The 72089-nt window shown below is 40.1% G+C and overlaps 1 protein-coding gene across 2 annotated transcripts; it reads right to left on the bottom strand.

Annotated features, from left to right (window-relative positions):
• Positions 1 to 16608: 16608 nt before the first annotated feature.
• Positions 16609 to 61868, bottom strand: LHFPL1 (LHFPL tetraspan subfamily member 1). Of its 2 annotated transcripts, XM_059385034.1 has the most exons (4): positions 61769 to 61868; positions 53509 to 53904; positions 44687 to 44785; positions 16609 to 17615 (listed from the first exon to the last, which is right to left on the bottom strand). In XM_059385034.1, exons 2-4 carry the CDS (start codon positions 53888 to 53890, stop codon positions 17434 to 17436), a joined length of 663 nt encoding a protein of 220 aa, XP_059241017.1. In that variant the 5' UTR covers positions 53891 to 53904; positions 61769 to 61868; the 3' UTR covers positions 16609 to 17433. The 2 variants fall into 2 exon arrangements, with proteins under 2 accessions (XP_059241017.1, XP_059241018.1); XM_059385035.1 differs by lacking the exon at positions 44687 to 44785.
• Positions 61869 to 72089: the final 10221 nt, after the last annotated feature.

Here is a 72089-nt window from a genome sequence, read left to right as displayed (position 1 = left end):
ATTCAACACTTAATGAATACTTACAGTGTGGTCAGCACTGTGTTAAACACTTCTCTGGGAAGTTAGAAAACAGTTAGAATTATTAAAGAATTCTCCACACCAAGGATTTGAAAGTGTAGAGACAATGGGGAAGGGTTTTCTGGAAACCAAAGTTAACTATTCCCCTAGTGTGTAACCCGTTAAAGGTGCAGGTGTTGGCTCTCCTTTGCTGATCTCTAAGGGAGGGGCACAAAAAATAAGACATCCGTTCCCTAATGCATTTTACCAGACCCTCTCCCATTGCCCTGTCCCTTGCCAGTCTTGTCACATCAGAATAATGGAGGCCTTAGTTTCTCAGAACTCTAAATCAGACCAGACATGTTATGGTTTGGGGTTGATTGGTTTTTTTTTTTTTTTAAGTCCCAGGCTCCCCTGTGGCATCTGCATCTGCTTACATAGCAAGCTGCCTACATGAAATCTTCCTCCTGACCCTCCAGGTCTACTGGGAGACTGAGCTGGCATTAGGAAACTGCTTTTCCCATAATTCATTTCTATGATTCTGAATGCTAAGCACCTGAAGAAAACTGTCCTGCTGCTACCACCACCAGGCAAAACTGAATCATGTGCAGACACCAATGCCCCAGGCTGTTGGCTAACAATAAGATAAGCTCAAAATAACCTGCACTATCCCCAGGGGACCTTGTTGCCTGCCAACCCTCTCTTTACCATTGCCTATGATTGGCTGAAGAACCAGGTAGACAACTACTCCCTGAACCTTAAAATAACACTGTCAACAGAAATAAATCTCCTGCCTGGGTTAGAAGCTCATCAAAGCCAAAGGAAGAGATGCTCAATCATCCTGCCACTTACTCAGATGTACTCAGAATTTCTAGTATGGGCTTCTGGGGTTCTTGGCCTCTCCATTTCAGGTGGGTGGTGAGTGCTTTTGCATAGTGGAAGTTGGGAGGTTGGGAGAAGTAACTAGACTTAACATCAGAGGGTGATCAGGAAGTCTGTGTCCATGAGCTCAAAATTCCATTCTTGTACACAGGCCCCCAGTCTCTATGAGCAGACCTGTATTCAGGCTGTCTGAATGGAAAATTATAGCCAAATATGCCTAGTTAATGAAAAGCAAAGGAAGTTAAGATGGGGGGTCCTCTTTGGCAATGAGAAATCATACTACTCCACACACCTCCTCCAGAGCTGGGGGCACTTTTTCTAAGAGTGAACACAAAGCAAAAGGAGGAGACATTAATGTTTCCTAAATTGAGACTCATCTATTGAGCGATCTGATAGCCAAGAGATCCAGGAGCCCTTACTTACCTGTCTCATGGTTCCCATCAACTTTGACCTCAGAGAAGGCATTTTCCTCTTACTTAGCACCTAATCATGGTACCATAGGTTGAGTTATATTCTTGCCTCTACTTCTTGGCAGAAGGTGCTGATTCTTTAAGGACTAGAAGTCTTATCAAGAGCAAGAAGTGGGTTTATAAGACTGCAGACCTTTCTGACCCAAAATGATCTGTAATATCAACACTGGGGACTCTCAATAGGAACAGGAAACAAAGTAGTGAAACATTAGTGTTTTGAAAAATATGCCAAGGTTATTATGATCCTCACCTTGAACTTTATATTCATGCATTAGAAAGTTATTCTTATTAATCTCCTAATTCACTGAAGAGGAAAAAATGCCCCAGATAAGTAACATGATCTACAAAAGGTCACTAGCTGAAAGTGATGTCAGAACCTTCCTGTATCCTCTAGTGCTGATACATCCACCACTGTTAGCCCACATAAACCTTTCAACATGAGAGAAAGTGACTTTAGGGTGAGCCTCATCTAGCATTGAGAACCAGGGCTTGAGGCTTAAGAACAATCCTCCTTCACATATGTGTTAATCTGCTAGGGTTACCATCACAAAATACCACAAATTAGGTGGCTAAAACAATAAAAAACTTATTTTCTCATACTTTCTAGAGGCTGACAGTCCAAGATCAAGGTGGCAGCAGAATTAGTTTCTCCTGACACTTTTTCTCCTTAGCAGGTGGATGGCTACCAACTTTCCATGTCCTACATGGCCTTTTCCTCTGTGCACACACATCCCTGGTATCTCTTCTTGTTACTATAAGGACACTAGTTCTTTTGGGTTAACTTCCCAAACTTATGACCTCATTTATCCTTAATTACCTCTCCAAAGACCCTTCTCCAAATATAGTCATATTAACAGTCAAGGCTTCAACAGCGGAATTTTAGGGGGACACACTTCAGCTCATAACAATATGAAAACTCTGTGACAACTGGGCACAATAATGTTCATTCCTGCTTCACCCTGCATCCATGAAACTATATTTCAATTATCCTTCCTAACCACATACTGCAAAGAAACGTTCTCTGCATCTTGAAAACCATGACTGTTGCTTTTACTAAGTTATATTCCTTCCACTCTTCTCCTCTAGCTCTGCAATAGCCTGTCACCTCTGTTCTTCTGCATGATCCTGGGACTGCCTGTCTTTTTCATATATGGGCTCTCTGCTCCATGGCAACCTTATTAGTTCTTAAGAGCAGGGACCAAATCTTCTGTTTCCTTTGAAGACCTAGAACAGACAGCAACTGTTTTGGCACACAGTGGGGACTTGTACTGAAACCACTTTGTACCCTATTTTGTGACATGACATGAAATGACAGTAAATGCCATTGCACTCCAGAAATGTTGACTGAGTAACTGCTAAGAGACAGGAAGAGGGTCACCTCATCTTCCTTTCTGCCCCCTATTTTAATCTTTTCCAAACACCATGGAAAAGGTCTTGCTCTCTGCTTCTGTTAGACTGTTCTATTTTCTACCCTTACACTCTAGGCTGTGAGAAACTCAAATAAGAATAAAGGGCATTTATCTCACTTAGAGAGGCTAAGGTTTTTTTCTGCCAGTGCTCTGGGGCTCTCACTCTCCCAACCAAACAGCTCAATAGGAAGAAAATGAAATTAGAAATTGGGGGCAGGGGAAGGGAAGAAAGGAGGAAGAAAAAGAAGAGATGGAGGCAGAAGGGAAAGCAAGCCAACTTTACCATGGCCACTTCTGCCCTCCCTGCTGAGAAAAGGAGGGGAATTACATTTGCAAAGCACATGTAAATATAGCCTTTCTCTGGACAGAGGCTCTAAGAAAACCAAAGAGGAGTGAGCCCCTTTCCATTCTCATGATCACGTTAAAAGTGCAACTTCATCATCTGGCTCACCAGCCCAAGAACGAGGGCAGCAAGTGCCTAGTGGTTTATTTTTATCCCTGATATCATCTCCCTGGTCCCAGAGGGAGCCCAGTCTGGCTTATTTAAGACCACACGATGTTGCTGTTAAACTCGTGTGTGCCTGAGGGACCCTTCCAATCTGTTGTACAAGAAGAGAGAACCTAAGCTGAACCCTTTGGCTCTCTTGCCCTTGTTTTCCAGCCAGCAGCTTAATAGTAGCAGTGAACCACAGAAGCAGCTCAATGACACTCCAAGTGCAATGAGCACGTTGAGCAATTGTACTTGGCCCAGTGAGCTTTCTAGTTCTGGAGTATGCACTGGACAGAGGACTGCATTAGGGGTAGTGTGCTTTTCTGTAGAGATGATATGATCCATGCCTTCAGGAGCTCCATGGTCCTGGGACAAGATTAATTCAGTAATATATTATTTTTTGATTGCTGCCTAACAAATTACTATGAACTTTGTGGCTTAAAATAATACCCATTTATTAGTTCATTGTTCTGTAGGCCAAAAGTACAGGACGGATGTGACTGGAATCTCTGTCTAGGGTCTTACAAGCCTGAAAACAAGTTGTCAGCTGAGCTGCGTTCACATCTGGAAGCCTAGGACTCACTTCCAAGATCATGTGGTTGTGGTAGAATTCAGCTCCTTGCCGTTATAGGACTAAAGTCTGGGGACCTCTGTTTGCTGACTATAGCCAGGCATACATTCTGCAGTCAGAGGCCAGCTGCTCCCAGTGGCCACTTGCATTCTTTCTGACATGGTCCTCTCCATATTTGAATCTGCAGTAGCACTTCACATCCTTCTCAGGCTTTGAATCTGACTTCCCTTTCTACCTTTCCCTTCTGCCACCAGCCAGAAAAAATTTTCTGTCTTTAAGAACTCATATGGCTAGATTATGTCCACTGAGATAATCTCCCTCTCTGTGAGTCCATAAATCAATATACATCCAGGAGGTAGCAATACTCAGACTTTTCTCCCAACCTCTCTTCTTCTTGTCATGATTCTGGAAATAAAACAGAACCTACTCTTTTCATCATTTCAGATACCAGTGTAAGCTTTGGGTTTCTACCACAAAGAGTGAATGAACTTACAGTTGTGATAGAACACCATTTTGAGAAAAAATTCTCCCTCATGGTTGTCCAGAAGAATGGAAACCATTTTTTGTTGAATTTATAAAAGTGCTCAGATAGTAAACAGCAATGAATGGTAGCCATTTACATTTTATAATGGAACCCTAAATGTCTTTGAGCTGCTGGTTTTTAAAATACATAAATTTATCTGAATGTTCATGATCATTTTATCATTTAAATAGGTTTCTGACTACTGTCACATATGATAGTCTAAAATATAAATTGAAAAACAGAATAGTGCATAAGTGAGGATATATTTCAGTTAGTGCTGCAACTGGGAATCAGGTTGGGTAGAGGTTAATGTCCGTGCATTGCTATGATTTACAGAAGGAAAGAGATATGTATTATTCTTCAGAACCCAATAGGGATGAAAAATAGATATGATTATATTTGAATGGTAGTATGCTAGCCAAACAAATAATAAAAGTTCTTTAAACTTAAGATGTATGGAGATTCTAGATTTTTTCATTCTAAAAGCAACCAGGGAAAGATAAATTATAGAGGATGGTCCCCACATATACCTCCACCCTGTATCTGAGTTTGCCCCATACTAATTGTATAAATATATGCCATTTCTACTTACATGGATTCCTTTGAACTTCCCAACTACCCTGTATACAGAATGGCTCTGCAAAAAAAGGGGGGGCAGAAAAATCGCTCCCTCTCCCAATTTGCTAATTGAAAACAATTTTGTTGTTAGTGAATTAATGTCCTACATTACCCTTGACGCAGACCTTAAAATATGGTCTGGAGATGTTCTGGTCCTGGCTGCTAGAGCAGAAGTGTGAAGGAGCTTAGAGATCTGTAGGATGTGTAGTGTTAGAGAAGGGGAAAACTTGCAGAACAATGAGAAAGGTCATTTTTCCTAGGTTGTATGCCAAAGAGTTTGGAGTTTGGTTCTGGATCCTGGAATGCTACTGAGTCAGAATTTTGTATGAATAATGAGAGCATGTCTGACCTAGTAAGGAGAGATGAAGTGTATAAAGTTCAGTCAAAAAGGATTTTGCATTTTGGGGGAGTGAGGGAGCTGAGACAGAAATGTGACATTATACTGGGAGTATAGAAGTATAAGGAAATTTAACAAAAACTATAAAAACACAATTTATATTTCAATCTATAATAATTGGAGAAAAGCACCACAAAAAGTGAGAGAAGGACTGGGACTCCAGGAGCAAGGGTCTCAGAGATGAAGAAACCTCTAGAATGCAATCAGGGAGAATTAGCTAGCAACAGCAACTTCAAGGCTGCTTTTTTGGAGGTCACCCTGACAAGTTACTGATCATTGGCAGATCTTATAATTTTTTTTTCATATAAGGAAGACAACTCAGAGAAGTTAAGAGACTCACCCAAAGTCGTATAGTTAATTAGTAGCAGGAGCCAGAGCTAGATACCCTGTCTCCTGGCCTTTTTGGCAGCTTTCATTTTTAGGCTCCAGACCTTGAGTACATCATTGTACGATGTTACTGAGTATGACAAGGATTGTAGAAACAGAAATTAAAAGATACGGAAAGAAATCCCTTCATGACATTTATCATAAACACTAAATAAGGATAATCAGTGACCAAAATCATTGATGATTTTTGAGCTGGTTAGGTAATAGATGTACTCTAAAGATTTTTTTTAAAAGATTTTATTTATTTATTTGAGAGAAAGACAATGGGAGAGAGAGAGAGCATGAGAGGGGGTAGGGTCAGAGGAAGAAGCAAACTCCCTGCTGAGCAGGGAGCCCAATGCCAGACTTCATCCTGGGACTCCAGGATCATGACCTGAGGCAAAGGCAGTCACTTCACTGACTGACCCACCCAGGTGCGCGCAATCTAAAGGTTCTTAAATACACAGACACACACAATGGTAATAATGTAAAGTGATGGATGTGTTAATTAACTTTATAGTGATAATAATTTCATAATGTATATTTATATTAAATCATCACGTTGTACACCTTAAAATGTATTACCTAAATATATGCAATATTTATTTTTCAATCAAATCTCAATAAAAAATCCTTATGGAAATAAGGATTCATAAAAACATGAATATTTATTGGTACAGATGTATGAATTTTACAAAGAATTAATCTTGCTGAATTGATGAAATAAAACAGTTTGTTGTACAGAACTGACAATCTTAGAGGAGGCTTTTGCAGGCTGAAGACAGGTATGTTCATTTGTGCTACTTCTTAGTGAAGATCGTATTGCAATCCAGATGGAACTGCACAGTTTAAATGACCAAGAGTGAATCTAATTTCTCAAAGCAAAAAATGTGGTCTCAGAAGTCTGTGAAATATCAGCCATCCTGAGGGCTTGAGGAAGGGGCAGAAGGAGAAGGAAAAAAAAACACCAAAGTGTTGGGCACTATAGCTTGATCACATAATTATATAAATTTTAACCTACTTTCCTAAACTCCTTTGCACTCAGGTTGGGGCCATGCAACTAATTCTGACAAATGGGCTCTAAACAGAAGTCCTATGTACCACTTGTAGGTCCACGGGATTAAGATCTAGTGTTTCTCTCCATCTTTTTCTTCTGCTCTTATGATCTCACAAGCTATGTGTTGAGATGGTGATGTCACAAATGGGTGGAACCTAAATCCTAAGTCATTGCTTGGAGGAAAATCCCCAGCAACTTGCATTAGACCTGGTGAAATAAACTTTTGCTGTATTGAGATACTGCAATTTTCATTTGTCTTTTGAGGCAATTACTGGTTACTAGTCCTAATGCAATCCTACCCTCATACAAATATCCAAATCAGTCTTCTGCATGATTTCCATATTTTTCCCACACATGTCACTAAATACATTTTTACTTGTATGATAAGTATAAAAGATTTTGGTCACTTAAAACTGTATTTATAGAAACCTGTTTTGTACCACTTCGTTGGAAGACATCTATTCCATAAAATAATGTAGCTAAAGCTTAAATATCTTTAAGATTCCCATCAAGAATACTAAGTAATGGTACAAGGAATACATCCAGAAGGCAACCATAAATATTCTAAAATTGGATTATAGTGATGGTTGCAGAACTTTAGAAATGTAATAAGGATAGCTGAATCATATACTTAAATCAGGAGAATTTTGTGATGCTTAAATTAATAATAAGATTGTTTTAAAAAAGAGGTCAACTAAGTATAGGTATTTGCACAAAACGTCACAAATATTTGCACACCAATTATAATAATTCCAGAATTCACTTCAAAGAGTCCTAATCACATGTACATGAAATAAGATATGAGCAAAATAATGTATCCTTATAATCAGAAGAGCTAAGGATAATATTCGCAGGCCCAGGAAGAAGTCAGGCCAATAGCACGTGTGTAGTGAGTTTAGAGTTGGTTTCTGTTGGCAGGTCTACAATAGTTAAAGATATGATAGGGCATAAAACAGCTAGCGATAGTCTTCAGAACATGGAACACTTGGAAACCTTAACAGAATAAACATGCCTCACAGATTTCCAACCTCTCACCCACATTATAAGTAACAGACACTAGAGAGTAGGTTCTTGCTGAGAAAGAATATGATGACTAGAGCAATTTTGAATAAGACCATTCCTAAAAAGGAGGTGCAACTAACCCAAGGTTTCCTTTGGAATTTGTCCTTTTACTTCTCTTCCCAAGCTTGTACTCAAGTCCCTCATGTTCCCCATCTTCCCAGGAATGGAGGAAAACCAGCTATCACATAAAGCTAATGATGCAAAACTGTTGGCAGCATATTTCCAATGAAGTTTATAAGAGGTAGCTGGAATGGACAAAATATAAACCAAAAAAATAATTCTATATGGTGAAATTTAATATCTAAATGGCAGGCTGCTGTAGAAGATATTATTTTAGTAAGGAAACATTCCAAATACTCTTGAACTTATACCACACAAGCAATTGCCTATATTGTAGTAGAGGTGGTGGTGGTTGTGGTGGTGGTAAAACAGCTGATATTTACTGAACATTTACTGTGTGTCATGTCTTGTGCTAAGTGTTTAATGTCTTTATATAATTTAATACTCCCAAGCAACCTACAAGGTAGGTATTACTGTCCCCACTCTGTAGATCAGAAAACCATGACATGGAGTGGTTAACAACTTAAGACTGAACAGCTAAGAAGAAGTGGAACCCACACCTTGAATGCTAAGTACATTATTGAGATAGTTCAACAGAAAAACTGCAGATTCAGAATAGAACAAGAAAGGAGATTGATGATGATGATAAGTGTAATGTAACCGAGTACCTTGATGATAGGCTCAACACTACATATGCTCAGAGACCCACACCCTTTAACCAGAGTTAACAACTCTGCAAGGCCAGTAGTATTGTCCTTACTTATGGATGTTTAAACAGCTCTATTTTTTCAACAAGTGTTTATGGAGTTCCTACCATGTGCTAGGCAATACACTGGATGCTTGGATCACAACATTCAACAAGTAAGAAAAGTTAGTTGCTTTGTGGAATTTACATTTTAATGGAAGGGAGAGGGAAATGATTAACAAACATATGCTATTAGGGAAAATGAAGCAGAATATAGGAAAATAGGATCCCTTGTTCTTATCCTGGAAAATAACCACTCTCTTAAACATAGTGTTTATTATTCCTGTTTTTATTATACATACACACTTATTATATATATACATAAACTTGATGATATGTATAGTGTATATATGTATATGCATATGTATTTATATAATATATATGTATGTTGGATGAAGCAACACTCTTTGGGGTCTGCCTCCTCTGGGTTCACACTAACATATTGTGTATATATAACATATATGTTATATATGTACATAAACAATATTGTACCTTTAACTTTTTGCTGTATATCAAATCTACTATCATACAACAAGCTTGCTTCTCTTGCTGCCCTGGTCTGTGTACCAGCTGGGGCAGCTTTTCTCCATGCCTTTTCACTCTGAGGCTGACACTGACAGGGTAATCTCAGGGAACATGATGTGTTCTCACAAGACAGAGAGAGACAGAAAGAGCAAACTCTCTGGTATCTTTTCTTATAAGAGCACTAATCCTATCATGAGGGCCCTACCTTCATTACGTCATCAAAACCTAATTACCTCCCAAAGTTCCATCTCCAAACACTGCCATATTGTCAGTTAGAGCTTGGACATATGAATTTGGGGGGAACACGGTTCAGTCTATAGCAAACCTCTATTCCTCTACAGCTATTTCTCTATTCTGTTCCATCAGTCTATTTGTTGATCCCTGTGTCGACATTACACTTATCATTATAGCTTTGCATGAAGTCTTGATATTTGAATCCAAATGTAAAACTCAGCAAGTAAAGTTACACTAAAAAAAAAAAAACTCAGATGGAATATTTATTGGAATGCATAGAATTTACAGATTCATTTAGAAAGAACTGACAAACTGAAATACCAAGTTTTTTAAATTCATGAAACATATTTATCTCTCCTTTTAGTCTTTTCCTGTGTCCATCAGTAATGTTTTATAACTTCCTCTGCATTTCCTGTTAGGTTTAGTCTTAAGTACATTTTATTTTTGGTTGCTGTTGTGGACTGAAATATTTTTCATTGACCTTTTCTTGACTTAAATTAGAATGTTTCTAAAATTCACTATTTGGTATGATTTTTGTTGAAAGCTTAATATCTGTTATCAGGTTAGGATACCCTGCTTTTAGTACCAGTTTGCTAATACTTTTTATCATTAATGTCTTAGGATGGTACAGTGAAGATATGAGAAGTAAATAGATAAGGAATGTTGTTTGTAGGTATAATTGATAGAACTTGCACATGGATTGAATGTAGGGACCAAAGGAATCAGAGATTACTTCTAAATTTTTGGCAGAAACAATGGTTAGAGAAGGGATAAAGAAAACTAGTAATTTTATTTTGCATATGTTAGATTTGAAGAACCTAATCATGTTTAAATCATCACCATATAGATAAGATCATCTAGGGAGATTCTTCATCTTGAGAGAAACAATGTGCCCTATAGTATTTCAACATTAAGAGGTAGAACAGAAACAGGAGAGCCAGTAAAGGATGAGAAGGGCCACCAAAGGAGGTAGGGGGGTAACCAAATAAGTAAGGTGTCACTTACTTACTAAGATGGGGATAGTTATAAAAAAGCAGGTTTAGGGAGGAAGGTATGGATCTTGGTTGTGGGTGTGTATAATTTGTAAAGCCTATTAGACATCCAAGTAGATATGTGGAGTATGTAGTTGGACTTACCAGCCTGGAAATCATGGGAGAAGTTTGGTCTGGAAGATACTAATTTGAGAGATATCTATATTTAAGTCAGTGGTTTTCAATCATGGCTGCACATTAAAAATAACAATGATTTATAAAATTTATGCTTGTACAGGCTCTACCCTAGACCACTTAAATTAGAACCTTTGAAAGTGGACCTGGCAATAGAGGTTTAACTCTCCATGTGATTCCAGTTTGCAACCAGAGCTGAGAACCACTGGTATAGATCATTGTCTTTCATGCACCTGGAATCTAGCTAAAATGCAGATCATGATTCATTAGGTCTGGGGTGGTGCCTGAAATTCTAAATTTCTAATGCACTCCTATGTTTTTGAACTACAGCTCAAATTTTGAGTAGCAAGTGTAAGGATATTTAAAGCCATGAGGTTAGATGAACTCATCAAGGGAGTGGGTATAGACAGAATAAAGGTGCAAGAACAGTTACTGGTTTTTTTTCTCTCAATGGTTAGGAAATTGGTACAAGCACAGGCCAGGAAGATTACTAAATTTAAACAGAATTAAGGCTTTGTGGGAAAAAATATATGACAGGAGCAAAAGAGTGGAACATTTACCCAAGAGGTGATTATATTAATGAACTATGGACTCTAGATTAGTAAGATGAGATCAAAGAGTTGACAGAGTGGAGACATTAAGAGGGTGAACTAAAAGGATAAGAGGTGTTGATCAGGAATAGGAGGCTTAAAACCAAGATTTTGGTGCTGGTTGCATTTCTTGCTGATTTCTAGAGTGGGAACAGCAGAGATTAGGTACAAGAAGATATAATTGGAGGTAAGGAAGCCAAAGAACCTGGAGGTCAAGAAATTGGCACAGAAATTCACATGAATGTTGAAATTTCCGAAAGGATGGTAGACATGAAGTAAGTGACGTGCTGAAGTACTCAATAAATGAGAGATGAATGGGAAGCCAGCAGACGATATTAACAATGAAAATGGGATGGGATGGTCTAGTGGCCCCTAGAGGTTGTGACTCAGTTAAATTGGGGTGGTACCTAGCCATCAAACTTTTTTCAAAGCTTCTTAGAGGATTCTAATGTGAACCAGAATTACAAATTACTGTGTTAGAATCATCAATGAGAAGTGGAAGGTATGAAGCTACTGAATGGTAAATGTCTAGCATAACTCCTGGGAATGTGAAGGCCAACAACAAATAGGAGATGGTGTCTTAGAAAGTTTAGTAAACAAAGAGAAGTTAAGTAACTTGCCCAAGTTGTCAAAGCTTGGAAATGTTTGGGCTGGAATTGAAACCTTGAGCTGCTTGACTCCAAAACCTGGACAGTCTTCACTCTACCATGTTGTCTAGGGGTCAGTATTTTAGCTCAGAAGGTACAAAGAGATGTCTTGGAAAGAAGCGCAAAATTGCAAAATTCCCCAAATGAGATTCTTTTTTTTAAAAAAAAGAATTTATTTATTTGACAGAAAGAGAGAGAGAGAGAGAGAGAGATCTCGCACAAGCAGGGGGAGTGGCAGGCAGAAAGAAGCAGACTCCCCATTGAGAAGGGACTCCAATGCAGGGCTTGGTCCCAGGACTCTGGGATCATAACCTGAGCAGAGGACAGACATTTAAATGACTAAGTCACCCAGGCACCGCCACCAAGTGAGATTCTAATAGGCCACATTGGGAAGAAGCAACATGTCTCTGGAATAATTCCAATATTTACCTATTTATCTATTCTCCTTTTATTCCCTTTGACCTTTCTACCAACTTTGTTTCCTTTCTGTTGTTGCCACCATCTCTCCAGGAAGTGGGGGCTGTACATCAAAAGAAGACAGCATTGTGGGCTGCCCTCATGGATGCCAGCTGACTCCAATGTCTCCCTTTCCCAAGTACTGTTCTCTAGGTCCTCCTTTCTAGAGAGGAAGGAAGGAATAGGATACAGTGCTGCAGTCAAAACCAAGCATTTTGTCTCCCCCTACTTCTGCCTCCTGACATATCAGCAGCTCTGTATAATGAAAATCTAAATCATTTGTGTGCACACATAGCAACTGTTTATTTTGCTTTTAGCTTTGAGGACTCAGTGGGGGTTCAATGCATTCAGAGGAGAGATCAACCCTGCGAGAGCCTAATCTCATAAGTAGACAAAATGAAAATTGAAGCTGAAAATACATATCTCTACATCTGAAAAAGAGGCCAGTAGTAAATATCTTAAGCTCATGCTTTTAAACCAAGGGCATGGAGTGGAGATGAGTCCTTGAAAGGGTCCTGCTTCCTGTCTGCTAAGAAAATTTACTGGGCCTGGGAAGAGGTTGATAATGCATTCTAGAAATAGCACACCTTTCCCTTCAAACCACCAAGGGGGATGCCTTCCATCTTTTACAAAACGCATTCACTATCTTCTTGAAACTTCCTCCCCCCTTCCCACCAACAGGCTGCCTTGGGACCAAATACCATCCTGAAGTTTCTCCACATTAGTATTTCTACCAAAAGTGAAAGCCAGACCAAAGAAAGTGTCTTTATCACATATGAAGGGGCCAGGCCCTCCCTCTTTGTGCACCTTGTTTGACAATTCTTGAAGCCTGTGCTTCTCAGGAGCTTCCTCATGCCCTCATCTTCTCAGGGTTTCCCCTCATCTAGCAAAAACCCCATATGGTCACCAATTCTTGCAGAAACCAGAAACCCCTTACTCAGAGGTCAGAGTCTTTTCCTCTTCATTTCCTTTCCACCTCGGCAAGGCAGGATATCAGTGCCGGATCACAAGTAGCTGCAAGTGAATGGAGGCAGCTACTCCACTGGGACCAGGAATAATGAGGGACAAGATCACCTAAGACACACCTGAGTGACTTAACATTTGCAGTATACCAAGGGCCACCCCAGGTGGAGAAACTGTAACTCTACAGACATGAAGGCATGTGAATGGGGGCAGTTACTGTCAATCTGGCATTTTTTCCTGAAAGAAAGTCCTGCTAATGGGCTCTTATGAAATACTCAGTGGATTGTGAGCTTGTCTAGGTGAATAGCCTCCCTCCTGTCACCCCTCTCAGGAAGATCTCTGTGTTTCCAGGAGTCACCTGTGTACACAGGTAAGGAGCATCACTGCCACAGTCTCTCACTTGAGTCATTTCTCCTTCCTCTCTGTTCAACAACAGCCAGAGGAGGCAGGCTTAGCTTTCAAGAGCCTATTCCAGGCCACAGTGGGGGTGGGGATGGGGAACAGGCTAGTCAGACATCTACACAATAACAAGGCTTGACAGCAAAGAAACCATACACAGACAGAAAGGAATTGAAATTCAAATTGAACAAGGGGCTGGATCCCTTTTAAGTAGAAGACCCTGTAGGCCTAGCTTCCTTACAGGAAAAAAAGAAATCCCTTTTAAATCCTATCTCCTTTCTCTGGAAAAGGAGAGGAAACATTCCAACTAACTAGTACCTTATAAGAGGTGAAAGTCATTTAAAATGGTTCTTTGGAATTAACTCCTTCCTGACCAGTCTCCTCTCTAGGGTATAACTACTTCGCAGTGTGTTTGGGTGTCTGTGCCATGGAGGGCAACAAAGCAAAGGCTTCCTGGGGAGCACTGTGTAAGGGAATGACATTGTCAAGGGCCAAGTACACTCCCTGCACTGTTATTTTCCATTTGCCCTTCACACCCCCCCCCCAGGTCTATTCTCTACCCTTCTCTGCCATGTTCTGTGCCAAAGCTGACTTCAGTGGACTGTAGCAACAGGCTTCCTTAGCAGCTGGCATCTGGCTGGGTCTGGATAATGGTGGACACTGACAGGAGATCAGAGTGGTAAGAGAGTGAGATATGCAGAGTTTATGCCCCCGTCTCCCTCCCAGATGTGTTGCATTTAAGCTGAGTCCACATTGTGCTACCTAAACCAAAGCTCTTATCAGCCAGCCCCGCTCTTGCACCTGTATAGCTCTTTCTGGGTTCCAATAACAGTTTCTTCCCCTTACCCTTTCAGGCTTACAGGTGATAACAGCTCCCCACTGTTCATAGTATTTTTATGTCCCACAAGCACTGGCAGTTTCCTTTAATCCTGCACATACCACCACAAATGGCCCTTGCATTAAGCTCATCCCAGTTAAGTATACCTTACTGAGTATGCCATCTGTTTCTCACCAAAACCGTAGCTTAAAGACTTATAACACTTCCACAAATTCCATCCCACAGAATTCCAGGAGGTTCCCTATCCTAAGAAGACATATCACCTGATCTGTCTTTTCTAAGGAGAGTGGTTTGCCTTTTCTCAGATACTTGAGCTCTTATCCATATCTTGGGGTTTCCTAAATTAAAGTTGCATTACTTTGTCTATATAATAAAAATGAGGCTTGAACTGGTTCCATTTTTGTTTTATCTGTTCTTAGTCGTCTTCTTGGTCATCTTTCTTATACGTGCAAAACCAACTACAACAATGTTTCCCTTCCAATGAGGTGTGTTCAAATTGCCTTATCTTAAACAATCTAGTTCCATGAGGAAGATAATTTTTTTAAAGATTTTATTTATGTATTTAACAGACAGAGATCACAAGTTGGCCAAGAGACAGGCAGAGAGAGAGGAGGAAGCAGGCTCCCCACCAAGCAGAGAGCCCGAATGCGGGGCTCCATCCCAGGACCCTGAGATCATGAGTCAAAGGCAGAGGCTCAACCCACTGAGCCACCCAGGTGCCCCAAGGAAGATAATTTTCGATGTGAATTTAATCATCAGTTCCTTATTACGTTATTCCTCTAGTATTCCTCAACTTGGTAATAAGAACCACCAGTATCCCAAAGTGGTCATCCCAAACTTTCACTTGCACCCTCACCTATACATATCCATTAGACTAAGTGCTATGGGACCTAACCTAATATAGCTTCTTTCAAATTCATCCACCTGCTCAAGCCCCACAGTTACTACCTTAGTCAGGACTGGATATTTTACGCTTGGGTTACTGAAATAACTCCAGTTTCTCCCTGCTCTCTTTCTCCTTACTGTCATCAAACTGATCTTTGAAAAAACACAAATATGTTCATATTGCTTCCCTTTCTGTGGTGCTCCTTTAGGATAAAATCCAAATTCTTTATCCTGGTCTAGAAAGCGTCATGGAATCTGGGTAGTATCTCCCTTTTCAGCTTCATTTTTTTGTCACCACCCATTTTACAACCCTGTTCATTGCTTTCATGATGATGCCATATTCTTTGATGTCTTCATGCCCCTGCTCCTTTTTCTACTACACTCTTGCTTTTGCTAACTGCCCCTATTCAGCTCTCAGACTTATTTTAAGCATCATCTTTTCTATAAAATTTTCTCATGAATCCCTTCACTCCAAGTTGATTTAATAACTTCTCTGCATGATCCTTTAGCCCCCTCTTCTTCACTTACTAGCACTTAACACACTGGCCATTATTTATCTATATGTCTGTCAATGCCTACCACTCTCTTTTAGGGTGAGAAAGTGTTTCTTCTTCCTTCACCCACAGCAATTATCACAGAATGCAGCATCTAGAAGTATACTCAAGAGATGTGTCCTGAATGAGTTACTAGATTAATGAATGAGCTCATGAATGAAATATATGCTTGAAGTCACTTACCTATGTAAGGTCAATATCAGGACCCTGACCCTTCTTGAAATGGCATGTAACTAATGAGGCCAGTTTTTGCCATTTCTTCCCTTCCATGTGGGGCTGTACCCAAACCACTCTGGAGTGATCAAGGATAGAAAGAGATGAGTTGGTGTTTTGAGCCCTAGCTCTCCCTAATCCCTAAAGCTGTAGTTATGGAACAATAGAGCTGGCCTGAACTAACTGGAGTGAGATAGACGAATTTTGTTCCTGGGAGACACCAGGTTCATCTACACCATCCATCAGACTTGAGCACAGATGGAATGGAGGCCAGCCCTAAAAATACATCCACCCGAGGTAACACCAAAGCTGTGTTCTTTCATGTCTAATTCACCCCAGATGGAGGGGAAAGAATTTGATGACCAGACTCTGAAATAGGCAGAGAAACTTATATTATGTTAGGAATGACTATTGGAGCAAAAGGCCACTGTGAATTTCTTAGTCAATAAAAATGAACTCTAATAGAAATTTTAATAAGGAGCCAGCAGAAATATCCTTATCATCATTGTGAATTCATGTTTATTGAATGTACAACAAATGCTAGTCTCTGCTCCGAACATTGGATGAACATCATCTCTGTATCTATAAGGGACTAGGCAATACTTGCCACTAAATTATTGCCAGTCACCCAGCCAGAACACAAAATGAACTCTTATGAATATTCTAAAGCATAATAAGGAAGGGGTCTTAGACTACATGCAGTCATCCTTGATTAGTATTTTCCCCAATGGGAGTACTCCTCCCCCACAAGCTTCCCCACAACTGGAAAGGAAGAGAAGCAGGAGAGAGTAGGAAGAGTCAAGGTACAGTCCAGAGAAAGTCACAAAAAATTGAGCAGTGGCACTCCATAGATGTTTGGATATGGCAGTAAAAACCAGGGGGAGAGCCATATGCATGGAATGGTAGGAGCCAGCCCTGTTCATCTCCTGGTCCTTCCCTGCACATGTGTTCTTACACAACCTTTAAGTGATAGACAGGATCTATAGAACTCTAAAGATCTGCTTGATCATGAAGTTACCTTCCAGGTGAGGTTTTCTCCTTATTTTGCACAAAGGAACACTTTGGGACTTGAGGGCTAGTGGGTACTCACCAGTTAGGCAAACATTTGAGAGAATCATTGTTCTTGATGAATTTTGTAAATAAGCACTGACCCACTGGCTTAAGGGAAAGTGAAATTGAGTGACTGGTGACTTAAAAAGCATGCAAACATGAGGCTACACTACTAGCAGGTGGTTAGCAAGTGGCCCAGTCTTAGTGCCTCTTCTCAAGGCCATCTTCCTTTCTTTTTCCCACCCTCTCCAATCTTCTGCCACACCTCAAGATTTGAGGCAATGGTCAAGCTCCATGGCATAAGAATTGGTGTTCCTCATGATGTTTTCTGCCAACATGACAGGCTTGGGGTTTCTTCCAGCAAAGCAAGAGAGCCAAGTGCAGATCAACATGGCTGCAGCTGCTCCACCTCCAGCACAATAATAGGCCCAGCCAAGCCGACAGGTACCTGTAGAAATAGGGACAGAGACATGAGGGTTGGGTTGTCTTCTCATACATTTTCCTTGGGGTATTAAAGTTAATGTGAGAATATGAAACAGTGAGTGCAACTGGGCCTCCTGTTTCCCTCTTTCCTCTTTTGCTGATGGTTGGTATTTGCTTTACCAAGAAGTTATAGAATTTTGTTCTGTTATAGTAGGAATCTGGAGGTGGTATGGGTGGTAGCGGTGATGGTGCCATAATGAAACTGATGACAAGAACAATTTGATCAAGTGTCAAGAATTATGCTAAACTCCCGAGACATACATCTCATTGACCATTACAGTAACTATATGAGAAATGCACTCTTATTATCTCTGTTTTATATAAGATGAGGTAACTGAGGCACAGATTAAGTTAATTGTGAAAAATCAGAGAGCTAGACAGCAATAGAGTCAGAATATAAACTCTGGTTAATCTTGACTCTAAAGCTTTACCTTTTTCACAACATCGATGTACAGCCGTGCACAGTTTATTTCCAAAGAATTGTATTCTACACCATCAGGAGATTTGACAGGCACAAAAATAAATAAAAATCCATTTCCCCTTGTTACATGCCTCTATCTTAACCTACCCTTTCAGTATCCAAGGAAGAAATATATTAGAATCAAGGTCAAGCTTGTAAAGCAGTAGTTTCCATTTAAAGGGTAATAGGGAAGGTCACCTGATCAAAAACATCCACTCCACCACCTGCCTTTCTATCAGAGGTAGATTCTGTCCTTTGAAGTATTTATGTTTTCTCAGAGAATTTTCCCTCAGAAAATGTCAATGCCCAAAGAAAGGAGAGCTATTAATTTATAAGGGAATAGAGTAACAACTAATTGTTAAAATAAAGTGTCTAAGCAAACAAGACACCAGAAACTGGAGAAGATGCAGTGATAGAAAATTGTAGAAGGGCCTTGAGAAAAGAGGTAGACAGTGACCTTCACCTACCTCACAGTCCTACAGAAAGCTAGTCCTGACCATTGTCAGTTACCTGGAGATGTCAAGACTGATGTTGATAACTTACTTTTTTAAAAGATTTTATTTATTTATTTGACAGAGAGAGAGGGATTACAAGTATGCAGAGAAACAGGCAGAAAGAGAACAGGAAAGCAGGCTCCCCACTGAGCAGAGAGCCCCATGCAGGGCTGGATCCCTGGACCCTGAGATCATGACCTGAGCTGAAGCCAGAGGCTTAACCCACTGATCCACCCAGGTGCCCGATAACTTACTTTTTAATAACCAATTGCTTTTGTTCACATGGTGCTTTAATTTTCCTTCTTTTAATTGACTATTTGGCATGTCACATAAAGAATATAGCATGGCCTCAAGCTAGGCTCTTCGCTCTTCCATTCAGGCCAGCCTAATTTATCCCAAATTTCTCACCTCAGAAATAGTGTTCCTACCACCACCAAGGTATTATCCATAATGTCTCTCCTGCCAGAAATAGCTTCTTCCCTCTTATTCATCAATTCATATCTTCCTCAGGACACTATCCAGGACTTCCAGGAAACTTTTCCAGATTAATCCCAGTGGGCTCAAGTCACCTCAACCAAGTAGCCCTCTAGGAGTTGATCTATATCCCTTACATGGGTGTACCTGTTGGATAAAATGTTGGGAGGAAACTTTGCATGTGACATATTTTTCATCTGCCCTTTACCCACTTCTAGACTGTTGACTCGACAGTGCAGATGTATTTGTTTTTTTCTTGATAGTATCTCCTAAGCTCTATTAGTAGTGAGTGCTTACTGTGCATGTGTTAGCCTAACAATACTCCAAATATGGATACACTTGCATTTTTAATCCTCAACATACAAATCTATGGCTTAAATTTTTTATTAAAGTTATGAAACCAGCTGTAGTATTATTCTATTTGTTTCTGGAATGTGCTACAGCTCTTCCCATCATAAGACCTATGCCTACTTTCTTGCTTAAATTGCTTACTGCATATGGACATGTGCACAAATACTTCCCACCACTCTCTTTGCCTAGTCAGTTTTCAGTCATTCTTCAAAGCTCAGCCCAATCATTAATAACTGACCTCCTAAGTCAGATTCCTTCATCAAAGGTTCTTGTTAGTACTCTGTATACTTCCTTCTGTACTTGAATCCCTTATCCCCTGCCATGATAATGTCAAAGTTTAGTTCTTCAGAAGAGACAATATTTTACCAATAGATGGAGGCAGAAATATAACTCTTGAAATCCCATGGTCCCACCCAAAATTATACTGAGAGCCAAACTATAGTAGATATGGAAACAATGCAATCCTTAGAGTGAATTTGAAAGTGAACCCTTCTTAGAGAAAATAATTCAACTATCCACAAAGTGGCCTCAACATGAACAATAATGGTGGTAATAATAAAGGTAAACTGAAGAATACCATACTGAGGTAATCAGCCAATAAATTTGTATCCTCTGTCTACCTTGTCACACCTTTTAAACATACACACATACTTATTCACTAAAAAAAAGGGAATTTTATATAATGCTTTCAGTTTCACAAGGTGAAAACTCTACATATGGGCAAACCTTCAACTTCCACCATCCTCAGGAAGAAGCTTGAAGGTTGTATTTTACCCAGTTCACAGATATGAATGTGATGCTTAGTTCATAGCCCTAGGAACTCTCTCAGAAGCAGAGAGGTAGAGGCAGGGATCCAGACCAAATCTCTTACTCTCAAAGTGGTACTCTGTCCTCTCTACTGGTTTCCTCACCCTCCCAAAAGCCATTTTTTTCCTCTTAGAGGACCCTTGACCTATAAACCCTAAAGAGGGGGTTCCTAAGTTAATTAGTAATACATTTACCTGAGCTTCTCCCATAGCCCTCCTAACCAAAATCTCCTGTGCTCACTTGATAGAGTAGAAGGAGCCAGCCCTGGAGTGGACCCACTGTCAGGCAATTTCCTTTTCTCTGGCATGCTCCCAGTCTAATCTAGACAAGGTATCAGAAGTCTCACTCTGTTTCTTCAGTTACTTGTCAAGTCATCCCCCTATTAGAGTAGCAGGGATATTTTTATTAGATACATGCAACCTAGGACCAGGGAAAGACTTGTTTCTGTAAATGAAAGGAATAAATGTATAGCATGACATTACCCCAAAGCCCCAGGCAGGAAGAAAGCTGACAGAGTGGGTAGCTCCAGAGTGAAGAGCTGGCTAGAAGGGCTTCAATCAATCTTATTGAAGTCATGTCAGAACTAGGTATCACAGAGTTAGGAGCCAGCACCAAAATGCTTCCATGACCATACCAAATGCAATCAGTTTCTTCTCACAGAGACTCCTATTAGTCCACTGAACAGCACCTAAGCTCCAGGCTACTGCCACAGAGGCAACCAAAGAGAAATGGAGGAAACATATCTTCTATCCAACCCTTCCCCACAACCCTACCTGTTATTTGCTTGAGGGAATAGAGAGGTTATACCAGTAGCATTGCAAAGGGGTAGAACAAAGCAAAATTTTCCAGAACTATGTCTTCAAGTTGAAAGGAACTGTCAGTATTCACATACTCCACAGAAAGCGTGGATACTGGTATGATGGCCTACAGAGGAATTTGTGTTTCGAATGGAAAGGTACAAAATAGAGAGCAGTGATAATGAGATACCACACTTTACCTCCAGTCACCTTTTAGTGAAGTCCCATGGACCATCACCAATCCCTAAGTCCCACTCCCTAAAGCACTGTTTATTATTCTATTCATGTAACAAATATTTTATTAAGTACCTACCACGTGCCAGATATTTTGAATACACCATCTCATTCAATTCTCACAACAGTTAATTTTCATTAACAGCTGAGAAAACAGAATCTCAGAAAGGAAAGTCACTCTGTTGACTTACAAGTGTCAGAATTCAGATGTGAGTGCCAAGACTGAAAGTCCATGGTCATCTATTTCAGCCATGCTAGTAGAGTGGAGCCAAGGATACAAGTTACTATGGTCCAAGACTTATGGGAAAGTATGCCTTCAACTGATCACTTCAGCTCTCTGGGTCTCAGTTTCCTTTTCTTTAAGTGAAGGGAATTTTTCTGGACAGATTTTTTAAAAAGATTTATTTATTTACTTAAGAGAGAATGAGGAGAGAGAGAGAAAGAGAGAGAGAATGCAGAGGGAGAGAGGGAGAGGTAGAAGCAAACTCCACACTGAGCAGGGAGTCCAATGTGGGGCTCAATCCCAGAGTCCTGAGATCGTGACCTGAGCCAAAGGCAAATGTCTAACTGACTGAGCCACCCAAGTGCCCCATTGCTGGACAGATTTTTAAAAGCCCCTTCCAACTCAAAATTTCCATTCTACTATGAACATGATAAATGCCTTAAGAACATGGAAATACTACAGGAACATCTAGGAAAAGAATTATTTGTATCGGAGAGAATTTAGCCTTGGTGTAGTGTTTCATAGAGAAGAAAGCATTTCAACTTGACTTTAGCAGTGGGAAGTGGGCATTCTATGCAGTTGGAGTGGTTGGTGTGACCAAAGTTATGTAAGCGAGAAAGCTGACAACACATTTCAAAAACAGTACCCCATTCAGAGTTGCTTCAGAAAAGGAGCTGTAGTTGGCAAATAATAAGCTGAATATAGACCAGGAGGACTCGTGAAATCTGGCATCTTTCCCACAAACAATGGGGAACAATGGAAATTTTCTGACCAGAGGATGAAATGATAGAACAAGGTTCCTCAGCCTTGGCACTAAAGATATTTTGGGCCAAAAAAATCTTTGTTGTATGGGAGTGGAGGAGGAGGTTTGTCTTGTGCATTGTAACACACTGGCCTCTACCTACTAGATGTCTGCACCTTATCCCTCCCTCCTGAGTGTGGAAACTGAAAATATTGACAGATATTATCAAGTATCCATGGGGATGGGAGTGGAGTGGCTTGCTTCCCATTAGGAAAGACTGAGCTAGAGGTAGAGTTTGGGAAGGTTAGCTTAAAATCTTTGTATGAAAGGGATTGGAAACAGTTGTATACTGTAGGAAGAGACCAGTTAACCAGAAGACAAGGATGCTAGTACACATCCAACAATACATAATCCAAAAATACATAATGCTAGAGAACAAAAAAAAAAAAATCTGGCCAAAAATGTCAGTATTTTTGAGGTTAGGAAACCTTCATCTAGGCAAACACCAGATATTTACAGTTTGAATTACCTCCAAAATGAATCTTGATAACTGAACAATTAGGCCAACGGAAAAGAATCTTTTTCTTAAAGAACAGCTGTGCATGGTTTCCTATTGACTTGGGAAGCTGACTGGAACTGAGACAGGGTCGGCTTTGAGCATTCTAGTATGCTTGCCCAGGGATGCTGGGGAAGGTCAAGGAGAGAGATCTCACAAGATATTCAGGAGAAAGTACTGATTCCCTGAGAATCAGGAGATAGGAGTCTTTGAAGAAATCTCTTAACCCCACAGGACTTCAGCTATCTCACCTTTAAAATGGGAGAAAGTAGTTAAGTATCTGTCTAAAGACAAAGCAATAAAGACCAGATGTGTTCTTGAGGTCCCTTTCAGAAATAACCAGGCTCAATTCTGCCTCACCTTTCAGACTGACTGAGCCAGTTCTGAGCCTCCATGCTAGAATTGTTCTCATGTCCTCAGAAAATAATTCAGTGAGCTAACATCACAGCTGGGGATTGTCTCTACATACATGCATAGGTATCTGTGAAGAGAAAGACTGGGCAGTAGGATAAGGGGAGAAAAGAGGTCCTAACTACAAATTAGCTTCATGCAAAAATTTCTAGAGGAGCCCTAAGAGAAGATTATTCCTTTTTGTGCTCTTCTGTATAATTTCTAACACTCTATCTGTGAGTCATTCTATTCCAGTGCTGAATTTGCTGTGACAAGATCCCTCATAAAAGTTATTAAATCATCACTCAGCAGTGGGCCTGACATTTAAATCAAGACATGTTGCTTTTATTCCAAGTTGCAAATCAAAATGGTTTGGAGCTTGACTCTATTTCCTTTGATTCAGCATTAAGTTATATTATTACATCTCCGCTGTTTAGAGAACAAATTGTCACTGGCTGCTACTTAAACTGACCCCCCCTCCATAGAGCACCAGCCCTATGTCCTTAGGGACAAATATATTGGTGTCTGGCCATCTGTAAATGGATCATTATGAACTACTGGAAGGCGTAAGCCACAGGCTGATGTTTTTGGTCGGGTCTAGTACTGGTGTGGATATCAGGATTGGGAATCATAGTAGGGAAGAGTCTAACAAAGATGCTCTCTTTGCAGAATGCCAGCTTAGAAGCCAACAATGCTAGAGAACTAATCCAAAGAAAGAATTCCTGCTTAGAGAAAGAGGGATAAGGCATAAAGAGAGTAAACCCACTTTGGAAGACAGTTTGACAATTTCTTATAAGACTTAAGATACATATACCATATGATCCAGCAATCATGCTCTTTAGTATTTACTCAAAGGAGTTGAAAACTTAGGTCCACACAAAAACCTACATAGTGATGTTTATAACAACTTTATTCATAATTGCCAAAACTTGGAATCAACCAAGATATCCTTCAATAGGTGTATGGATAAATTAACAATAGTACAACCAGACAATGGAATACTATTAAACACTAAAAAGAAGTGAGCTATCAAGCCATGAAAAACATGGAGAAAATTTAAATATATATTACTAAGTGAAAAGCCAATCTGAAAAGGCTGCATATTATAGGATTCTGACTATATGACATCTGAAAAAGGAAAAAAAAACTATGGAGAGGATAAAAGAATCAATGGTTGCCATGAGTTGGTAGGTTTGGGAAGGGATGAATAGGCAGGGCATGGAGGTTGGTAGAGCAGTGAAAATACTCTGCATGATAGTATGATGGTGGATACATGTCAATATATATTTGTGTAAATGTATAGAAGTTACAACGCAAGGGAACAATATTGTCATCAGTTTTATCATCTAACAAAATAATATATTTATCATCTAATATACTCCAATATCCAGGGAACTTGAGAGATACTGCTCTAGTCTTACAGGCATAATAAAGGGGAAAGTGACTCCAAGGATGGAGGAGGACCTGCATTGGGAAGCAGCATATTGCCCTCAAACTCACCTTCCAGAGTAGATAGAATAGATATGCAGAGATGTCCATCTAGGATCCACCTGGGGGACCTTCCCAGCCTTTGTCATATCAGACCAGGTTGCCTGCACTTGCCCTGCAGAGCAATCACCTCAGCTACAGAGAGATGCCTAAGTTCCTTTAGAATTCTATGGAAGGAAAGGGGAAGATCTAGAGAGAGATCAAAGAAAAGAGTCTAAAAGAGAGTCAATGGGGGTAGGTAGAAGAAGAAAAGAAAGGCAGGTGGAGTTCATTTAGAAAACATTAGTATAAGATTAGAACACCGAGAACCTGTTACATAAGGACTGAGTGGAGAGACTGAGGTCTTCAACAGACCTCTTCCTAATAAAGGTGGGGTTTTTCCAGAGTAGACCCAGCTCAGGAAAATCAGCTGCTCTTCCCATCACTGCAGCACCATCTGAGCTTATGAAACCAGGACTGCAACCCACCTCCCAAACTGCTGTTTGGTGTGTATGGTGGGGGGAAGTATAGGGTTGTTATTTGCTTATTCAACATATTTTTGCCATGGGGATCTGCATTTTGTGTTAAGCAGGCAGCAAGAGTTTGGAAGAAGCTGGTGGTCCCATCTGTTCAGAGAGATACTGCTAACTATAGGGTCTCCATAGGTAGCATCATAAAAATATTTTCAATGCAGCCAAGCTAAATGAGGAGAGAACTTTCTCTGCTAGGTCCAGCACAGATGAATAATTGTAAAAAATAAAGCAAAGCCAATGAATTCAAGGGCAATTGCAAAACACCCTATCCATCCCCTACCCCACTATAGCCCCCAACAAAAAGATAGCCAAAGCCATGAGGACAGCTTTCTTCTCACTCTCCAGGCTGGGCATGAATTTCAACAGCAGCCTGGATTGGAGGCCCAGAACCTATTAAAGATTCCATAAGCCTGTCAGGCTCCCTTGCCAGATAAAAAGGCAAAACAAAAAATCCTTTGGAAATGTAATTAAATTTAGGTAAACGTGTTTTTTGTTAGTAGCCACTATTTCTAGCCACTTCCTAGAAAGTCAAGGTAGCACTCAGTCAAGAATCAAATCCTCATGGTGACAGAGATGCCCTGATAGGGTTGAATTTTTTTTTTCTCATACACTTCTGCCAAAAACATTGAGTCCTTCCATTGAAATCTTTCCTGATACAAGTAAGCATTTGCTTCTGACCCAACCTTGTATGTTACCAACCAGTTTTTCCTATTTATGTTATTTCCTGCATAGCTATCCTGAGTTTAACTACTCTGATCATCTTTTTCTTCAGTGGGTAATAAAAGGGAGTAATTAAGTCTCAGGTCAGCTTAGATTGGGCTTCTGTGTCTTTCTCAAGATTGGCCCCCACGTACCCCTGAATAAACCTTCATGTCACTCTGTGTTGTTTTTTATATAGCCCATCAGACTAGACTTGAAGAAACATTTCAGAAGAGCTTTGGGAATTGCTGTAGACTGAATGTTCATGTCCCCCAAAACTCATGTTAACTTCTAACATGCAATATATTGGTATTTGGAGGTGGAGCTTTTAAGAGACGATTGGGTCACAAGGGTGAAGCCTTAATAAATGGGAGTAGTGCCCTTATAAAAGGGACCCCAATGAGCTCCCTTACCCCCTTCTTCCATGTGAGGACACAGTGAGAAGACTGACAAATATGAATCAGGAAGAAAAAATTCACCAGACACTAAATCTGCTGCCGCCCTGATCTTGGACTTCTTAGCCTCCAGAACTCTGAGAAATATAGTTCTGTTTTTTGTAAGCCATCCGGTCTTGAGCATCTTTCACAGCTGTCCAAATAGACTAAGATAGGTACTCTCCCCAAAGGACTAGTCAAAAACCAAGTACTGGACCAGCCTGACTCAGCATGAGCTCTGTAAGATACTTGGCCTCTAAGAAATTGGCCCCTGTCCTCTAGCATCTGCTTGATAGATTTCTGATTGCATCCACTTGAACTTTTTCAGCTAATAAAGGCACTGTGGTAAGCTCTTTAAATACGTTGTTCTTGCATAGGTAAGATCAACAAGCTAGACTGGGTGAAAGGGAGCCAGAGACTGAAATGGAACAAGTAAACAGACTATTAGTGTGACAGGTGCTATGACATAGAGCAATAGGACGATATAGATGTGGGGCATCAAGTGCAAATGAAAGAGGGCAAGGAGTTTTCAAGAAAAAGTAGGGAGTTAACTAGCTGAGGAAGGGGAGAAGGGTATTCCTAACTATGGGAAGAACACATGCAAGGTTGTAAAGGTTTGAAAGAACATGGTATTTCAGTGTGGCTGGGCAGGAGGAGGAACTTGAGTGCTGATGGAAATGATGGCCAAGGTCCCTGCAGGCTATGCTTAAGGAATTTTTTTCCTGCAGGCAATGGGGAACTATTGTTAAAGAATGGGAATGACGTCAGATTTGCATTTTTGAAATATCACTTTAGCCACAGAATGAAAGACATACTAAGAGAATGGCGTGCAGTATCTTCAAGAATATAGAGAGAGTCATGGGTTGTTTTCTATAATATAGATGAAAATTGAGGCTAAGAGAAAGAAGGTAGGTTCTAGAGTTCTCATGTGCCTTAGCAGGTTGTTTTCTATAATATAGATGAAAATTGAGGCTAAGAGAAAGAAGGTACGTTCTAGAGTTCTCATGTGCCTTAGCAGTATTGCAGCATTTATTCCTCCTGATGACTGATATCATTATGATTTGGGATTGATATTATTATGTTTGTATTTGATAAATAGACATATATAAAATGTCTCCTCAAAGCTTCTTGAAGACTATGTTCTTGAATTCTTTTAAAATTATGTAGGGTCTCATTCGATATCTCATATACAGTAAGTGTCCATCATATGCTTACTGATTGACTGTTACATACTTATTTTTTTTCTGATGGGACTAAGTGGCTTTATTGGGGAAAGCCAGGATTACAATGGATTTAAGAGTTGGCATTGAGGCCCTTCTTCTTGCCAAAAGTGGGCAGGAACCATGGACTTTACCTCCAAGCATGAGGCTGGCTACTTCTGGGACGATCAGAGCCTCCACTCTACGCTGACCCAGGATAGCCTCATCCTCTAGGGCTGTGCCTGCCAGGATCAAGACTTGATCTTCTACAGTGATGCCCTCCAGCAAAACTGAACAGTAGCCACTGCAGCCTCTACCCCAAAGACGGAGTCCAGAAAGAGGAAGGAGCAATGGTACATACATCCTCACCACCCTCAGCAAGCCACATCACTGCTCTACTGTTATGTACTTTTGACAGAATCTTCAAACACTTATGAATGCTAGAATGCCAGAACAGGAAAGCCGACAAAGCTCAGGACTCAGAAGCAAGTGCTCCCTCATTCCAGCCATTGACTTAGCCCCATACCTGCAAGGTTAGGTTTGAACATCAGCTATTTCTATCCATGCTCAATTGGCCAATAGATATAGACCCTAAAGGCTCTCCTTGGACCCAGTATCTCTGGGAAACAACCAATGCCACGAATAATACCATCGAACATGTGTATAACACTTTACAATTCACAAGGCACTTTTCCTACTCATTATTTCATTTAATCCTCTTGTATTTGTTTTATTCATTCATCAAGTCCCAGGTAGAGGCAGGAATGTCATTAGAGAGAAAGCCATGGAGCAGACAGATAAGTATTTGATCAAGTTTGCCACTTAGCCAGAGAGTAGAATCCAGCTCAGGCCCATACGTGCTCAAGAAATCATGTGGTACACAAACAAGGTCCTAAGTGAGAATGACAGAGAATGCTATTTGCAACCATGACCTGTCATTTACAAACTGAACCTACGTGCAAGTCATTTAACATTTCTGAGTTTCAACTCTTCCATGGGTACAATGGAAGTGACACCATAGAGCAGTGGTGAAGGTCAAATGATATGACACATATAAAGCACTCAGCACAGTACCCAAAATGATCAGTACTCTGGGCCCATTCTCCTCTCAGCTAAACACTTTTCAGCTAATCCACTAGTTTCCACAAATGAGCCATGAGAGACTATGGGCTATGAAAAACAATCTGAGGGTTTTGAAGGGGTGGGGGGTGGGAGGTTGGGGGAGCCAGGTGGTGGGCATTAGAGAGGGCACGGATTGCATGGAGCACTGGGTGCAGTGCATAAACAATGAATTCTGTTATGCTGAAAAGAAATTTGAAAAAAATGTCTGGAGAAAGCTTTAGCATACAGATTTCTAGTCCCTGCTAGAGATACATAGAACTGTGATTTCTGGGGAGAGGGCCCAGATGATTGCAACGCACAGTCCAGTGGGGAATCACCTGAATGAGACCATATCATTAGTTCAAACTCATCCAGCCTTTAGACGAAAAGTCAAACTTGAATTAAGAACCTATAAGGAGAGGGGCCCTGGGTGGCTCAGTTGGTTAAGTGACCAGCTATTGGTTTCAGCTCAGGTTGTGGTCTTGAGATCCAGCTCACATAGGACTCTGCACTCATTGTGGAATTTGTTTAGGAGTCTCTTCCCTCTGCCCCTGCCTTCTATGCTCTCTCTCTCTCAAATAAATAAATAAATAAATAAATAAATAAATAAATAAATCTTTCTTTTTTATAGTTTTTTTAAAATAATTTTTTATTATGTTATGTTAGTCACCCTACAGTACATCATTAGTTTTTGATGTAGTGTTCCATGATTCATTGTTTGCATATAACACCCAGTGATCCATGCAATATGTGCCCTCCTTAATACCCATCACCGGGCTCACCCATCCCCCTACCCCCTACCCTCTAAAACCCTCAATTTGATTCCCAGAGTCCATAGTCTCTCATGGTTTGTCTCCCCCTTTGATTCTCCAACCCCCTTCACTTTTCCTTTCCTTCTCCTAATGTCCTCCATACTATTCCTTATGTTACACAAATAAGTGAAACCATATGATAATTGTCTTTCTCTGCTTGACTTATTTCACTTAGCATTATCAATGTAAATTTTAAATATTTCCATTGTATCAGTCAGGATAATTTTTTTGAAATCTATTTTTTAATTTAATTTTACTTTTTCAATGTTCCAAGATTCATTGCTTATGCACCACACCCAGTGTTCCATGCAATACATGCCCTCCTTAATACCCACCACCAGGCTCACCCATCACCCCACTCCCTTCCAAAACCCTCAGTTTTTTTTTTCTCAGAGTCCACAATCTTTCGTGGTTCATCTCCTTCTCCAATTTTCCCCAATTCACTTTTCCTTTCCTTTTCCTAATGACCTCCATGTTACTCTTTATGCCCCACAAGTAAATGAAACCAAATGATAATTGACTTTCTCTGTTTGACTTGTTTCACTTAACATAATCTCCTCCAGCTTCACTCATGTTGATGCCAATGTTGGGTATTCATGTTTTCTGATCACTGAGTAATATTCCATCGTATATGTGGACAACATCTTCTTATTTATTTGTCTGTTGAAGGGCATTTCGGCTCTTTCCATAGTTTGGCTATTGTGGACATTGCTGTTATGAACCTCGGGGTGCATATGGCCCTTCTTTTCACTACATATGTGTCTTTGGGTAAATACACAGTAATGCAATTGCTGGGTCATAGGGTAGCTCTATTTTTAACTTTTTGAGGAAACTCCACACTGTTTTCCAAGGTGGCTGTACCAGCTTGTGTTCCCAACAGTGTAAGAGGGTTCCCCTTTCTCCACAGCCTCTCCAACATTTGTTGTTTCTTGCCTTGTCAATTTTTGCCATTCTAACTGGTGTAAGGTGGTATCTCAAGGAGATTTTGATTTGAATTTCCCTGATGGTTAATGATGTTTTGACATTTTTTCGTGTGTCTGTTAGCCATTTGTATGTCTTCTTTGGAGAAGTGTCTGTTTATGTCTTCTGCCCATTTTTTGACATCATTAACTCTTTTACATGTGTTGAGTTTGAGGAGTTCTTTAGAGATCTTGGATATCAGCCCTTTATCTGTAGTGTCATTTGCAAATATCTTCTCCTTTGCCTTTGTAGATGTGTTTTGAAAGAAGATACTGTATTCAACACTGCTGTGGTTGATGTTGAAAGGTTACTGCCTATGTTCTCCTCTGGGATTTTGATAGATTCCTGTCTCACATTGAGGTCTTTCATCCATTTAGAGTTTATCTTTGTGTATGGTGTAAGAGAATGGTCGACTTTCATTCTTCTGTATATAGCTGCCCAATTTTTCCAGCACCATTTATTAAAGAGACTGTCTTTCTTCCAATGGATATTTTTTCCTACTTTGTCAAAGATTATTTGACCATAGAGTTGAGGGATCCATATTTGGGCTCTCTATTCTGTTCCATTGGTCTATGTGTCTGTTTCTGTGCTAGTAACATGCTGTCTTGGTAATCACAGCTTTGTAATATACCTTGAAATCAGGCAACCTGATGCCCCAGCGTTGCTTTTTATTTTTCAACATTTCCTTGGTGATTCAGGGTCTTTTCTGGTTCCATACATATTTTAGGATTGTTTGCTCCAGCGCTTTGAAAATGCCATTGGTATTTTGATTGAGATAGCATTGAAAGTATAGATTGCTCTGGGCAGCATAGACATTTTAAGAATGTTAATTTAAAAAAAAAAAAGAACCTACAGTCAACTTGATGCAATGCTATGGGCTTTCTCTTGAAAGATACATTGTAGGCAATTTCTCCCAACTCACCTGGGTGAAACTCAGATTTTAAAAAGTCATGCATCATAGCAGATGTACATATAGGTTAACCCCTAATATGTGATTCTGACTTTGCCAGGGAATTTCCCTGAGGGTGTGCAAGAACTGTCCCTGGTTTTCCTCTTGGTTCTTGCCTTTGAAATCTATTTCACTTATTAAATAACATGGGTCAGTCTAACCTATAAAAACAGCAATAATAATAATGACAGTTTTTATGACATTTATTCAGTTCAGGCCCTGTACGAAGTTTTAAGTATGTCACTTCATTCCATCCTCACAAGACTACGGTGAAATGGGTACCATGGTACTAACACCCCTATTTAAAATGGGTTTCTGTTTTTCAACAAAAATTTAGGATACTGTCTCATCCAGAGTAGCCAAGGAAAGACACTCATTAAAAGTGAGGGGGATAAAGAAGACTTTTATTGAGGTTTATAGAAGGAAATTTGAGTGGAGGATACAGAAGTAGGTGATGAAGCAAGAGATCAGAGGCCGGACAGAAAGTAGCAGAGGAACAGAATGAATTCACCTGACTTTACCGCCATCTGGTGGTGGTCTGGTGGACAGACAATCAGCTCACTCTTTCAGACACAGGGACAGAGACAGAGAGCCTGCTAGACCCTCTGCAAGTCCCTAAGTGGGGGAAATAAGGTCAAGTAAAACAGAGAACCTGCCCTTTGCGGTCTTTTCTAGGTCCTCTGGAGTCACCATCCTGGAAGTCACCTTAAGGATTGACTATTCCAGGAGTAAACACCCTTTTTCTCAGGCAGGCTATTTTCAGGAAAGGCAGAAATGTTTATAAGCACCATCATTTTTTTTTCTATCAAAATGAAACTAGCTTAGCATCCCATGGGATGTATAGAGTCTCATTACTTGAAGTTCTTGACTATTTTTAATAGAGGATGGTCAGTGAGAAAACTGGCACTGAAGTTTAGTCATTAAAATGATAGGAGGAATCAGTAGATACGCTTTCTCAACTTCTACTCCTTAAACCTGTAGGGCATTGTTTTCATAAATCACATTCACATGCACTTTGTCATTTCATGGCCATAACAATCCCTAAGGGTAGATAAAATCATCCTCACTGTAGTTGCTGGGAGATAGGCTTAAAAAAGTGAAATGTATATGAGAAATCTGAAGGAGCCAAAGTGGTCCAAAATAGAGAGCAAATGGTGGTTACCAGGAGATGGAGGCAGGTGGGGAGATAGGACAGATGTTGTTTAAAGGTACAAACGTGCAATAGGTAGTCAATAAGCCCTAGGGGCCTAATGCAAAGTACAGCGAGTATAGACAGTAATATTGTATTATAATCATTAAACTTGCTAAGAGACTAGAACTTAATTATTCCAAACACTACAAAGAAATAATGATGTAATATGACAAAGGTGCTAATAATTATTATAATGGCAATCACATTACAATATAGAACTGTATCATTTTAACATGTTGTATACCTTAAATTACACAATGTTATAGGTCAAATATATTTCAGTAAAAACCACAAAAATATAAGGATCTGAAATGACTTGGGTATGGTCACACAGTAAGACAGCAACAGAGCCACCTACTCAGTGCAACATTTAGAGAGCGCCAAGCATGTGCCAGGCACCAGGGATATGCTGTTGAATTACGTTGCACCCTGACTCACTCACTGTTTCCCTCCTGCCTTTTCCAGCTTAGCTATCCCAGCTTCTCTGGGTGGGAACTCCTCTTTGTGTGAGCCAGGAGGACAACTGAAAAATCTTAAGCAACACCTGAGCCATGAGTTTTCCAGAAAGACAGTCTCCCCAGGACATTCTAGCTGTTGGTGCCCAACAAATGAGTTGCTTTTCCCAATCCCCTGGGTCAATCCCTGGCCCTCACTCCCATGGGTGAATGATACTAAAAGCCTCCTCTCCTCTAGGATGGCTGCCTTATACTTAAGGTTTATCTTTCTGGGGTTTTTAAAATTTTTTAAATTTTTATTTGTTTACTTGAGAAGGAGAGAGAAATAGAGACTGCGTATGAGTGGGACAGGGAGGGGCAGAGGAAGTGGGAAAAGCAGACTCCCAGCTGAGCAGGGAGTCCGATAACTTTGGGTTCAATCCCAGGACCCTGCGATCATGACCTGCGCTAAAGGCAGACATTTAACCAACTGAGCCACCCAGTCACCCGTACCCTTCTGGTTTTTTAAGAATACAGTAGATAAATATGAGATTTAGTCAAAGACCTCAGGTAACATCAGGGATCTAGGTAGGTATCTGGGGCCTCCATTGCTCATCAGTCTAGTTCAATGCTCTCTCTGCTATAACAGGGAAACCAAATCTCAGGGTGGGGAAGTGACATGCCCAAGCAAATTTCAGAAAATTAAAACACAGCTGTCCTGATACCCAGGCCAAAACTGTTTCTACCACACTCTGCTGCCCCTCTGTGGACATGAGAATATATTAAGCTGCTTCAGTGTGTTCTCGTGAGCACAAGAAAACACACGGTCCACAAAGAAGGAAACTGATAGAGAGGAAAGGTAACAGGAAATGCCTGGAAACTGAACCCATAAAGTCCAAACCCCGAGTCACCGTAAAAGGCTTTGAACTGGCAAGAATGAGAGGAAATGATGAGAGAGCAAAGGAAATGGGCCTTTGAGAGAGGAAACACAGGGAGCACACACAAGGCCTTTGGGTAGCCTCTGTTGCAGGCCTTTGTCAGATGGAATGAGTTTCTCGGTCCTTCCCAGAAGCCAAACCTGGGGCATCCTCCCTAACTAAGGAGGCTCTTGACAACTGGGCTGACTACCTCCTAACACAGGTGACATTTAGTGCAGCCTATTGGGCTAAATGCTTTGTATGCATGTATTACTTCCTTTAATTTTCTCAATAACCTTACAGGGAAAACTATTTTTTCAATCCCTATTAAGGGAGACACAGTGAGATTAAGCAGCATGCCCCAAGATGCACAACCAGTAAGTGGCCAGGGCTCAGATTTCTGCTGCTAACCTGTGTTTTTAAGCCATCATGCAATAAATAATGGCTCCTTGCTGTAATAGGTCCCTTTTCTGAAAACTACTGAAAAGTGCTGGGAACATTTCCATTTCAACAATTGGTATTATTATAATGACAATGATGATACTGGAACTGGACAACAACTGTTGACAGGTAACTGTATACCAAACACTGTACTACGTGTTTTGCATGTGTGATCTCATTTAATCCTTACAGCAGCCCCATGAGGTAGCAATAAGCTCCCACATGCTGAAAACTGGCCCAAGGTCACAGAGCTAAGGATGCAGCTGTGCTAAAGCCCACTCTTAACACTAGGCGATCTTCCCTTGGGTTTCTACCATGGTTCCCACTGCTTTGATGCCAATTAGAGGCTTGATGAAGGACAACTAGGAGGTGGAGTGAAATGCATTAATTTACTGTTGGACTCAGGATTCATTTATGTGGGATCAAGTTGTTGAAATCTCTATTTGATGGCCAGAGTTTAATTAACAACCATAAAAACACCTTTCTCAGCTTAAATCTTTCATTTACGTAATCAAATTAAAGTGTGGGAAAGTTTGCACTTAACAGGACTGTTGCTAGGAGACTTTGTCTGACTTTCCCCTTATTACTGATTGAATTATTCATTCAACAAACAGGTATGGGGTTGCCATTGAGCAGCACCTACAATATGCCTGAGAGTCAGGAAGCTAGTTCCAAGTCGCCTATTGTGGGCCTTGAAAAAGTCACCTACCCCTATTAGTCTCACTAACTATAAATAGTCCCAGTGATTAATCTGCAAGGTCCCGCCTATTGTAGGTTTCAGTGCAAGCTCCTGATTAGTGTTTGGGGTTTTTCCCCCCTGTTTTATATACCTGATTGTAATTTCTTATTTTATTTTTATTGAGATATAATTGACATATAATATTATATTCATTTCAAGCATACTACATAATGATTCAATATTTGCATATATTGTGAAATAATCATCAAAATAACCCTAGTTAACATCCATAACCATATATATTTATAATATTTTTATGAAAACATTTAAAATCTACTCAGCAGCTTTCAAATATATAATACACTATTATTAATTATAGTCACCATGCTGTACATTATATCCCCAAGATTTACTAATTTTATAATTGGAAATTTGAGCTTTTTGACCCTCTTCATCTATTTCATCCACCCCCTGTCTCTGGTAATAACCAGTCAGTTCTCTACATCCATGACTTTGGTGGGTTGTTAGGTTGGTTGGTTGGTTTGGTTAGCTTTATAGGTCATAGAGTATTTGTCTTTATCTGACTTATTTCACAGAGCAGAATATCCTCAAGGTCCATCCATGTTGTTGAAAATATCAAGGTTTTTTTTATGCTTGAGTAATATTCCATTGTGTACATATTCCACATTTTTTAAATCCATTCATCCATTAATGAATACATAGTTTGCTTCTGCATCTTGGTTACTGTAAATACTGCTGCAATCAATAGGGAAGTGAATATATCTTTTTGAGATAGTGTTTTCATTGTCTTCAGATAAATACCAAGTAATGAAATTCCTGAATCATACAGCTTTTAATTTTTTGAGGAACTTCCACAGTGTTTTACATAGTGCACTCCCACCAACAAAAGTACAGGAGTTCCCTTTTTGCCACATCCTCACCAACACTTGTTACTTGTTGTCTTTGTGATAGTGTCCATTCTAACAAGTGTGAGGTAATGTCTTGTTGTGATTTTGATTTGCATTTCCCTGGTGATTGGTGGTATTGAGCACCTTTTCATGTACTTGTTGATCATCTGTATGTCTTCTTTGAAAAAAATGCCTCTTTAGATCCTCTGCCCATTTTTTAAATTGGATTGTTTTGGGGGGGCTTGATATTGAGTTGTATATGTTCTTTATATACTTTGGAGATTAACCCTTTACCAAATATATGATTTGCATATACTTTTTCCAATTTGGTAGTTTGCCTTTGCATTTTGTTGTTGGTTTTCTTTGCTGTGCAGAAGCTTTTAGTTTTACACAGACCCACTTGTTTATTTTTGCTTGTGTTGCCTTTGCTTTTGGTGTCAAATTCAAAAAGTGATTGGCAAGACCTATGTAAAGGAGCTACTTCCATACTTCCTATGTTTTCTTCTAGGAGTTGTTTGGTTTCAGGCCTTATGTTTAAGTCTTTAATCCATTTTGAGTAAATTTTTGTGTATGGTATAAGATAGTGGTCCAGCCTCATTCTTTTGCATATGATTGTTCAGTTTTCTCAACACCATTTATTGAAAAGACTTTCCTTTTCCTATTGTATATTCTCGGTTCCTTTGTCATAGATTAATTGACATATTTTTTAAAAGATTTTATTTACTTATTTGGCAGAGAGAAAGATCACAAACAGGCAGAGGCAGGCAGAGAGAGAGAGAGAGAGAGAGGGAAACAGGTGCCCTGCTGAGCAGAGAGCCCGATGAGGGACTCAATCCCAGGACCCTGAGATCATGACCTGAGCCGAAGGCAGAGGCTTTAACCAACTGAGGCACCCAGGTGTCCCCAAATTAAATGACATATTTGTGTGGGTTTATTTCTGAGCTCTCTAGTCTGTTCTATTATTCCACTTGCCTGCTTTTATGTCAATACCATACTGTTTTGACTACTATAGACTTACATTATAATTTGAAATCAGGACACAAGATACTTTCAGGTTTGTTCTTTCTCGGGACTGTTTTGACTATTCAGGGGTCTCTTACGGTTTCTTACAAGTTGATTTCTTCTTTAAATGGTAAAAAAGAAAAAAAGCAGTCAATTCCTTAAACGGCTCAACTAATGACTCTCCTGGGTCAGAGCCAGGTGTGTTTCCAGGGTGTTAGAGCAGGCACTGAGGGAGGATAGGGACAGCAGTCTGCAAGACATGAGAGAAGAGCCTAGAAACAGGAGAGGCAGTGGAAGGAAGGTGGTCACGTAACCAAACCAACCTGCGTTGGCTCCTTGGTGAGTCAGCAACTGCACTAGGTTGAGTTGTTGCACAAAGTAAACTTTATTTGCAGCAAATAAGGAGGCTATGGGAAGTAGCTTTCAAAGCCATGAGTCCCCAAACAAGGGTGGATGGGTTCCTTTTATTTAGAGTGGGGATGAATATTTAGATAGGGAAGCCTTGTTATTAGATGTAGAGACAGGCATAAGGTCACAAATGTGCCTTAAGGAACCATGCCTATACATATATTGAGTGTTATGTAAATGAGGCTGAGTCTCCACCTTGGGTGGAGATTTTAGCATTATAATAAAGGTAGTTAATCTCTCATTCTAGAGGTCAAGCTATGGTCCATCTGTGCAGATGGGAGTCAGGGGCTATTTTAAAACTGGTCTTGATGGTTGGCGTGGCTGGAGATCTTTTCAGGGCAGCCACTATTGCTCCAGGCACAGTTTCACTTCCCATTTGCCTGAGTTAGGAGAGAAGCTGGAAAGCAGAGCCCAAGCAAAATGCGGGACAAAGGTCTGTGAATACAAGCAGGTAGGCAGTAAAGGCAAGGTGTTGGGGTCTTGCTGGTGATAGTCAAACTTTTGGGGCGCCAGAGTATGGGGATTCCTTTTACAGTTGTGCTTTTTTCTGGAGAGCGCCCTCTGTTCTTTTATTCTTCTTTCTTGCCCCACCCAATCTCTTTCTTTCAAGAAGAGCGACTAAGATAAGTAGTACAGTAGGGAGTAGATACGCTAGAAAACCAGAGTGGCCCTGGAAGATTGTATATGATCTAAGAGCATATGAAACAAGAATTTTGTATATCTTTCTCCTATGACCAAGTTTAGCAAAACAGTGTAGGTGTCTTTATTAATGCAAGTCAAATCTAGAGGCACTTTATAATTTCCTACACATGTCCATTCCACTTACAATCTCTTCCAGAATCCCATCAGGTTTAGCTGCCCCCTTCTGTATTTGTACCCTGGTTACACTAAAAGATCAACAGGGGACTTAGACTGAGGCTGGAAGTGAAGGAAGCAAGATGTAAAACTCAGTACTTTCCATGATGTTTCAGACATTTGTTGAGAAACAATAGAGATAAATTTTATCTTGAGGAGAATTCACAAATGACTTGACACACACCCTCACCAATGGAGAGGGGGAAAAGTCATTGTAGTTACTTACACACAGAATGGTGAATTAGGAGATAAGCACCAATCACAGTTCTGCCTTTCACTTGATCTACGACCTTACACAAATCACTTTACTATTCCTACCTTCAGGTTTCCTCATTATAAAATGGGCATATTACCATCTGCTATCCATGCACTTTTGAAAATCAGATTAAATAATACTCATGAGAACATGTTGTAAATGTGATCCTTTGATAGAAGGTATAGCCCTTACCTTAGAATTAAGTGCTACTGATAACAGTAGTTTTGTAAGCTAGCCTGAAAACAACTATGTCGCATTAAAAGTATTTAGCTTCTTGAAATCTTCAGTGGGGCTTATCTGGGTGATAGGCCATTGGGTGTGAAGGAATTCCCTAGTAGTTTTGTGGATCTGAGAGGATTTTGAAAATCACAGTGAAGCAAAAATATATGTATTTGGAACCCAGCTGAAATGAAGTCTCCATTCAAGGTTCCCTTTCATTGTACCTTCACATTCTCAAGGACATTGCTTTTCTGCATCAATCTCTCTCCATTACAGAATCATTATCATCATGAGTCAAGTATTTGGCCAATTTAGAAAAAGCCTCTGTTTTTTTTTAAAGATTTTATTTATTTATTTGACAGAAAGAGAGAGATCACAAGTAGGCAGAGAGGCAGGCAAAGGAGGGGAAGCAGGCTCCCCACTGAGCAGAGAGCTGGATGCGGATTCGGGGCTTGATCACAGGACCCGAGGATGACCTGAGCTGAAGGCAGAGGCTTTAACCCATTGACCCACCCAAGCACCCCAGAAAAAGCCTCTCTTAATCCTATATTCTCCTCCAGCTACTGCTCAGTTTCACAGCTTTCCCCTGTAGCAAAACTTTTTGAAAGAATTGTTTATACATGCTGTTTTCATTTTCCTCACCTCACAATGACTCCAGTATCTATAACTGCAAAACTGCTCCTCTAGGACATCATTAGAGTCTGGCTGACTCCAATGGTCACTTCTCCATCCTCATCTAGCAACTTGAATCAACATTAAACACAACTGGTTACACCCTCTTTTTCAATGTACCCTCTTTCTCTTGGATGTTGTGACCCTGCATTCTTATTTTTCTTTTCTGGCTTTTCTTTCTGAGTCTCCTTAGTAGGCTCTTTCTTTGTGGAGGAGCATAGCAGATAAGGACCCAGATTTTCAGGCTGTGCTTTCCAATATGGTAACCACTAGTCACACTGCGGCTATTATATTTAAATTAATAAATTAAATTAAATTAACATGATTAAATATTTATTAAATTAAATTATACATTCAGTCCCATCAACCTAACATTTCAATTGTTCAATAACAACATGTGGCTAAAGGCTAACACATTGGATAGCAAGACGCAAAAATTTTCCATCATTGCAGGAACTGCTATTGGATGGTGCTAGCTAGAACCAGACTTCTAGAATTTGAATCCCAGCTGTGCCAGTTTATCAGCTGAGAGTCCTTAGGCAAGTTACTTAATCTCACAGAAAAAAAAAAAAGAAATCCCTGCCTTCATAGAGTTTATGCTATCCCTACAATGGGAAAATATGGCATGCCTAAAATGTAGAAGGGAGATCTATAAACATTAATAGCTCTCCGAGAGATACTGGTGAATGAAAAATGCAAGGTTCAGAATGGTATAGTTAGTTATATAGATAGATAGATATATAATATGGTCTTGATTGAATAAAATAAAGATATGCTCATATTTTTATATTTATTAAAAATTCTGGAGAGATACAAAAAATCTCAATGGTCCCTTTGGGGAAGGGAGTCAGGTTTAGGAAAAAGACTTTGACTTTGCATTTTATACATTTATGTACTATTTTATCACATACAAAAATTACTTTTGATTAAAAATAATAAATTTAAATGTATACGATTTGGCATTTTTTGGTTAATCTATTATACACCCATTATTGTAAAACAAACTAACTCCAGGACATAGTAGCTTAAAACAACATCCATTTTATCATATCTCATGAATCTGCTGGTCACAATTTAGTCAGGACTCAGCTGAGCGCTAGCTCCACTGCAATTGGCTTTAACTAGAGTCATTCAGTGATATTCAGATGGCTTGAACGGAGGGCCTAGGACTGCTTTACTCACACGTCTGGTGCTTTAGAAGGGATGGCTGAAAGTTTGGACTCAGCTGGGCCTTTCTCTATTTCCAAACATCTCTGGGACTTTCCATTTGGTCCCTCCAGCAGAGTAATCAAATATTTCATATTGCTGTTCACAACATTTCATAAAATATATTTTTTAAAATTTTACTACATGTTTTGTTGCTGCTCCTGGCACCTCTATATTACAAGGAATAGCTGCTAATATGGTTGGCACTATCATGTATGTTTGGGCAGCTGACTGGAAAAGGATCAAGGATGGCACAGGATGTCTCTTCTTTTCAGCATTAACCAGAAAAGTGCTAATACGGAGGCCTGTAATTGAAGAATATGGGCAGGAAATGTGACTCATGAATGAGACACGCTTATGCAGTTGGAAGAATTTGAAAGAATAGTTCAAAAAAGGAACTGGGAGGGTTTGACTCAAGCAGGATTCAGCAAACCCTTCATCCCTAAGGATTAACAGAACAGTATTCAGGGCACTGAAGAGAGGGGAGCCAGAGCCCTTGGGAAGACATGGTGCAGGGAGAAAGGTAAATAAGGAGGAGAAAGAAACGATAAAAAATATTGAGTGAAAAGAGAAAAATAATGATCCTATGGCAAATGTGATTGATGACCATCAACTTGAAACAAAGATAGTTGCACACAAAATTGCCCATTTGTGAACTAGTCCCTTGGGGGGTGGTGGTGACTAGTGCAGAAAACTGCCAAATGACTATGTACAAATCATGCCTGCAATTTTTTACTTTGGCATTTTATATTAACCAAAATAGCAACTCATTCTATGAGACCAATGTTACCTGCATACCAAAATCCAACAAACATATCATAAGAAAGAAATTTATAGGCCAATATTCCTAATTAATATAGATACAGAAATCCTTAATAAAATGCTAACAAACCAAACCAAGCAACATATAAAGTGGATTATATACCATGGCCAACTATGATTTATCTCTGAGATGCAAGATTGGTTTAACATATGAAGAGCAATCAATAAAATGCATGTGATCATCTCAGTAGGTGAAGAAAAAGGATTTGACAAAACCCATCACCCTTTCATAATGAATGCACTTAACACACTAGAAAGAGATAGAAAGGAACATTCTCAACCTAATGAAAGCCACACATTTAAAAAAAATTATTAACATCAATACTTAATGGTGAAAAACTGGATTCTTTACTCCTTAGATCAGGGATAAGATAAGGATGTTTGCTCTCACCAGTTCTAGTCAACATTGTTGTGAAGGCTCTAGCCAAGGCGATGAGATAATAAAAAGAAATAAAAGATACCTGAATTGAAAATGAAGAAGTAAAACTCTCTATTCTCAGATAACATGACCTTGTATATGGAAAATCTTAATTATTCCAAAGTATCATTAGAATTAATAAAGGAGTTCAGCAAGTTTGCAGGATACAAGGTCAATATAGAAAAACACTTGTATTTCTATACACTAACAATGAACAATCAAAATATAAAATTAAGAAAACAATTCCACTTATAATACTATAAAAAAACAATACAGAGGCCTGGGTGGCTCAGTCATTTAAGCATCTGACTCTTGATTTTGGTTCAGGTCATGATCTCATGGGTTGTGGAATTGAGACCCACACTGGGCTCCATGATCAGTGGAGAGTCTGCTTGAAGATTTTCTCCCTCTGCCCCTCCTCCACTCCCTCTCATAAATATATAAATTTTAAAAAAACAATACTTTGGAAGATATTTCACAAAATAAGTGTAAGACTCATATACTGAAAACTACAAAATATCATTGAAAGAAATTAAAGTCAATCCAACTCAGTGGAATGTCATCTTGTGTTCTTGGATTAGAAAACTTAATATTGTGAAAGTAGCAATACTTTCCAAACTTATATACAGATTCAACACAATCTCTATCAAAATCCCAGCTGGCTTTTGTGCAGAAATTAACAAGTTGAACCTAAAATTTACATGGAAATGCAAGAGATAGCCAAAACAGTCTTCATGACCTTGGGTTTGGCAATATAGTCTTAGATATGACACCAAAAGCACAAGAAACAAAAGCAAAATAAGCAAAACTGGATTTCATCAAGATGAAATAACTTAGTATTTCAAGGGATATCATCAAGAAAGTAAAATATGACCCACAAAATAGGAAAAAAAACTACTTGCAAATCATATATCTGAAAAGAGTCTAGTATCCAGAATACATTAAGAACTCTTTCAACTCAACAACCATAACAAAAAAGGTAAATAACCCAGTTAAAAATAGGTAAAGAATTTGAATATATATTTCTCCAAGGAAGATATAGGAAGGTTATGTCCAATAAGTAAATGAAAAGAAGTTCAACATCATCAGTTATCAGAGAAATGCAAGTTAAAATCACATTGAGAGGTCACTTCATACCCATGGGGATGGCTATAATTTTAAAAAATGAAAAATAAGTATTGGTGAAGATGTTGGGAAATTGGAACCCTTGCACATTGCTGGTTGAAATTTAAAATGATGCAGTCACATTGGAAGACAGCCTGGCAGTTCCTCAAAAGACTTAAACATAGATTCACACTTGACCTAGCAATCCTGCTTCTAGAAATCCACCCAAGAAAAATGAAAATATATGTGCATCTAAGAATGTGTACACAAATATTCATAGCAGTATTATTCATAATAGCCTAAAAGTAGAAAAACCCAAGTATCCATCAACTAGTGAGCAGATAAACAAAATGTGTTATAGCCATACAATGGAATACTATTCAGCCATAAAAAGCAGAAGTATTGATGCATGGTACAAATGGATGAACATTGAAAACAATATACTAAGTAAAAGAAGCAGACCTAAAAACCACATATTATTTGATTCCATTTATGTGAAATTTCTAGAATAGGCAAATCTATATTGGCAGTGGCTGCTGGGATATAGGGGGAATGGGGAGTGACTGCTTATGGGTATTAATTTTCCTCTGGAATAATCTGGGATTACATAGTAGTGATGATTGCACAACTTTGTGATTGTACTGAAAACCACTAATTATAGCCTTTAAAGGGGCAGATTTTATGGTATATGAATTGTGTATCAATAAAGCTATTATTTTAAAGAGGAGAATTATGTGTCTAACAACCATGTAGGAGAAATGTGCTAAGTTTCAATTTTATCTATCCTGACTGGCTGGATCAGTAGTCTGCTTCCTTCTTCTTCAGAACCTGCCCCCAAATATTTACTGATTCCTTCACCTATGGCAGAAGGTGCCAGAGAGCTATGGCTTGATCCAGTAACACTGGACATTACAGGGGTCCACATTTGTCACATCTTATATAGAGCCCTTCCCTCATGTTATATTTGTATAGTGAACAACCCCTTTCTCCAAAAATGAGTCATGTGAGACCCAAAAAAGTCTGAGGCAACAGAGAGAAAGGAAAGTATTGGAGCATAAGCTATAAGGAATAGTTGTCCTCATTGTTCCAAAATCCTCTCCTACAATTGAGAATAATCAATTGTATTTCTACTTCTACTCCCTTCTACTCCCTTCCATCACAGTAGATTGGGAAAATATTTTTAAGACTTTCAGTTAGAGACTAATCTATTCCCAGTTCACATTAGTGAACTTAAGCCATTCTCAGTGAGGACTGGCAACCATAAAAGAGTCCAGAGGTACTTCTGTCGTCCATTCTAATACTTGACAGCTCTGGCCATTAATATACCAGTAACAATGTAACAATTCCAGTAACAATTCTCCATATTTAATCTAGTTCATAATGCTTGGTGTAAACCAAATGACCTCTTGTTACATCTTTGGTAGAGAGTGAGAAGAGATACTATTGATTTATAGTTGGAAAACAGTGCCTGGGAAAGAAACAATAATAGGAACTAGGAGTTTTTCAGAGAATGACAAATCATCAGTCTCTAAGCATTTGAAATCCCCCTGTAGATAGAGTTTACCCAAACTGGTCACAGGACTCTGGGTGAAAGTGCATAAAGAATGTGGGGAGATATAATTTTAAAAGAGGAGTTTAAGTCCTTTGTGAGTTAGTGAGGCCAAATGAATCTGGCCAAGCCAACACTTCCCACAAGCCAACATAATGACAGAGACTCAGATAAGCACCACTAGCCAGCAGAGTCCCCTTCAAGAGGTAAAGCACTTTGAAAACTAGATTCCCAAAAGAACCATCACTACCATCCTGCCCAGGCCACCTTACCTAACCGAAATTGATTGGAGACATTCCCACATGTTTGCATTATCTCCGGGCTATTCCATCCTAAGGGGTATAATGCACAGCCCGAGCTTATCAGCAGCCCTGGAAAGAAAAGCATACAAATAGGTAGAAAAAATATAACAGATTTTCCGTCACCCAAAATTTCTCTCTGGATTAGCTTGGCTCAACTTCTTCCTCTTCTGTTCAAAGTTTATCTTTCCCCTTTAACCCTAAATGTCTATGACACTACCAACTCAACAGAATTTCTTTGCCATGCCATAAGCAGTGAGTTGAAGTAGATAGTAGAGGGCACAACTTATAAAGGAAGGGCAGTGTTGGGAATTGAGACAGGCCAGTGTACTTTTTACAACCCAAATGTTCTTGACAATAACTTATAACACTAAGTTGAACTTCCCAGTCCGACTCCTCTTCTATCTTGGTCTGATATTCAAAGAATAACAATGTAGAGACTGCTACTCTTTCCTAAAATTCAGCTTTTTCTAAGAGTCAAATAGGTCCCTCTTAGTTGAAGGTACATCATGATTTCTATCAGTTGGAATCACTTCTATCTCAGCTGCCAGACTGAGATCTAGAGAAAACATACAAATTGGGTAGGCTTCTCCTGGTGAGGAAGGCACCACACTCCCTCTTCCAGAAATAATTTCTTATTCTGAGAAATCATTCCAGCTTTATGCTAAGCATTTCTCCTTTATTTGGATTCTAATGCTTTTCACTACACCCCTTGTCTTCCTGTCCATTTTGTTTAGGTTATTTGGTCACTGCAGAGAAACTGTGGGATCTTGGTGATAACCTTACTCTTCCAACAAAAGGTACAAGTCTGGGTCTGCTTGCTGACAGTGCCTTCCAAGGGCAAGTGCGTCATCCCTAGCTCTTGCTTACTGCCTAGGTTTACCTTTTATAACCTACAACACCCCCAATCCTGCCCCATGCCTTTGGTGACAGTGAGTTGGACTAAGCATTGACCCTGGAAACAAAAGTGACAAAATTGGGGCACCTGGGTGGCTCAGTGGGTTAAAGCCTCTGCCTTCAGCTCAGGTCATGATCCCAGGGTCCTGGGATCAAGCCCCACATCAGGCTTTCTGCTCAGCGGGGAGCCTGCTTCCTCCTCCTCTCTCTCTCTCTGCCTGCCTCTCTGCCCACTTGTGATCTCTGTCTGCCAAATAAATAAATTTAAAAATCTTTAAAAAAAAAAAGTGACAAAATTCATTGGCTGGCCAGTGAAAGCTGACATCATAACCTGGCATGAAGAGAAGAGTTGGGCCAGATTCTTCTTTCTGGAAATTTTAATCAAGAAACAGAAATGCTGAGCTAGTTAGCAGATAGAGTAGAAGTTAGAGGAAAAACACCAAGAGGTAGAATCAAGTCTGTGTCAAGCTGAAGCCAAGTTCAATTCAAAGTTATGGACAGATGTCAATTCTGGGGAAGCTGAGTGAACTGATTGCTAGAGAAAAAGGATACAGTAGTATGAAGCAGATACACCGTGATGAAAAACTCCATACTCCCCCTGAAAGAGCTACAGAAAATCCAGTCCTTCCCAATGGCTTTCCAGTTTCACTTTCCTTGTGTTATAATAAACTCCCTTTTAGTGAAAGAACTCAAGTGAGCCTCTCCTACTAGCAACAAAGAGAGCCTAATAACAAGAACACTATACTCAGGTGCTATACCAAAGGTTATGGGAAAGTGATGTGCCACGAATATAAATGCAGAAACTAGCACATAACACAGAAGCTCCACAGAGAAGGTGTTTGATCAATGATGAATGAACGGCATATTTAGAGGTTCCAGAGCTCTGGGGCTCAGCTGGACAGTGAAAGGCAGAATATTCCAGAGACTGCTGGCCTCCCCTCCACCTCTCTTTCCCCACTGAGGAAGATTCCATATACACTCTGAGAAGCTAATAAGCCCTCTTTGTCTTAAGATGAATCCTTTTGGAAGAAGATCACAAAGTACTCTAAGCTTGTCTGCAACATGGCAACCAGCTTTTCTCACTATTCCATGAGTCCAGAGAAAAAGATGAGGGCCTTAAGAAATAGCAAGAAAGGCTTATCTAGGGGTGCCTGTGTGGCTCAGTCAGTTAAGTGTCTGCCTTTAGCTCAGGTCATGTTCCCAGGGTCCTGGGATGGAGCCCTGCATCTGAACAGGAAGTCTGCTTCTCTCTCTCCCTCTGCCCCTCCCCCTGCTTGTGCTCTCTTCCTCGCTCTCTCAAATAAATAAATAAAAATGTTTTTTAAAAAAAGAAAGGTTTAAATAGGATAATAGTGATAACTTTCTGACAGTGAGAGAGGGTTTAGAAACTAAAAGAATGACCAATTAAGGCTAGAAATTCCCTTCAGTGGAATGCTTAAAATTAGAAGGCATTCTTATCTGTCTCATAGTCTTAAAGGAAATGAAGCTGGTCACTCAAAGACTTTTCTAGGCTCTGGAATTTATCCATTGACAATGGAACAGCACTCCTATTTGTTTAGGGCTTCCTTTGTTTGCTTGTTTGTACCACAGATAAACTGAAATCCTGAGAGATGAGGAGGTATGAGCCAGAATATGGAACCCAGAGTATGCACAGTGGGTTAAGGACAAAATTGGAAATGAAATCTAAGCCTTTTCCTGCTTCTAGTATATATATCCTTTGAGGGAAGAGTTACTAAAAAGTGAGCTTTTCCACACAAACTAGGAAGAAAAGAACATAAGTTCATAAAAGTACAGCAGTTCTGCTTTCCAACCTCCACATTCAGACTGGCATGAACTCTGATTTCTCAAGCAGGTATTCCTGCTGGCTAAGTGTCTGCCTCAACATGGCAAGGGGAACCTTCTACTTTCCTCAGCCCCCTCTTGTTCCTCAGACCTTACCAGGTTGAGGAGCTCAGGTCAGGAATTACCTCCTCCAGGAAGCCTTTCTCACCAGCCCCAAGGTCCCACCTCCAGACTAAGTTACGTATTCCTTCTTTTTGTTCCCATAGCACCCTGTGCTTAATCCTGTGATTTAAATATCCCGAGATATATATGCTTTACAACTGACTGAGGTCTGCTTCCCTCACTAACGTGTGTGTTCCTGGAAGGGAGGAACACTTGGCACCTGGTATGTAATAGGTGTCCAATAAATGCATCTGTTTCAGAGTATATTATGTGTACCTGACAGACAGCTTCCTTTGCCCATGCTACCCAAGGGGGAACCTTCTAAAGGTATCTTCATAGCAGGGATGGGAGATCATCCTAGACACCAGATACAGACATAGAATCTTAAAGAGAGAAAGGCCTCTGGAGTTTACCTACTCCAATTTGTCCCCATTACAAATGTGGATATTGAGACTCAGAGAGGGAAAGAGATTTACCTATGGTCACATTGCCAGTTACTGACAACAGTTTTTCCCACTAATCAGAGTGATCATCAACCCTTACAAGCTCTGCTGTTCCGGAGATGGGTATCCAGAAATGACTACTTTTTGACAACAATATCTCTAGCAAGCACTAGGAATCTTATAGGTGTTCCATCCAGAGAGACAACACAACACAATGACTTCAGAGAACAATATCGTATTCTATACTTGAAAGTCATTAAAAGAATAGATCTTTAATGTTCTCGCCACACACATACACAAACAAGATGTGAGGTGATGGATGTGTCATCCAACCTTATTATGGTAATCATTTCACAATATATATGTGTATCCAATTATCCCATTGTACACCTTAGACTTACAGGGTGTTGTATGTCAATTACATTTTAATAAGATGGGAAAAAAGAGAGAACAGGTTCTGTAGTCAGTCTAGATTTAAGTTCAAATTCCAATTCTGCCACCTAGAGTCTGTATGTGACTTTTGGCAAGTCACTTAATCTCTCTGTGCCTCATTTATCTTGACTTTAAAATGAGAATATAGTACTCCATCTTATAGGGCTGTTTCAAGAAATAATACTTAGAAAGTGCTTAGCATATAGAAAGTGTTCGACAAAAAAATTATTTTCATTAAACAGCAGCCTCTCCCTATGACTCCTCTCTCACTTTCCACCTATTTTCTCCGTGCTAATTTCTTCCTCAACTCTTTGTCCTCATAAAAAATACAGCTGAAAAGTCAAATGCTCAACAGGGCTCGATTCAAAAGCTTCCTGGCTGGAGTTGTTATCTTGCAATTTTTTGCAGGCATCAAGCCAGAGACTAGAAATCTTGGCCAGGCATGTGTTCTGCCCCAGTGCGTGTGGCCCCAAGCTCTATCCAACCAGGCCTCCTACTCTTCCCATTCCCTATCCTCCCTCCTGCCTTTTAGATAGATGAGTGCAGTAGCTTGTACACAGGCTTCATGGAGATGTTTGACTTGTAACTGATAGCTGATTCCATCACATTTGCTCATAGCTGGAGAAAGATGTGTCCTGGGAGACATATTTTAAAAATGAACTCACAAGGTAATTTATCCTCAGTTATGTTTGTTTCCAAAAGTTCTCATCAATTTGGGATTCTGAAGATGAGCTTCAAATAGAAATGCAGAAGTCATTTGCCAGTGCCAGGCCTTGCCATCTTCTGGAAGAGTGGGGATTATTAAAAAATGTTGATTCTTGGGCCTCAGCCGTAGATATTTGATTCAACAACTGTAGCCTAGGAATATGCATTTCAAAAGCACCCTAGTGATGCTGATGCATCTGGTTCTGGTACCAACACTTAAGATAAACACCACTAAAAATATGAAGAACAGCAGCTCTGATGGCAGAGAAAACTAGTTTAAACCCCAGCCCTGCCACATATGACCTATAGCCCTGACTCCCACCTCTCTAGGTGCTGTTGCTAACTCCTGGACTTATTACCTCTCCAACCACATATGTCCCCTGGTTCCGCTAGGAACTTTCTTATTCTCATCTGCCTCTAGAAAGGGTATTTTATTATCCTTATTTCTCTACTATACAGTGACCAGTTGGACTGACATCTTGCTTCCCTTCCTCAAGTTTTCTTTCTACAAGAATCCCCTATTGCAAAATGTACCAAATGTCCTCCCCAAACATGGTTGCTATGGCTAGTATTCACTTCTCTGACCAAGCAGAGGACTGGAGTTAAGCACTTTACTCTGTTTCGGCTCAAACCTTCACACTTACCTTCTTGGATGAACTCGGAACCCTCTTTGAAGCTACTTCTCAGCTACAGTCAACCTTCCCCTGATGCCACAATTAACTACTTCACCACATCCCAACAGTTGTATAAACTCCTCCAAACTGCACATTCTCCATTAGGTAGATGACAAATCTTTGTCTCTGGGCAGAGAAAGCCCTCTCCCTGGGTGCTATCGACCCCTTTCACTTCCCCCCTGCCAGCCATTCATAAGTACAAATACTGAGTGTGCAATCATTGTTATACTCTCCACCAAATATCTGTCTAAATATAATTATTAGGTAGTCTGAATTTACTACCTGAGCAAAAGTCTAGTATGGGTTTATTTCTTATTAATTTGCTCAATTTATTGCTCTTAGAGCACTTCAACTCAAACACAGTAGAAAATTTTTAAGTCTGCCCTCCAGCTATAATCTCAGCTTTTCCTGCCCAGGGAGCTCCCCACTCACTCTCCCTTTCATTGGACCCCATATTCTCTCGGAGTTACAAGACAATTTACTTCTGTGAGCGATATTTGAAGTAGATCAGGGGAGTCTTCACACAGAGGCTGCATTTGACATGAACTTTGAGAAATAGGCAGATGTTTACAGACAGAGATGGAAGAAAAGGGAATTCTAGAAAAAAGCAACACTGTGAATGAAACTGAGCAGAGGCTCTCAAATTTTAGCATGTACTGGAATCATGCTGGAGAATGATAACAAATCAAAGACAGTAGTTACCTTTGCTCCAGGAACAAGGGACCGTGATCAGGATATGAAGGCGACTATAACTGTATTGGTAATATTCTTAAGCTGAGTGGTACATACCTCTGAACTATTTTATACTATATTGTAAAAAATAAATCAGTCTGAAAGGCTGTGTAAAATACAGAGTGGAAGACATCAGTTCTGATTCAGTAGGCTTAGAATGGCACTAACAAGCACCCAGGTAATTCTTACACAGGTGTTTCATGGACCACTCTGAAAAACATTGTGATAGCATTTCGTCTTCAAGGGGGTAAGGAAAAATCAATAGTACCAGTGCATAAAGCTCTGGGCTGAGATTCAGGAGCCCTGACCCATATTCTCTGCTCTGTTCCAATTTGCTACACAAATATTTGCTACTTAAATACTATTTACTACTTTAAATACTATTTTCCCAAACAGAAAGCCACTTTTATCCTTGTTTAGCATGGTAAGGATAAATGAAATGATGCCAGTGAAACTTTGAAGGATTGTCCAGGAAATGCATGGTTTCCAGAGAAGATAATGGTTTTTAGAAAAATAGTTCCCTTTCCTTGATTCAGGTCCTCAGTGATCTGTCTCCAGTGGCAATTTTCATTGAGCTTGAAGCATATAGCATTAGGACCGTGCATGGAAAAAAAAAAACACTGGTGCCTGTCTGGGTATGTTGAATTCTATCTCCTTAAAGAAAAAAAAAATGTCCAGGGTGATGTTTCTCACTTGAGTTGAAGAAAGGGAACACAGTGTACACCTCAGAGTCACTGGGGAGATTTTTCAAAACACCAGACTTCCACCTGTTCCTATGTATATCAGAATGGGAAAGAGGATGGGAGAGATGGGGAGTCCACATTTTTTAAGCGCTCCAGGTGATCCTGATACATTCCATGCTCTAGAAAGTTTCTTGGCCTCCCTCAAGTAACTCAATCCAAGATCTTACACTTTTTCCTGCCAAGAAGTTCCTTATATTTACTTCTCAACTATTTCTTCTTTGTTTAGCTCTTACCGAAGATAGAGAACAATTCACAAGCATCTTGCATATGTATACACAGGGGAATGTGAATAATGACCTTGTTCTCAGGGACTAGGGGCCAGCTGGTTGGAAACCTCAGCATCCCCAAGGTTGAAATAATCTCCTGGCCAGATGTTTCCTTCACCGGTTGGAGCAGGGCATGAAGGTCCCAGTGGAAGGCTCTCTGGACCCTAGGCTTGTCCAGCTGGATCAGCTGCAGGTGGAGCAAATGGGACCCAAGGGCCCCATCAGGTCACCTTGCTAAGTCTGACTCAGGCCAGCAGCTCTTTATTTCTTCCTGTCTCTCTCACTTCCCACCGTTCATCTCTGTGGGCAGCTGCCAAACTGGGGAACAAGAGTCAGGAGGGGGAGGAGGTTGTTCTTAATGGATACTCCATCTCTTCAGTGGTTTGGGGTCTGGCAGAGATAAACCAGACCTAAAACAAATTGGCTCCACCCACTAATGTATTTCAGTTAATGCACTAGCTGCCGAGAAGCTGCCAGACCTGGAGCAACAAAATCAATTCCCCTTAGCTGAACAAGCTTAAACTTAACCCCCACAGTTCCTTCTCTTGTGTCTTTTATCCATGGTGCTAAACATGCTGTTCAAGTTTAGCTTCCTGACACTGGCAGAGTGTATCTGTAAGAGGTCAGATCCAAAGTCTTTGAAGACCCTTGGGTTATATGATCATGTGCCAAGGGGCTTCTAGAAAATATGATACGTCCAAGCAGTCTTCACCATTTCCCTACGTCTGATAAAAACGTGACAGGCACGAGTTTCTAAAAAGGTAGTAGGAATGACACTCATTTGGCTGGTGTTACAGATGGGGAAGCTGTTAGAATTTAGCAACCTGCCCAATATCATTCACATATCCAGGGATAAACCTTGTACTACCATGCCTTGGGTGTTGACTCCTTCCATGACTACTGTCAAATGGCGTTTTATTCTTGAACTTTAAAATCCCTCCTCTGAGTGTAAATACTGTGGCCATGTTCCTATGGGCACGAGTCAATGGGGAATCATTCTATAAGGGGAAACATATGAGATGTAAAGGGTGCTGATGTTTTTACTTCCTCTGTATGACACCTATCACTCAGCCAAAGTACCTCCCCACTCAGTCTATGAGTATCTAAAGCTCCATGACCTACCCACATACCTCCTCAAGAATTTTCTTTGATTTTTCCTGACCTAGGAAGTGGGACAAACTAAAATGTATCCTATGGAGAATGGCAAGGGTTTCATAAATGTCTCAGTCAAGCCCAAGCAAGCTGGGAACAGAAGCCACTGTTAATGGTTGGAGTCTGATGGAAGCTGTTGCTACTGGCCTTCTGATTTCTGCCAGTTAGTCCCTCCTCACTCTCTGCTAGCAACTCTTAGAAATTCAAATGAAGCTAAGTTGCCACTCTCAAATCAGAAAAGGGCTCAGGGTGGTAGAGTGCTAAAGGCTACCAGACAGGGCTAGCCATAGAGAGATATAGGCCAAATAAGCAGTCACTACAGTCTGTCTGGTATCTAGCATTTCACTTTTAGAGCTGTATTTCTTTGGTGAGGATCATACATCAAACTTGTTAGTAATTAGCACTTGTGTCTACATGTTTATCAGATCACTGTCCTCTGAGATAACTATCAGAGATCAAGGCTTTTAGATACCAAGTATATTTAGAGTACACATTGTTATCCCTGAAAAGTGGATCTGGATAATATCATTAAATGGGCACTATTCAGGCAGAAGAAGGTGATGAAATGGAGGGTGAACAAACCAGATATCAACTCTGCTGTTAGTCAATTTTGCTGCGAATGAAGTCTTGGTGTAAATGGCAGTTTAGGGAGTCCTAGGCTGGGTGTTTCAAAGGAGTTCCCATTCATAGCCTTTGGGTTGGGTAAAGGGGAGGGGCTGAGAGTGGATTTCTCCATAAATAAACACTTCCCACCCCTACCCCCACTGCCAAGCTCCACAACCTACCCAAGCCCCACAACAGTCTTACCTCCCACGAACTGTGCTGCTCCCATGCAACGTCCCATCATTCTGGAGATGAGCTCCTCCATGCAGCAGCCCAGGACAGCAGCCAGTGCCACGAGGAGCAGCAGAGCACAGCCGGCACCTGTCACCACCGTGCACATCTGCCAGGCCAGGCTTGGGATGGCACTGAAGCTGGCATAGCGCCCACACTCTTCCACCATGATCAGACTGTGCCCCTCTCCCCGCACAGGGTAGTTGCACCTCCGGAATGTGCTGAATGACACTGGCTTCCCCAGCTGGGATCCAAAGAGCCAGTAAGGCAGGAAGTAACTGGTAGAACTGGCCACAGCAGTAACAAGGGACAGGAAGGCCCAGAGGGTCCCCACCAGTGTCAGGCTGCTCCTCATGGTCCCAGGTTTCTCTGCAGGGATGGGGAGATGAGTTGGGTCATAGCACCAAATGCAGAAAGTTAGCATGTAGGCTCCATTGGCCTATTTTTCATCTGGCTAGCCAGTCCTAGGACTTGTTTATAGACAACTTGGTCTTTGCCTTTGGATAAGATCATTCTTTCGAGGCCCATTTAGGTCCTTCTGGGATTCTGCTTTCCAGCACTTTTCCCATCTTCCCTTCCTCCCACCTGATTCAGAGTTCTAGGGTCTCTAGGCTGCAATAGAAGAACCATAGAACTGAATTAGTGACTCTTCGGCCAACTCAAATGCAGCCTAATTAGTGAGCTTTCAACTAACTCTTGACATCTACCTAGCATGAAATGAGTGGTAGGAGCTGAAACTGGAATGAAACCAAGGCAGCCCAGAGAATCGTCAGCTTCCAGTGGAATGGCCTTGCTGTCCTGGGAACCTGGAAGAAGATGGTATCTCAAGGGGGTCAGAAACCAAGTTGTTTTCAGAGAATAAAGGAAGAAGGAAGGAAGAAGATGGAAGACAACTTACAGGGCTGCCCCTCCTACAAGACAGAAGAGGGAACGAGAGCTCACTATGGAGTTAAAGGATGTGCCCATGGGACCTATGTAGGATATCCAGTAGTGCATCAGTATGAACTGTTCACAGGGTTGTAACATTTAGAATAAAACAAGGGGTGTCTGTCTCACACCCCATCGTTGTCACTGAGTGAGCACTGTTCAGTCACTTTTTCCCCAAAAACAATATGGGATGCAACTTTCTAAGCAGTGAGGGTTGTTTAACTCTAGATGGGCTACTAAGAAAACCTGCCTCATCCTTTACTCGATATAGTCAGGAAAGCTTCTCCTCTCTCTGAAATGGATCAAGTACCCCCTGCCTGGCAGTAGGAACATACATCTGTAACTGTAAGGACATTTCAAGGTGCCTTCTGGAACAAGTAATCTCAGATTCAAGATGCTGAGTTTTTTCAGATCTAATCTCAGCCCAGCTCACAAATGGCTTTCACAGACCCCTCTGTTAAAAATCAACCACTTCCCTCCCAACTCCATTAATCTGCCATTGCTTTCTGGCCTCAATTAGGGCAGAGACCACACTGCAGCTTGATGACAGCACCCTGAATGTCTCCAGCAGGCAGATGGTGGAGTATATTTCAGAAACTTCTCCATGATTCATCACCGTTGCTTAAAGCTACAGGTGGTGGGAGAAAGGTTCAGCAGTGGGGACGCAAGGTAAGGGGGAATACAGGCACTGGGTGTATGAGGCTACCATACTGCCCGTCTAAGACATTGTCAGGAACAAGCAGCAGTTATACTCAGGGTCTTGGGGATTGTGCCCAGCTGTGGACATTTTCACAAACATGTCTGGCACAGAGCAGACACTCCAACTCATGTTTGTCTAATGAAACCCATTTCATAGAAGCAGCCAATTTCCAGGCTGGTAAGGACTGTAATGAATCACCTAATTCAACCTTCTTGTTTTACATATGGGGCACATGGCCCAGTAAAGGGGGAAATCATTTCCCCCAAGTCATAGACAAAGTCAGCAAGCAGCAAAACCGGAATAAGAAACCTGATCTGCAGATTCCTGGGCGAGTACTTATCTACTACATAGTACTAACACCCCTCCCCCAACACTTTGCAGACTGGAATCCAAAGAGGAAATGATTTACCCAAGGGTAAAGGGCTATGAGTACACTGGCCAGACTGGAGCCCAGTTATTTGATTCTTAGCATAATGCTCTGTTTTCAGTCTACCACAATTCCCCTCCTGAAACATATGTATTGTCTGCTATGTGTTTTGTGCAGGAAGAGAGAAGGGATCATAAATTGCAGGTGCTTACTTTGGAATGCCAGGGCCTGGGAAGAAAGTGCCCTGAGTTGGGCCCCTGGGAATGAGGTTTTGTACCCAAGGCGGGCAGGGTGAGAAGATGTGATGAGGGATTGAAAGCCAATGGGAGAAGAGGAACTAGTTTTAAGTAATTGCTGTTAGAAAACAGGTACACTTGGCCACAATGAGATAATGCTTATGCTTGTTATTTTAGAGTTTGTAATATTATGAGAAATGCAAGCAGCCCTCTATTATGGTCTCACTTCCCAGTGAAGAAGCCCAGGCGGGAGGATGAGAGGAAACCAGCTGACAAACGCTTAGGGCTGCATCAACATACCCCCTTCCAAAGGTCATTATTTCATGAACTCTGCTCAACAACCCTCTCTGTAAAAAATAAAATAAAATAAAAAGTCACCTCCAATTTACAAATGAGCACAGTGAGGGTCAGAAAGCTAAGTGACTTGCCCAAGGTTGCACAGTAATTTAATGGAACAGCCATTACTTCGCACTTCTCATTCACCCACCACCTTTCCCCCATGTTCTCCTTTATCACCCCAATAGTATTACAGTTAAAAGCCTCTGTGGTTTCCCAACCAGAACTTGAAAAAAATGTTTAAGAATGGGGAAAGAATTAGAAATGCAAACTGGGAAGGTAGGAGGAAGGCCGCTTTCTCTAAGCAGTGTGTAAACCAGTAGAATAAGAGCATTAGCCGTTTCAAGCTCAGCAACTCTAGTCAGAACCAACCCCATATGTTGCCCATAAACGTCATCACTTTGAGATCAAAAGTCTCGGTATGACAACCAGTAGAAGGGCAGATAATTTAAGGTGGAGAAAGAAACTTTATCACTGAGTGGTACCTAGGCTATACTAGAAATAAAAGGTGGGGGTCTGACATTAGATTAGCATCATCTGGGGGCACCCAGGTGGCTCAGTCGGCTAAGTGTCTGACTCTTGATTTTGGCTCAGGTCATGATCTCAGGATTGTGAGGTCAAGCCCTGTACCCAGCTCCATGCTCAGTGCAGAGTCTGCTGGAGGTTCTCTCTCTCTCTCCCCACCCCCACCCTTCCCCAACTCATGTGTGCACAGGCGCACATGCAGGTTCTCTCTCTCACAAATAAGTAAATAAATAAAATCATTATTTTGAGAGAGAGGACAGTGTGCAGGCATGGCGAGGAGGGGCTGACCATATCTCTTCAGAGATATGGTCGTCATTCTAATACAGAGGAAAAGGGAGAGAGAGAATCGCAAGCAGACTACACACTGAGTGTGGAGCTGGATGCAGAGCTTGATCCCACGACATAGAGATCATGACCTGAGCTGAAACCAGAAGTTAAATGCTTAACCAACTGAGTCATCTGGATGCTCCAATAAATAAAATCTTTTATTTATTTTTTTAAAATGTTAAAAAAAGATGATCATAATCTGTAACAAATAAGGATGTTTTTAAAAAAACTACAATACTACCAACCACTGTCACTATAATTTTATTTTTAAAATGGAATTTTGAAGCCAAGTTGAAAGAAGGCAGAATCACAAAATCCAGTTTAAATTACGTATGCTTAGCTTTAGAGAAACTCATCAGCTTTCAGAATTTAAATACTTTTAATTTCAGGAAAGACCCATTGTCCTTATTTCACTGAGGACTAGGACAACCAATCATGCCAGTTCTCCTGGAACCAAAGGATTTCCTGGGATGTGGGACTTACACAGTGACAAAACTAGGAAAGTTAATCACCCTCTTTAGGACTAAAGGTGTGGTGAGCCAGCACTGTTCGAGGACAACAAGCTGAGAATCACTGCCACAGATAATTCTCTAATGTTCTCTTCCCAGGACTCAATATGAAGTTAAAAGTGACCATGGCATTAAACAATGGAGAGATGAAGCCTATGTATTCTGAATGTAAACCTCTCTGAATCATAGATGTGACCTCATGAAGTCAAGGAAGAGAACTCAGAGATCCAATTGCTCAATATTTTCTGAGCATAGAATAAGCCCCAACCCAGCTTCACCTGTGGCTGTTCAGGGAGGCATTGGGCCATGTGGAGTCTATGCAAGCACACTGCTACATGTTCACATGTGCCAGACAAGGAGGTACATTCAGGAAAACGCTTTTAGTTCCTGTATGGCTTGCAATGGATGTCCACCCATGACACTCTTCCAAAGCAATCCAAGTTCAATCCCAGGAACTAGCCAAGTCTCTTTGCACTCACATAAATAAAAATCATGCACAGTGCTATACTTCATTCTATCTTTATTCTTTCTGTATATGTCACGTATGCAATGGCTGTGTTTCCCTGTCCTGGAATTCTAACCACACAGTTACACTGGAGTTCAGAAAACAAGAACTCAACCCTGGTGTTCCTGCTAATTTGTCCAGTAACAAGATATTGATAGGATTCTTATTGATCCTCTCTCTTTAGGTGTCACATGGTCCCTCATCCCTTAGTTTCTTCATCTCCTAAATGGGTCATGTGCCTGTTTCTGAGAGTAGCTGTATGAAATGCAGTGAATGTGGCCAGAAATCTGTGACAACCAGGGTGGAAGCATGAAGTGTGTTCTATATTTACTGTCCTTACTGAAGGCTAATGCTCACTAATCTTTAGAGAGATGATCATCATTCTAATTCAGACTCATGGGTAGGAATCCCTTCAACATTTTGAGGCAGGAAAACCACCTAAGCCATACATGTCAAATGGTTATCTATATTGCTTTTAAAGAACTCCAGAGAAGGGAACTCTGATTTTTCTCAGTATGTTAACAACTCTCCCTGTCAATAAATCATTCATTTTGTCTCATTTGAAACCTTCTGTGCTGTAACATAAGGATAATTTCTTTGGTTGCATCCTCAGATAGAATGGAGAAGAGCTTGGCTGGTCTTCCAGATGATTGCTGGGAGCTTACCTTTAGCCCTCTTCCCCCTAAAATGAGCATTCTACCTCTCTCTGTGGTGTCTCGTTGTCATGTCTTTGATTATTTGTTTTCACCTTTTCAGTCTCATGTGTATGTACTCATACATAGGCACTTACTATCAAATGAAATTGGAAAAACTCTTGTTATTTTTTGGGTGGAGGAAAAGAAACCAAGTCTTTCCTTGACCTCATTTTCTCCCCAGTCCTCACAGACAAAGACTCAAATACTTTTGTCCCCATTTGAGCTTGTCATACAACTTTTGAGTTAAGGAAAGCACTACCTTACCAAAGGTAACAGGGTCCAGGCAAAGCACCCAGTGAGTTAATGACCAGAATAGGAAGTGGTCAGAAAGGGCGCTTCTGACTTGCAGCTGCTAAAGAAAACATGGTTGCAAGACTATTGGTTTCAGACTGGTCTGTAAGGAGTGGGTTTGTTGGCACTGGTGTTGGCAAAGGAATATGAACAGGCCTTTCTCCTCATGCCCCCCAGATGGTGTGCATTGCCTACCTGCCAACCCTGTTACAAACACATCATATGCAGCGTTGAGACTTTTGTAGGAAATGAGCAAGATACACAGGCAAATGCTTCTGGTGGTAAATAGGGCTACACTCTAGAGTCATGTCTTTGCCCAACATAGTTCTTTGTATAGAGTTGTATATATAAGTACCCTGAACCTGAACATTCTAGATCTTTCTACTTTAGACAGCCCCAAGCATTTCTCTCCTTATTTCCTGCCACCTGAGTCCTTCAGGGATTATTCCTCCTCTGTATGTCTCTGCAATGGGAGTGACTCCAAGTTCTCCTATGCCTGAAAGCATCACATGATGCAGTTACTATAAGGGCTTTATTTCCCATTTGTGTAATTGATATATCAAAAAAAAAATGCGCACATTTAGCACATACATCTCAATGAGTTTGGACATATGTTAATATTTTTAACACCATCACCACAATCAAGTTAATAAAACATACTCATAACCTTCAAAAATTCCTTGTATTGGTTTGTCTTTGTAAAGAATACAAGGTGAGATCTATCCTCTTTATTTATTTCAAAGTGCGCACAACACTGTACTGTTAACTTCAGGCACAAAGATATATGGAAGATCTCTAGAATTTACTCATCTAGCATCTGAAACTTGACACACATTGAGCAACAAGTCCCTATTCCCCCCTCCCACCAGTCCCTGGCACCACTATTCTACTCTGCTTTTAATGTCTCCCTTTTGACCTAAGCCTTATCTTTCAAATTCCTCAGCTGTCATGCTTGCTGATCTCTTTCTAAGCCTTCTCTCTTCTTCCCTCCTCTTTTATTCTGGAAATAAAAAGATTAGCAAAACTAACTATTTGGTTTATTTGTTTACTTTCATCTGAGATGTTCACAAACAGGCAAGGCAGTTGAAGGCAGGAAGTTAGAGAGTTCGTGGAGACAGAAAACCAACTGAATCCCTGACAACCTGGAAGGCTATTACTGAATAATCAATTTGGCCATGCAGAGAGAGAACCTTACAAAGATCCTCCATGTCAGGTCCTGGGCTATTCCCTTTCTCTAGAGCTGGAGGTTGAAAGGGTGGGAATTGGAATGATTTCCCTAAATTTCATATGAACACCTCCCTTTCCTGCAAAAAAAGTTGTGCTTACTGAGCTCCCCATTTGTCTTCTGTTTTGATGAGGTGCCAATTAGAACTCTTTGTCCCAGTTCTTATTCTGACTAGACAGATGCCACTACCATCAGTGATCAGTCGGTCAGCTCGGAGTCGCGTTCATCAGTTAGAAACCATTCCTACCAGCCTGCTCTGGCAAGACACTGTTAAGTCTTGTCAACAGTGGGCTAACTCGTACTGTATCTCTCTACACCCTTAGTTTCATGGTCCCATCCTTGCTGCTGTTGCCCAGTAGAACCTCTACCTGTTGCCTTAATAGGGAATAGAATGCCACCACAGCTAACCACCTCCATTCAGTGAACCTGGACAGTATAGGAAGAAGGTGGGCTAGATACTTCACCAACCACTTTGGCAGACATGAGAAGCAGTGTGGTATATTAAGAGCATTTCTCAAAATGATGGCCCCAACCCCTCTGCAATAGAAGCACCCTCAGTGCTGTTTAAAATGCACACTATGACTCTCCTTCTCAGAGTCACTGAATCACAATTCATGAGATTTGCATATTTAAAAAATTTCTCAATTGACTGGAAACTGATGATTGAGAAATATCATTTTAGTGGAAAAATGTCCAGGTTTTGGATTCAGATCTGAGATGGGGTCCTGAAGTCTTCCCTTTACAGGTTACATGAACTTGAGAGGATCACTTAAAACCTCATGGTCTCAGTTTCATCTATAAAATGGAGATGATTAAACATAGTTCAAGTGAAATGACATCTGTGGTACACCTAACACTAGGCTGGGTGCTCATTATTCTTCCCTCTACTGGAAAAGATTCCATTCCACCATAAGTAATAGAGAAGACTTGAAGTTTCCCAAGAAGCCGAACATCACCACAAAATGGAACTATTGAGCCCAATGTTCTTTTCGAGAATGGATTTATAGTCAAACTCTTTCAGGTTTTTCTGTAAATCATCATGCTTGGCACATAGTAGGAACTCATAAATATTTATGGAGTGAATACAATCTTTTGTTTCCAGCCCAACTGAATGACTTCAACATCTGCATTTCAGTTTAACCCCATCACCCCATTTTGGTCCCGTAATCCCAATTTAGGCAATTCTAAGAGACCAACCCAGCGCACCAGCAAACCGGATCCTCTCTTCTTTCTATAGCTGTCCCAAGCAAAATCCTTTCTTCTGCTCCCAGAGACATGCACTTCCTCTCCTCAAGTTACCAACTCTCCTGGGAAAATCAGCTGACAGTTAACCCTTAGGTCCTCAACCCCTGTCAATAGGAAATAGGAATCCAGCCCAGATTCCTCATACCCTCTATGCAAACAACAGGCTATGAGGGAGTAAAAATGCACAAGGCCCTCTTTGGGAAGAAAACAGCTTCTCTGAGCTATGAGATGAAAGTACAGGAAGCCTGAGAAAGGAAAGGGAGAAGAGGGGCTGAGCGAGGGGAGAGCAAAAGCAGTTTCTTATCCAGCTGTTTCCATTGCATTTGGCTCAAGTTGCAAATTTACCTTCTGACCACGCCGATTGACTTGTTCCCTCTCTTCAGACTCAGATCTGAGAAACAACTTCTCCTTACAGCTTGTCAGAAGGGGATGGGAATCCCAGCTGCTCTTTGCAGTGATGCCTGAAAACCTTGCTTTACCTTTGGGAGAGAGGGGCGGAGTCCAACCTAATGGGAATTAACTCCAAACACGCTGGAGGCTTGAAATCCAGCCTCAGACATGCAGACACTTGAGTAGCTTGGCTGGCACAGAGTTCCCCACCTCCATCCTCACAGCTGCCAACTCAGCTGTGTGTGTGTGTGTGTGTGTGTGTGTGTGTGTGTGTGTGTGTGTGTACGTACACGTACGCTCCCATGTTACAACTGCATCTCTGTCTCACTTCCTCATCTGCTGCTCGCGTGTCTATGGAGGAATAGAGATTCTCCCTAACTTTCCTAAAAAGCCCTAAATAATCTCCACCATATACATTAGGCAGCAGACCTAAGTGACTGGAAATGACAAAAAACACATGCCTGAATGAACTAAGACAGAATAGACTTTTTTCTCCAACTGATTTCCATTGTCTGATTCTCCAACAGTGCAATCAATGGCTCCAAGATGTAATGACTTTACATTTAAGAAACTTGAAATCACACATTGAAAAAGCTTAAAAATGCCTCTTTGAAAATAACAGCACTACCAAAAGTCAGTGTCTAACTTATCCCAAAGCACCAAAAACTGCTTTTGTGCTTAGAGAGATAACTGAGAAGTCTGGAGATTAATGGAGTTTGGCCAGATGCTTTGCTCCAACCTGATGTCATCTCTCCCACCTGTGAATGTCCCTGGCACTCCATATTTATTTTGAGAAACTTATCACCTTATACCTTGTGTTAGTTTTTCGCATATGTTTCATTTCCCCTCCAGGATGCCTTGTGAATAGGGAACTTTGCTAAACAAAATGAGTTGGAAGGAAGAATGGTAACCAGTCTAACTTAATAGAGCCTACTAGACTGGTCCAAAGTGTCTTTACTTCTATGTCCTATTTGCCCACCTAGAATGCTATAAAGGTTATCAGACCTATTTTCTGGCATTTTGTGACAACAATTTAAAAGAGGAGAATAAATGAACTAGCAGTTTGACAGATTAATTGTACCCCAATTATTTAACGAAGTTGAAAGTTTTTCCTGCCTGCTGTGGATACAAGTGGGCATCCTGTCTTTTATCAGTGATACAACCTTATATTCATGTATGCATTTGTCTATCTTTTTACTTTTCATCAGCAGTTTTTTATCATTTTTTCCCTGCCCTAACACATTGATAAACCACATTCCTGTCTGTAACAATGTCTTACAAGGCAGTCTCTGGGGGAGTGACAGATGACCTAGTAGGTGAAATGTCAGATTTTTGGCAGTGTGAGTCCTGAGATAAGTTTTAAAATTTCCCAGGTGGTGTCCCTTTAAGAATCACTGCTTCAGATGCAGGGCTGTATTAAGGGAAATGTTAGACCCTCTGTCATTAAAAATAAGTCAATATTAGCATACATGTAATAACTGTATAAGAGCTAAAAATTTTGACATAAGAAAAATAGTTTATTCCACTCTATGCATCAATAAATATTGCCCCTTGCTTAATGGTACACCTATCATTTGGAGAACTGATCATTTGTAACTCTAAGTAGAGATCATTTTTACTTAGCTCTTTTTATCCTTTTTTCCTTATGTTCCTAGTTCCCTTAAGTGGAATAATATGAAAACTTAAATGTCTACTAAATAATGATCTAATTTATTGGGTAGAGGCCTGTTTCCTGTTCTTAGTTTAACAGTTGATAATTCTCTCAGGGGAAAAAAATGATTGTATCCTGTGACTCTAGATAATTTTTCATTTAAAATGTGCTTTTCACGAAATCAGAGAGGGAGACAAACCATAAGAAACTCTTAATCACAGGAAACAAACCGAGGGTTGCTGGAGGGGAGGGAGGTAGAGGAATGGGGTGGATAAAAATTTTAAAAATAAGTGAAATATGCTATTTAGCCCTACTTTTCTAAGATCATGGGGGAAAGATTAAGAGGGGAACACATCTTGTAATTTATTAGAGGATAGGATGGTACATAATATTTTTAATAACGTAAAAATGGATATTGGTCAGGGACCCAAGGAACACCTAAATTTTGCCTTTGGTGAGTGTGGAATAAGAGTTCCTGCTAAGACAAGGTATAGTGATAGATGATTCTGATACATATCCTACCCCTATCCCTAGTTTGTAAACCATTGCTCTATGCAATAGAATTTCTCAAACAAAATCAACACCCTACAACATTTTGCAGTCTAGACAAAAGGTCAGCAAACCAGAGGCTGTGTTATGCACCAAATCCAATAGACTGCCTGTTTTATAGTTTTATTGTCACACAGCCACAACTTACTCATTTATGTATCATCTATGGCTGTTTTCATGCTACAATTGTAGATTTAAATAGTTGTTACAAGGATCTTATGGTCCACGAAGTCTAGAATGTTTACTATCTGACTCTTAATAGAAAAAAAAAAATGATGCTGACCCCTGGTTAAATCCACGCTGATAGAGACATTATGTCAATTGTTAAGTGAAAGGGGTTGAAAAAGAAGGGGAATGGAGGGAAATTTTTTTAAAAAATGCTGCTTGCTTTCATCTTTGTTAAGGTGCCAATCAACCCTCACCAGGTTTTTAGAATCCTTGAAGTTAACCATATACTACGGATCAGTATAAGCTAAATATTCTTTAAGCTCATGAAAATGTATTTCTCTGTTAACTATCCTTTGAACCTGTGTTTATGTCGTTAGCCAATATACCTTAACTATTTTTTTACTGACAACTTCATTGAGTCCTAAGTCACATACCAAAAGATTTACCCTTTTAAAGTGTGGAATTCAGTTTTTTAAGTATGTTCCCCAAATTGTGCAACCCATCACTACAATCTAATTCTAGATTTTTTTCCTTAACCCCAACTCATCAGAATATACTTTATTTTTGCCCTTTTGTCAGAGTTGCTTCTTTTTGGGGGGTTACTTGGGTTTTGTTTTGTTTTGTTTTAAGATTCAATTTATTTATTTGACAGAGAAAGAGATCATGAGTAGGCAGAGAGGGAGGCAGAGGGTGGGGGGAGCCGGCTCCCCGCTGAGCAGAGCACCCAGTGCGGGGGCTCCATTCCAGGACCTTGAGATCATGACCTGAGCCGAAGACAGAGGCTTTTTTTTTTTTCTCTTTATTTTTATTTATTTATTTATTTATTATTTTTTATAAACATATATTTTTATCCCCACAGAGGCTTAATCACTGAGCCACCCAGGTGCCTCTACTTGATTTTTTTTTAAACAAAAAAGTTTCTTTTTACTATGGGCTGCGTATTCTTTCCTAGTCTATAAGAAAGGGCCATTTATTTATAGAGGCATTTGTAGAACACCATTACCCTTGAACTTTGGAGAGTTTGCATAAAAGGGCTTGCAATAAACAATGAATCCTGCAACACTACATCAAAAACTAATGATGTGGAGCTTAACAAATAGCATGGAGGACATGGGGAGTTAGAGAGGAGAAGGGAATTGGGGGAAATTGGAAGGGGAGGTGAATCATGAGAGACTATGGACTCAAAAACAATCTGAGGGATTTGAAGTGGCGGGGGGTGGGAGGTTGGGGTACCAGGTGGTGGGTATTATAGAGGGCACGGATTGCATGGAGCACTGGGTGTGGTGCAAAAACAATGAATACTGTTATGCTGAAAATAAATAAATTTAATTAAAAAAAAAACTAATGATGTATTTTATGCTGACTAACATAACACAATAAAAAGAAACCCTGCATACTCCATGGCCTGTCAGGTTGAATACGGAAGGTATACCTTGCCTATGCTGTAGTATCAGTTCTAGACTGAAAACCTAGAGATGAAACTTATATTTACGTTTCTATAAAAAACAAAACTGACAACTATTTTGTTGAGTTTTTTTTTTAATTGTCCTCAGAAGATCAGCTGATAGTGTTAGCTAACGATGTATGTGCTCATAAATATTTAGTAACTGGATTCAGTTGGCAGGAGACCAAGAAAGGCCTAATTTGTAGCATTTGCTTATTTCCATGGTGGAAATATTCCCACCATGGCCAACTGCAAGCTATCAACTTGAAGTCAATAAAAGTGAAGTTGGGAAAATATACATGCAATCTACTGTCTTGAGCTGGTACAAGCCAGTTCCATCACATTGCTGTAGCTCAGATTTAAAGAATTATTTCAGTCTTATTTTGTATATCTTTAAAAATTACATACAATATGAACCAAAATAGGGTAGTTTTCATAGTTGTTTCGTATGTTACACATAGATGTCTACACACTCTACACTGTTAGCTGGCACTAAAATATTCCAATTTTTTTTTTTTCTGTACCAACTTTTAAGCTTTTAGAGTATAATTTGTGTATTATACAGAAGTAAACCAAAGATAAATTACTTGTGATATAGAATGACTAGAATTCATTTCTAGGGCAGTGTCCTAAAAGATTCATTGCTGCCTGCTTTAACAACTTTTGAGACAGGTTTTTTATTATATTTATAAAAGATGAAAAATAAACCAGGTTTATATATAAAAGATGAAAAATAAACCTTTTTTTTACCTTGTTATTTACCAATTTTCAGTATACTTTCAGTGTAAGTTAAGCTAAATTGCGTTATATTAACAACTATGAATATCCTTCTGTGAACATATTTATATTGAGTATGAATAAACTTCTGAAAAAGAATAGAGAACATTTTCATCAAGACGTTAAATGAAACTCTTAAAAAGTCTGATATACCAGATGAGGAGGATTCATTACCCATGCTGATTGTTGCCCTATTGGAGAAAGACAACCTGCCAACAATTACAAATCACCAACATGTACCAGGCACCGTGTTAGTTACTGGAAGCACAAGAATTAAGAAGATAGACAGTGTCACTACCCTTATAAGTTTACATTCTGGTCCAGCCTAAGTCACAGCAATAGGAAGCCACTGCCTGGTTTAAAGCATTATCTGCTTCATATTTGAAAATTACCTTCTCGTAAAATATAGAAATTTGTAACATTGGTATTTCCAGGTCCCACATTATTCTCAAATCTTTCTTATTCTTTCAGGAATTACCTTCCATTTATAACCTCCAAACTTCACTTTTCTTTTCCCTTTTAGCATCTGCATTCAAGGTGCCCTGATGCTGAACTAATTATGAGAATGCTTTGCCTAAGAACAGAGAAGTTAACTAAGGTTTGACTAGAATTGTATTCATAGTGCAGTGTCCTAAATGATGGTCCAGACAGCTGAAAGAACAGTCTCGTCCCAAGTATCCCAGTAGTATCTCCTCTGGGGGCGCCTGGGTGGCTCAGTGAGCTGAACATCTGCCTTTGGCTCAGGTCATGATCCCAGGGTCCTGGGATTGAGCCCCGTGTCAGGCTTTCTGCTCAGCGGGGAGCCTGCCTCCCCCCACCCCGCCACCTCTCTGCCTGCCTCTCTGACTACTTGTGATCTCCATCTGTCAAATAAATAAAGAAAATCTTTTTAAAAAATAGTACTTCCTCTGTCATTCTTCCCCATTCCTCCTCTCCCACCACAAAGTCCTCAGTGTCTTTTGAAGCTTTTCTAGCACTAACACCCCTGTCTTTGCAGCCGGCCAAACAATTTGGAAGAATGACCACTGGTGGCCTAACTAATTTTCTAAACCACCCTAATTCGTTTCCTAGAGGGTTAGAAGAGTTTCCATGAAACAAGAGAAGCAACATTCCAGAACCAAAAAATCCTTATTATCCTTGCTTCTGCTTCCTGAAGCAAGAGATGGAGATTTGTCAGTTTTGGAACCTCATTCACAAAGACTGGTTTCTAAGCATCCAGTTGGTTATCGCAGCATTACTACATTTTACTGGCTTTGCTGAATGGTGTAGCCTGTCCTGCTGCTCCAAAAGACCTGAGCAACTACACTGCAGAAGGACATTAAAGGAGCTGAAAGGATGATTGTGTCTCCCGCCATTCTGTTATTGGCTAAGAGGCTGAGGGAAATGTGAGGATTATATGATAATCAAAATATGCTCAGGAAATGAGATGTAAGGCTCAGGAAATATACAACAGCATTTTCCACAGGCGCAATCTGATAGGGCCAGTGGCTAGCCAGTGGAGACAGTGCTATGAGCCAGACTACTCGCCCACAAAATACCATGAAGGAACAGCTGCAGGAAGCAAGGATCACACAATAGGAAAGGCCCTGCTCTATGAACCTCAGCTTTGTTCTCTGGGTATTTGGGTGCTGGGGCAAGACCACCCCAGGGCATATTTGGGCATGTGCCTAATGACCTGCAGTATGCACCATGTTTTCTGGACAGCTGTGAGTCAAATACAACTGACAGCCAAAGAACTTTGTTCTCTTGCTTTCTGGGATATAATTCTACTTTCTTGTGACAGTAAACCCATCAATGATTCTAAAATGCCTTCGGTCTAGAAGACCTGAGCAGGAGGCTGTCATCATGGATATGTTCTGGAAATTGTGAACTTATATTTATAGCTTAAATTTTGCTAGCAAGACTTGCTTTTACCAAGTAACTGTCCCTTAAGTTTGAATAGTAAATTTGGTCCTCACAACAACCTTATGAAGTAGGCATTACCTCAATTTTCTGGGCAGAAACTGAGACTTAGAAAAGTTATATGACTTTCCCAAAGCCATAGTGCTTATGGGTCTAGTAAATGATGGATTCAGAAAAGGACTTGAAGACAGAAGACAGGCTGGATGGGAAACAGAGTGGGTGGGGCCAAAAGGAGTTTGAGGAAGAGGGAGAGATGTTGGTATGATTCCTACATTTCTGCTTCAAGAACCGCCATTCATGGAGATATGCTTCATTAAGATAAGAATAAAGGCACATTGTAGTGTGATGTCCCCACACTCCTTCTCTTTAATGGCAGACATTGAAGAGCAGTAAATAATTGTTTTCATCTTGGTTATTAGGTGAGAAGCATCTTTGGCACATCCTAGTGTATAGTACAGACATAGTTATGTGGGTCTGGAGGAAAATTCTGGGCTGGAAGATCAATGTGAAAGTCAGAAGCCCTAAGAATAGAAGATGTGACCAAGGTGCTTATCAAATATGTGAACCAAGGACAGAAAAAAAAAAAACCCTTATGAACATCCACATTTAAAAGATAGGTAAAGGGACAAGGATCTTTGAAGGAGACTAAGATTGCTCAGTCCTCCTTTTGCCATCCTGTTTCCCACACACCACAGCCTCTTAAGAATAAGAGCTGGCTCAGGAAGAATTGGCTCAGGAAGGATGTGGGAACATGAAGGTTGAGGGGGGCAGAGTGGTTTAAAATCCTTCAGTGTTAAGTGCTTTATCGATCAACCATTGTCCAGAGGTAACCAAGAATGAGCTGTGAAAAACCAGTCTTACTCAGAAATGTAATTGTACTTCCAGCTTATTTAACAAGTCTCTTTCATTTTTAATCTATTTTAAAGGACTACTCAGTAAATGATGTTTGCTACAGTTGGCAAAGTACCGTCAACACTAGTACTACCTGGTTTTCTTTCCTGAATTTAAAGAAATTTCAAGGAAGGGCAGGGAAGCTGAAAGCAGGTTCAAGCTCCTTGGATTTGACCTTGAACAGTCTCCGGTGTCTTTCTCCTTTACTCTTGTGGGATGCCACAAGCTAAATTAATGTTGTGGGAATCACTCCACAAGTTAAAGTCTTCCTGTTTGACCTTAGAGAGTCACTTTTACCCTTCCCAGAACTTAATTTTCTTATCCAGAGAAAAATTTTAGAAAATTTAAAACTATTCTTATATAGTGTGGTGACATATCATACATTAAGTTGAAAAATGACTTGGAGGACATTGTTGTCAGTGTTATACTACTGATGGGACCTCTATGTTCATTCTACAATGTTCGTTAACTGCCTATTATGTGTCAGGCACTGAAGATACAGTGATAAAACAAGATAAACCAGTTCCCTGCACTCACACAACTCACATTCTTGTAAGGAAGAAAGCCAATAAACAAGTGAGCAACTAATAAAATAGAGTAATGAATTCTAGAACAAAATAAAATTTGGTTGTAAGATAAGATGTTAGGATGGGAATAAAAGCAACTTTAGATTAGATAGGGTAGTTAGGAAAAGTCTGAGGTGATATCTGACATGAGAACTGAAAGATCAGAAGCCAACCATGCATAAAGCCAAGATAAGAAACCTCCAGGCAGAAGAAATAAAATTAAGAGTTCTCAAGTCTTAAAAATGAATGGAGTGTATAAGAAACTAAATCCAGACTAAGGACAACTGGATGTTCACATGCAAAAGAGAAGCTGAACTGCTACCTCATCTCATACCATATACAAAAATGAACACCAAATGGATCAAATACCTAAATACAAGAGATAAAACCGTAAAACTGATGGAAAAATATCCAAGCATAAATCTTCATGACCTTGGATTCAGCAAAGTGTTTTAGATACAATACCAAAAGCAAAAGCAACAAAATAGAAATCAATAAATTGGACTTCACTGAAATTAAAAACATTTGTGTATCAAACAATACTATCAAGAGAGTGAAAAACAACTTACAGAATGGGGGGAGTTGATAATTATATATCTGATAATCTGAAATTATATATCTGATAAGGACCTAGTATCCAGAATATGCAAGAATGACTCAGGGGTGCCTGAGTTGTTCAGTTGGTTAAGTGTCCAACTCTTGGTTTCAGCTCAGGTCATGATCTCAGGGACATGAGATGGAGCCCTACATCAGGCTCCATGCTCAGCAGAGAGCCTGCTTGAAATTCTCTCCCTCTCTCCCTACTCCATCCATCCATGCTCTCTCTTCTTCTCTCTCTCTAAGATAAATAAATAAATCTTTAAAAAAAATACTTACAACTCAAAAACAAAAAGTCAAGCAACCCAATTTTAAAATGGGCAAAGGATTTGAGTAACTATTTCTTCAAAGTTATGTAAATGGACAATAAGTATGTGAAAGATGCTCAACATAAGTAGTAATTAGGAAATTGCAAACCAAAACCACAATGCAAAACCATCTTGCATTTAGTAGGATGGCTATAATATTAATAATGACAATAACAAACATGGAAAATATTAAGGTTGGAGAGGAAGTGGAAAATTTGGAACCCTTGTGTTTTGCTGGTGGGAATGTAAAATCATGCAACTGCCATTAAAAGCAGCGTGGCAGTTCCTGGAAAAGGTTAACATATAGTTACCATATGATCCAGCAATTCTACTTCTAAGTATATACCAAAAATAACCCCCTGAAAACAGGTACTCAAACAAAAATTTGTGCTTGAATATCAAAAGCAGCATGTTTCACAATTGCCAAATGGTTGAGAATACTTAAATATCCATCAATGGATGAATAGATAAATTGTGGCATATCCATACAATGAACTATTAGTTATCCATAAAAAGAAGTAAATTTTCTTTTCTTTTAACTTTAATTTTATATTTTCATTTTAACTCCAATTAATTGATACACAGTGTTAAATTAGTTATAGGTATACAATATACTGATTCAACAATTTTATGTATTATTCAGTGATCATCAAGATAAGTTTACTCTCACATCCCTTCACCTAGTTCTCCAATCCTCCCACCCACTTAGCCTCTGGTAACCATCTGAGAGTTCTCAATAGTTAAGACTCTGTTGTTTGTTTATTAAATTTCATATATGAATGAAATCATATGGTATTTGTCTTCCTCTGACTGAGGAAAAACCCTTAGCATTATACTTTCTAGATCCACCCATGTTGTTGCAAATTCCAAGATTTCATTCTTTGTTATGGTTGAATATTACACTGTTTTGATTTGCATTTTCCTGATGATGAGTGATCTTTAGCATCTTTTCATGTGTCTGTTGGCCATCTGGATGTCCTCTTTGGAGAAATGCCTTTTCATACCTTTTGCCCATTTTTTAATTGGGTTATTTATTTTTTGACTGTTGAGTTCAATAAGTTCTTTATATATTTTGGATATGAACCCTTTATTGGATAGGTCATTTGAAAATATCTTTTCCCATTCTGTAGGTTGTCTTTTAGTTTTGTTGATAGTTTTCTTTGCTCTGCAGGAGCTTTCTATTTTGATGTAGTCCCAATAGCTTATTTTTGGTTTTGTTTCCCTTTGCTCAGGAGACATATTTAGAAATATGTAGTTACAGAAAATGTCAGAAAAAATACTGCTTGTGCTCTCCTCTAGGATTTTTATAGTTTCAGGTCTCACATTTTGGTCCTTAACCCATTTGGATTTTATTTCTGTATGTGGTGTAAGAAAGTGGTCTAGTTTCACTCTGTTGCATGTAGCCGTCCAGTTCTCCAACACC

This window comes from Mustela nigripes, chromosome X, assembly GCF_022355385.1.
Source record: "Mustela nigripes isolate SB6536 chromosome X, MUSNIG.SB6536, whole genome shotgun sequence".
Classification (NCBI taxonomy): domain Eukaryota; kingdom Metazoa; phylum Chordata; class Mammalia; order Carnivora; family Mustelidae; genus Mustela; species Mustela nigripes.
This window is presented reverse-complemented; position numbering and strand designations above follow the sequence as displayed.

Coding starts and splice junctions, on each gene's coding strand:
- LHFPL1 (XM_059385034.1), bottom strand. CDS start 53,890: ATGAGGAGCAGCCTGACACTGGTGGGGACCCTCTGGGCCTTCCTGTCC. Junction 44,786..53,508: donor AGCAGCACAGTTCGTGGGAG/GTAAGACTGTTG, acceptor TTTTCTTTCCAG/GGCTGCTGATAAGCTCGGGC. Junction 17,616..44,686: donor CTCCAATCAATTTCGGTTAG/GTAAGGTGGCCT, acceptor CTATTTCTACAG/GTACCTGTCGGCTTGGCTGG.